The 72,089-nt window shown below is 39.2% G+C and overlaps 3 protein-coding genes across 4 annotated transcripts in view; 2 read left to right on the top strand and 1 right to left on the bottom strand.

The window, feature by feature from the left end:
* Positions 1-9,371, top strand: part of LOC127622997 (mothers against decapentaplegic homolog 4) — a 17,426-nt gene extending 8,055 nt beyond the window's left edge. For both annotated transcript variants that reach the window (XM_052097226.1, XM_052097223.1), the window contains 3 exons: positions 357-525; positions 3,170-3,308; positions 3,582-9,371. In XM_052097226.1, coding sequence (XP_051953186.1) covers positions 357-525; positions 3,170-3,308; positions 3,582-3,793 — 520 coding nt within the window. In that variant the 3' untranslated portion in view covers positions 3,794-9,371. The remainder of the gene's footprint in view (positions 1-356; positions 526-3,169; positions 3,309-3,581) is intronic.
* Positions 9,372-11,123: 1,752 nt separating this feature from the next.
* LOC127622978 (RNA-binding E3 ubiquitin-protein ligase MEX3C-like) lies at positions 11,124-19,123 on the bottom strand. Its single transcript, XM_052097200.1, has 3 exons — positions 19,055-19,123; positions 18,432-18,940; positions 11,124-14,588 (listed from the first exon to the last, which is right to left on the bottom strand). Exons 2-3 carry the CDS (start codon positions 18,910-18,912, stop codon positions 13,459-13,461), a joined length of 1,611 nt encoding a protein of 536 aa, XP_051953160.1. The 5' UTR covers positions 18,913-18,940; positions 19,055-19,123; the 3' UTR covers positions 11,124-13,458.
* Positions 19,124-27,404: 8,281 nt separating this feature from the next.
* Positions 27,405-51,854, top strand: stpg2 (sperm-tail PG-rich repeat containing 2). The gene is given in 15 exon segments (XM_052097354.1): positions 27,405-27,507; positions 31,841-31,950; positions 32,020-32,169; positions 32,931-33,095; positions 38,632-38,747; positions 39,063-39,103; positions 39,106-39,173; positions 40,711-40,815; positions 41,075-41,234; positions 41,361-41,524; positions 45,816-45,908; positions 46,897-47,065; positions 48,200-48,315; positions 49,903-50,049; positions 51,456-51,854. Coding segments are annotated over 14 exon segments (1,695 nt in total). The 3' UTR covers positions 50,038-50,049; positions 51,456-51,854.
* Positions 51,855-72,089: the final 20,235 nt, after the last annotated feature.

Raw genomic sequence — 72,089 nt, 5'->3', positions numbered from 1 at the left:
CAGTGGGGCGCGTGGTGATTTGTGCATGGATGCCGCGGTGGATGACGTTAAGCCTCCTCACGCGCTATGTCTCCGCGGTAACGCACTCAACAAGCCACTTGATAAGATACGTGGGTTGACGGTCTCAGATGCGGAGGCAACTGAGATTTGTACTCCGCCACCCGGATTGAGGTGAGTCACTACGCCACCACGGGGACTTAGGGCACATTGGGAATTGGGCATTCCAAATTGGAATGCCCCTCCTAATCAAATTGTTCTTGTTGTAATCAGCATTATACTGTAAATACTTTTAAATTCAGCTTAATTTATATTGAACCCGGAATATTCCTTTAATCTATCCCTGTCTCTCTCTTCAGGCTTCACATTGGTAAAGGAGTTCAGCTGGAGTGTAAAGGAGAGGGGGACGTGTGGGTGCGCTGTCTCAGTGATCACGCTGTGTTTGTCCAGAGTTATTATCTGGACCGGGAGGCTGGACGAGCTCCGGGAGATGCTGTCCACAAAATTTACCCCAGTGCTTACATCAAGGTAACACAAATACAGACATCTTTCACCCCCGACATGCTGTTACAGATATGCGATTACAGTGTACTACAGTAATATATCACAAACGTACCATGGTATACAAGTATTCCAAATTGAAGTGAGACCATGCAAGAACATTTTTGATATGCAAATGTACTGAAAGTGCTGACATTTGACACTATATATCATTATTTTCTTGTCAGAATTTATTTATTTCCATCTTAGGAAAGAAAACAAAACAATATGTTGCAAAATAATGCTTTATACTGTGGAAGGCTTTGTTTGTGGTAATTAAAATATATTTTACAAAGGCTGAAAAATACTTGATTTCTATCACAAGTCCCATCTGGGCTTGTTTTGGACATCAAATTGCGTTAAGAGTTCCTTTCTCCATCATTTTATCACTGACAGGGAAGCGCTGTCAGAGATTATTTTATTTACTGAGATAACCTCCGTGGTTCTATCATAGGACAGAGGATATCAATGGTCAACTAGCGTGTTAAGACGGCTCCGCCCAAATCCCGCCATGTTATGCTATTTTATGCTAAGTTTGTAGGCTATTTTGGTAGAAGGACTCTGGCGCTGTGGCGTGTGCCTCAGTGAAATGACTTCTAGCGGACACATTACAAAGGTTCCGCCCTTCACACCAGTATTTATTCTGTATTAACGGTAAATGTGTTAATCACGATGAAAACAAATTAACGTGTTAAACGTTTTAATTAATCGCATGTGTTAACGCGTACATTTTGACAGCTCTAATATATATATTTTTTTTATTATTTATTTATTATTGTTATTTATAAGATATTAATCTTGTGTATATACACAAAATCCCCTATATATTGTTAATATACACTCACCTAAAGGATTATTAGGAACACCATACTAATACTGTGTTTGACCCCCTTTTGCCTTCAGAACTGCCTTAATTCTACGTGGCATTGATTCAACAAGGTGCTGAAAGCATTCTTTAGAAATGTTGGCCCATATTGATAGGATAGCATCTTGCAGTTGATGGAGATTTGTGGGATGCACATCCAGGGCACGAAGCTCCTGTTCCACCACATCCCAAAGATGCTCTATTGGGTTGAGATCTGGTGACTGTGGGGGCCATTTTAGTACAGTGAACTCATTGTCATGTTCAAGAAACCAATTTGAAATGATTCGAGCTTTGTGACATGGTGCATTATCCTGCTGGAAGTAGCCATCAGAGGATGGGTACATGGTGGCCATAAAGGGATGGACATGGTCAGAAACAATGCTCAGGTAGGCCGTGGCATTTAAACGATGCCCAATTGGCACTAAGGGGCCTAAAGTGTGCCAAGAAAACATCCCCCACACCATTGCACCACCTCCACCAGCCTGCACAGTGGTAACAAGGCATGATGGATCCATGTTCTCATTCTGTTTACGCCAAATTCTGACTCTACCATCTGAATGTCTCAACAGAAATCGAGACTCATCAGACCAGGCAACATTTTTCCAGTCTTCAACTGTCCAATTTTGGTGAGCTCTTGCAAATTGTAGCCTCTTTTTCCTATTTGTAGTGGAGATGAGTGGTACCCGGTGGGGTCTTCTGCTGTTGTAGCCCATCCGCCTCAAGGTTGTGCGTGTTGTGGCTTCACAAATGCTTTGCTGCATACCTCGGTTGTAACGAGTGGTTATTTCAGGCAAAGTTGCTCTTCTATCAGCTTGAATCAGTCGGCCCATTCTCCTCTGACCTCTAGCATCAACAAGGCATTTTCGCCCACAGGACTGCCGCATACTGGATGTTTTTCCCTTTTCACACCATTCTTTGTAAACCCTAGAAATGGTTGTGCGTGAAAATCCCAGTAACTGAGCAGTGGTGGTGTAGTGGTCTAAGCACATAACTGGTAAACTGGTAATCAGAACTGGTTCGAACCCCACAGCCACCAACATTGTGTCCTTGAGCAAGGCACTTAACTCCAGGTTGCTCCAGGGGGATTGTCCCTGTAATAAGGGCTCTGTAAGTTGCTTTGGATAAAAGCGTCTGCCAAATGCATAAATGTATGTAAATGAGCAGATTGTGAAATACTCAGACCGGCCCGTCTGGCACCAAGAACCATGCCACGCTCAAAATTGCTTAAATCACCTTTCTTTCCCATTCTGACATTCAGTTTGGAGTTCAGGAGATTGTCTTGACCAGGACCACACCCCTAAATGCATTGAAGCAACTGCCATGTGATTGGTTGATTAGATAATTGCATTAATGAGAAATTGAACAGGTGTTCCTAATAATCCTTTAGGTGAGTGTATGTATGTGTATATATATATATATATATAGGCTATAAAAAGCTTAATTTGGTTAATACTTAAATATAGTACATTGTAATGTAGCCTTGTCATTTCACAATAAGAGTCCCCGGTGTATTTTTGGCTTGTTTATAGTTAAACGTCCCTGGTTATGCACCACATCTTCATTTTTTCATAGTAAGGAAACACAAAAAAAAAATTAAAAGGACAAAATACGAATTTGTTTTAACATTCTATAGACAATTAATCATTTATCGGCCTTTTCCACCACCTTAGTTATTGGCATACTGAATAAGTAGAAAGTTTGCGTTTCAGATCTGATTAAAGTCAGATTGTTTGTGTTGATTTTAATTGCTCTGTGTTTCTGTGGCAGGTGTTTGATTTACGCCAGTGTCATCGGCAGATGCAGCAGCAGGCAGCTACGGCTCAAGCTGCAGCAGCTGCGCAGGCGGCTGCAGTGGCGGGAAATATCCCAGGCCCGGGTTCGGTGGGCGGCATTGTTCCCGCTATCAGTGAGTCTCATTAACATTCAACTATTCATAGGATCATATTACATCAGGTTTCTTCTATTTTTAATGCAAATAAATTGTTAATTAATACAAAATAACATTAATAATTGTATATAATATTATTGTTAATAGTGATATTTTATAATAATTTACTAGTATTTTGTTTATATTTATTAATTAGTATTAATTCATCATTATTGATAACAGTACACAATGCAGTGTGTGTTTAAAGTAAGATTTTATAGGTTTAACTCAATCTCATCTGTCTATCCTTAGGTTTGTCTGCCGCAGCGGGTGTCGGCGTGGATGACCTGCAGCGTCTCTGCATCTTGCGGATGAGTTTCGTGAAAGGCTGGGGACCGGATTACCCTCGCCAGAGTATCAAAGAGACGCCATGCTGGATCGAGATCCATTTACACTGGGCTTTACAGCTCCTGGATGAGGTTCTGCACACCATGGCTATAGCCGACCCGCAACCTCTGGACTAATGCCGAAACACTCATAACCTATTAGAATACATACTGACCTTCTGCAGCAGCTGACAGATTTGTTACCCCACCTCTGTCGGAACGTTGAAATCAGCAGTATTACAAAATCAACACTAACTCTGTTGTTTCAAACAGGACTGTTTATCAAAACACAGCAAAGTTACACTTTTAAAAATTCTAACTAGATAGTCAGGGCTCTCTTTGGGGTCAGAATGAAGAAGTTCAGAGACTTGCATTATTTTGTGTCATAAGTTTACTGCCATAAACATACAGTGGCCACATACACACTGCAGCAAAATATGGCTGTCACTCCTCGTAATCCTGTTCTGTACACACATTGGACTTTAAGATATACAAGCGCAAAAAAATTCCAATTTTATACATTTTGCGTAAAACCTTTCATATGTAAATATCTTTCAATTCAACATGAAAATTTATGTTTGTTTTTTTACTAATGATTCACACAGAAATTCGTTCAGCTAGTGTTCCGTGATAGTTCGTAACACCATTCTTACTTAAAGGGATGCATTCACTGTTTACACAAGGAGCCTTTTGAACAATTTACATAGAAATTAGTTTACCTTATGTTCCCTGAATGAGGCCCAAAGTTTGGTTATTTATGGGAATGACAATTGCATTCTCCAACCAAATTTTGAGTTTAGTAAATAGTGTGTAAAGTGATGTAAATTGCCGCAGTGAATAGAGTGCAACATTTCGGGTAAGAGTAGTTTTATGAACGATTTGCTCTGGATTACATAAATGGTTGCACTCAATTCAGTGCAACTATTTATGTAAGAATGTTCATTCAGCTACTGTTTCATGATAGTTCGTAACACCATTCTTACGTAAATTAGCGTTTTAGTCACAGTTTAGTTAAAAATAATTTTACAAACAATTGCACTTAAATACGATCGTGTTTAAAGAATGACTCACAACTTTTGGTTATTTGCAGGAGTGAAAACGCATTCAACAACCGAGTTTAGAATTTAGTAAATTGTGTGTAAAAATTTCAGGTAAGAATAATTTTACGACCGATTTACACTGGATTGCCTGTATTGTTGCGTTCAATTTATTTAATCAAGTTTTCTACGAACAATTTACACCGAAAGTCGTCCAGCTACTGTTTCATGATAGTTTGTAATACCGGTACATATCTTTTTTCATACACAGTTTACGCAAGAATTGTTTTACGAACAATGTACAAAGAAATTGGTTCATCTCGTGTTTCGTGAATGAGGCCCAAAGTTCAGTTATTTATGGGAATTACAGCTACGTTCTACAACCAAATTTTGAGTTTTGTAAAATGTGTGTAAAACTTTTATGTTAATTGCTGCAAGAGTGCAACATTTCAGGTAAGAATAGTTTACCGTATGATTTAAACTGGATTTCATAAATTGTTGCTTTCAATTCAAAATGACGTACGGATGTTTTTTCGAACGATTTTCACAAATTTGTTCAGCTATTGTTTCACGATAGTTCGTAACTCTATTCTTACAGATATTGTCACATACAGTTAATGCAAGAATGGTTTAATATGAACAATTTACACAGAAATGTGTTCACCTTGTGTTCCCTGAATGAGGCCCAAATTTGGTTATTTATGTGAATATAACTGCATTCGATAACTGTAATTCGCTTTTAGTAATTTGTGCATAAAACGTTTCTTCGTGCCACGTTTCAGCTACGAATATTTTTGCGAAAAATTTACTCTAGATTTCATAAATTGTTGCTTTCAATTCAACATGACAATTGATATTTGAATGTTATTTATGAACAATTTAAACAGAAATTTGCATTTAGCTTGTGTTTCATGATAGCTCGTAACACTTTTCTTAGATATACAGTTGAAGTCAGAATTTTACATACACCTTAGCCAAATACATTTAAACAATTTTCACAATTCCTGACATTTAATCGTAGAAAATACCGGATTGGTGGTGGTGTAGTGGGCTAAAGCACTGAACTGGTAAACAGAAGGTTGCCTGTTCGATCCTAACCACCACCACCATTGTGTCCTAGAGCAAGGCACTTAACTACAGATTGCTCCGGGGTGATTGTCCCTGAAGTGCGCTGTATAAAAGCTTCTGCCAAAGGCATAAATGTAAATGTAAAACTTTCATTAGGGCAGTTAGGTCACTAAATTATATTAAGAATGTGAAATGTCGTGGCCTGGGTAGCTCGGTGAGTAAAGACACTGACTACCACTCTTAGAGTCGCAAGTTCGAATCCAGGGCGTGCTGAGTGACTCCAGCTAGGTCTCCTAAGCAACAAAATTGGCCTGGTTGCTAGGGAGGGTAGATTCACTTGCGGTAACCTCCTCTTGATCACTATATTGTGGTTTGCTCTCCATGAGGCACGTGGTGAGTTGTGCGTGGATGCCGCGGAGAATAGCGTGAAGCCTCCACACGCGCTATGTCTCGGCGGTAGCGCGCTCAACAAGCCACGTGATAAGATGCGCTGGTTGACTGTCTCAGACGTGGAGGCAACTGAGATTCGTCCTCCACCACCCAGATTGAGGGGAGTCACTACGCCACCATGAGGACTTAGAGCACATTGGGAATTGGGCATGCCAAATTGGGGAGAAAATAAAAAAAAAAGAATGTGAAATGTCAGAATAATAGTAAAGAGAATTATTTATTTCAGCTTTTATTTCTTTCATCACATTCCCAGTGGGTCAGTTGTTTACACACACTTTGTTAGTATTAAGTAGCATTGCCTTATATTGTTTAACTTGGGTCAAACATTTTGGGTAGCCTTCCACAAGCTTCTCACAATAAGTTACTGGAATTTTGACCCATTCCTCCAGACAGAACTGGTGTAACTGGGTCAGGTTTGTAGGCTTCCTTGTTCGCACACGCTTTTTCAGTTCTGCCCACAAAATTTCTTTCGGCTTGAGTTCAGGGCTTTGTGATGCCCACTCCAATTTCTTGACTTTGTTGTCCTTGAGCCATTTTGCCACAACTTTGGAGGTATGCTTGGGGTCATTGTCCATTTGAAAGACCCATTTGCGACCAAACTTTAACTTCCTGGCTGACATCTCGAGATGTTGCTTCAATTTATCCACATAATTTTCCTTCTTCATGATGCCATCTATTTTGTATATGCACCAGTCCCTCCTGCATCAAAGCACCCCCCATGCTTCACGGTTGGGATGTTGTTATTCGGCTTGCAAGCCTCAACGTTTTTCCTTCAAACATAACAATGGTAATTATGGCCAAACAGTTCAGTTTTTGTTTCAACAGACCAGAGGACATTTCTCCAAAAAGTTGATCTTTGTCCCATGTGCAATTGCAAACTGTATTCTGGCTTTCTATAGCGGTTTTGGAGCTGTGGATTCTTCCTTGCAGAGCAGTCTTTCAGGTTATGTCGATATATGATGCGTTTTACTGTGGATATAGATACCTGTCTACCTGTTTCATCCAGCATCTTCACAAGGTCCTTTGCTGTTGTTCTGGGATTGATTTGCACTTTTTGCACCAAAATATGTTCATCTCTAGGAGACAGAATGCATCTCCTTCCTGAGCGGTATGATGGCTGTGTGGTCCCATGGTGTTTATACTTGCATATTATTGTTTGTACAGATGAACGTGGTACATTCAGGCATTTGGAAATTGCTCCCAAGGATGAACCAGACTTGTGGAGAATAAGTTTTTTCAGGTTTTGACTGATTTCTTATGATTTTCCCATGATGTCAAGCAAAGAGGCACTGAGTTTGAAGGTAGGCCTTAAAATACATCCACAGGTACACCTCCAATTCAGTACACCACCCATCAGAAGCTAATTGTCCAAAGGCTTGACATCACGTTCTGGAATTTTCCAAGCTGAATAAAGGCATGGTTAACTTAGTGTATGTAAACTTCTGACCCACTGGAATTGTGATATATTCCATTAAAAGTGCAACAATCTGTCTTTACACAATTGTTGGAAAGATGTATTGTGCCGTGCATGAAGTAGATGTCCTAAATGACTTGCCAAAACTATAGTATGTTAATATGAAATCTGTGAAGTGGTTAAAAAACGAGTTTTAATGACTTCAACCTAAGTGTATGTAAACTTCTGACTTCAGCCGTATTGACGCATACACATAGTACACAAGAATGGTTTTACAAACAATTTACACAGAAATATGTTTACCTCGTGTTTCATGAATCATGCACAAAGTTTGTTTAACCAAATTCATTTCCGAAAAGTTCAGGTTGCAACAACTGCATTTACGCTGTTGGACATTTACTTAAATGCACCAATTGTTTAAGGTACAAATTTGCAATTGTTCTGCTTGTGCACATGGAATGGTTAAAATGTGGCTTTCCCTCCCAAAACGTTGTAGTGTGTATGTGGCCAGAATATTGTCCTTTGTGTTTTTATACTCCTATAATGTTCTCTCATTTGTATCAAGCACTTAGTTTCTTCATATCACCTGTAAAGGCTGTATTTTAGGTTTTGTATCCTTGTACTGATTCAGGGGCTCCGTCTCAATATTATGAGTCACAACTCTGCCTCTAGTGCTGCTTCACTCAGATATCAGACAGATGAGAGCAGTCACAGATCTTTAATACAGAGTTACCGATTGTTATTTTACTAACAAAACAGTTTTGTACTGTATTTCTTTCCTTGTATGATTTTTTTGATAGACGGAACAACCTGTGATTATTATCATCATATCAAACAGTAGGCAACAGTAGTACAGAATGGCATACTACTAATACAATTTTTGCAGTATGTATCTGTTAACATTATGTAAATGTTCTGTATGCACAGAATTCCCGGATGACGTAGTTCTACATTTCTACAAATGTTTAGGATACAATGAACACACTGCACTGATTTGAATAATAATAATAATAAAGAAAAATAACTGTTTAATCTTTAACAGCTCGCAGAATTAAACATGCAACATATTAAGGTCATGAGACAACCAGTGTTGTGTGTAATCCAATTACAAAGTAATCAGGTACTGTAATCTACTTTTAGTCAAAAAAGTAGTGTAATGCATTACATTTTAAATTATTGTAATCTGATTAGTTACTGACTTTCAACTAATTGAATTACTTATAAGTACATTATAAGGTTACTCTTATTTCTTTTTTTAAAATTTGTTTTATCCCCTTTTCTCCCCAATTTGGAATGCCCAATTCCCACTACTTAATCAGTCCTCTTGGTGGCGTGGTTACTCACCTCAATTTGGGTGGCGGAGGACAAGTCTCCGTTTTCTCCACTTCTGAGACCGTCAATCTGCACATCTGATGATGTGGCTCGTTGTGTATGACACTGCGGAGACTCCCAGCATGTGGAGGCCCATGCTACTCTCAGCGATCAACGCACACGCCCCATTTAGAGCAAGAACCATTATTCGCGACCACGAGGAGGTTACCCCATGTGACTCTACCCTCCCTAGCAACCGGGGCAATTTGGTTGCTTAGGAGACTTGGGTGGAGTCACTCAGCGCACCCTGGATTTGAACTCATGACTCCAGGGGTGGTAGTCAGTGTCAATACTCGCTGCGCTACACAGACCCCCATGTTATTCTTATTTCTAACAATTCTTACAATTGTTGCCCCGTAACAATTCATTGTGAAGGAGAGAAAAGTGAGGTGCCGTGTGTTTGAATGTGTAACAATGAACATTGTTATATTAAAAATACAGACATTATTTCGATTTTTTTTTTACACTGAAGTCAAAATATTAGGATCTCTAGTTTTATCTGATATTAATTTTTTTTTAATTATGCTGAAACGCCACGCTGCTAAACACAACGTACACTAATATGCACTTTAGCACATTATTTCCTCCTATAGAAATCCTATATTTACTCAGCATCATCACATTAAGAATCAATGGGCTCATCCAAAAGCTGAAAAATGTTGCTTTCAGAGGCTTTAGAGTTAGGATGAAAATAAGGTACATTTTGAACTGTTCTGAGACCAGTGCAGACAGACAGCACACTGGAGGTTAAATCGTTCACTACATATGGAACATCCTATAGCTGTCTATGCAACGAAGTGCATTCAATCCAAACTTCCTATTAAAAGTTCAGTTTCAGGCTGCAGATGATGTTTGGCAGACATGGGACAATGATAATCAGTACATACATTCAAAATATATAATATATAATTTTACTTTAACGTGGTTGGCAGTGATTGGATGATGCTGGATATTACTTTTATTCATAATTAATTATGCAAATGTATGATGTAATGTCTTCAAGATCTAAAAAACATGAATAACCAACACTCCTGGAAATGTAAACAATTTGATAAAAAAAAAAAATGGTATTATTTAAAATTTCACAACTCAGCCCCGCTGTCCAGTCTTATACATATATTATTGCCACCAGTTTTAAGGAAAATTATTTGCTCTAGAATTATTATTTATTTTTGCATGTTTATTAGGTGCTACTAGTTATAAATCAAAAAGGCAAATGGAAAATGCACACAGCAATCAAGCTCGGGTCTCAGGAGGTTAAGTATTTGTAGAGCTAAAGAATACAAAAGCCAGTAGCGTCTCCTAGTGGAGCTTACTGCCATAAACATTGGTGGCAGTGGTGGCTCAGCGGTTAAGGCTCTGGGTTACTGATCAAAAGGTCGTGGGTTCAAGCCCCAACACCACCAAGACACCACTGTTGGGCCCTTGAGCAAGGCCCTTGAACCTATCTGCTCCAGGGGCGCCGTATCATGGCTGACCCTGCACTCTGACCCCAGCTTAGCTGGGATATGTGAAAAATAAATAATTTCACCATGTATATGCAGAAATGTATGTATAATGTGTGACAATTGGTCAAATTAAATTAATTAATTAAATTAATTAAATTAAATTTGTTATTGCATTCTGCTTACACCTGTATTCCTGTGTGTCGACAGAGAGACAGTTGAAGTGTGTGGACACGTGAAAGACAAGTTAAACTGGTTGCTCTGGCTGGGGGAAGATGACTTTCAATATCAGTTTCTTCAAATATTAGAGCTTTATCCATATTTGAATACTCTTTATCTGTTAATGTACATCAATGTCATGGACCTTATCTGCTCAACAGAATTGTCAATATTACCACAACTGCACCATACTATCCCAGTACTGTATATATGAGAATACAGTCATTATATTTGATTACCTTCAGTCACAAGTGTCATTTAACACTCGAATGCTAAACTTTCTCTCTGAAACAAAGGGCCATGTGACCACTAAGTGTCTTGTTACAACACTGACAATGAACATATATATCTCAAATTGTGCAGCTTGAGGAGAGTTGATACTTTTAGGAAAAACTAGAAGTTAAAACTCATCACATACGCACAGAACACCATTACATTTTAAATGAAACAATTTATTAAGGAACTTCAATATCAGAAAAATAAAAATCTTAATTTTTTTTTTTTTACAGCAAATATATAATATCAGTGCTTTGGCCACAGGACAGCAAGGCCATTTATCATAAAATCTATTTTAAACTTGAAGAATAAAACTTATTTGCCTTAATGTCCCTGCATATACATATATATATATATATATATATACCCATACATATATACACATGCACATACATACACACACACACACACGTAATAAAAGAACAGTAAAATGATCAAATACAGAAACATTGTAGCAGTGTGAAGGTAAAAAATCTGTTTGATAAACAAAAATTCCAAGTAATGTTTAACATAGGACTTTTATATTGATCATAATATGGTAATATGCAAACCTAATGCAGTGTATACACCGTATATATGTATTGGATCCTTGGCTTTTTTGTCTCAGATTAGAAATTGTTAGATAATGACAATGTGCAGGTGTGCGTATTCCTGCTCTATAGTACCTAACGTCAGTTCTCTCTACAAGCTAATACCAAGCAAACAGCAGCCAACTGCTTGCCAAATAGTCTTAGATTTAATCTTGATATATATATATCTCATATATACATTTGTATATGAAATATAAACTCCAGAAATACTACAAAATTGTAAAAAGAAAAAAAAAGATAAGTTAATCTTGACAGGTTATGGATCACTGATGCCTTAAAGTTTCTCTGAATTTAGTGTTTAGTTCTCAGAGATTACGAAACAAAAAAAGTCGACAGTAGCAGTGTCGAAACCTGCGCTTTAAGAAATTACCGTAAACCTTTTCATTCTCTCCGACACGTATATCTCAGCTGGACCCGTTCAGTTAAGGCGATGAGAAGAGTTGTTACGAACACATGCGAGCGCATAATGCACCTCATTCACAAATAATTATTCGTAAAATATTCTAATGTAAATCGTCACATTGAATCGAATACGACGTTTGTCCTTATTCATCAATCACAAGTAGAATTTCTGCGTACATCGTTCTTAAAACCAATGTTATGTAACTTCAAATATTTGACAATAAAAAGTTCTAGAATGCGACAATTTACGTAAGAATGGTTCTAGGAACCATTTAAACAAATGCGTTTCCCTCGTGTTTCATAAATGAGGCTCAAAGTTCTGTTTTCATGGAAGTGATAACCACATTCCACAACTTTCAGGTTGTGACGGAATTTTCAATAAATATGGACAATTGTATTCTCTCAATCGGTTCTAACGAAAATGATCGCATTGAATTCAATGCAACTATTTGATAAGAACAGATTTATGAGCAATTTACACAGAAATTTGTTCAGCTCCAATTTCTGGAATGAGGCCCAATTTACAGTAAAAAATAATTACTTTACATTCAATTTGCAATAAAATTTGTTCTGTTTGCATTTCGTGAATGAGATGTGCAGCCATTTTACGACCGCCAAGTTTTGTAATGATTATGGAGATGTTTAAAGTACAGGCATCAGAGCCGGAAGATGAATGTCAGGAGGACATCCGTCTCTCTCATTGGACCTCAAGCTTCTCGGCTCAAGTGTGGGAAAAACAGAAACTAGAGGCCTCAGATGCTTGTATAGGGTCGTGTCTAGATGTTAACTCTTGTTCTGCAAAGTCTTGCAAGACTAAGGCCATGTCCACACTAACATGTTTGAAACATGTTTTCAGTTTACAACGTCACCGTTTCCAAAGTATGTGGCTTTCGGCGGAGGAAAACGGCATTCTTGTGCAAATTAAAAGGCGTAAACATAGCTAAATTAATGCACTTTCAAAAGAAAATGTATTAGTGTGGAAGTGGCCTTACATGCAACATTCATACATGGTATACCTGGCGTCCCGCAGAAACCCTACACCTAACCTTGGTAGTGGCAAATGCAAATCTCGCGAGAGTTTTAGGGAACGATGTTTACTATCTAAACAAACTTTTTACAGAGTTTTGCAGCAACACTGCCAGCCCATACCTATCACGTAACGTTGACATCGAAACAGGCACATGTATAATGTAAACATAGAATCAATACCTTTAAAATGAGAAAACAAAGAGAACATGTAGATGAAGGTAAACTAGCGCTACTTAACCCTTGCGCTACTTGCAAAAAAAAAAAAAAAAAGCAGCTAAATGAAAAAGTAAAATTTTGGACATGAACTCAACTTTTGAATTTTTATCTAAACCTGCATTTCCCAGTTCGATAATCATAATTAAGGAAATAGCATCAATGTAAAAAATAAACAAGTTTACTTGTGATCCCAATTTATCATTAGTTTCTCTGGTGTACGTTGACAGCTTCTCTCTCTCTCTCGTATGTTACTCAGATGTTTGGAGCCTCAGATGGTTAGGTAAGACTATGCGATCTGCAAGATGGAACTGGAACACTTGGGACAGAGGTGGTTCGCCCCACCCAGGACAAGTGCTGCCACATTGTCTCCGCCACCGCAACGTATGCACATAGGAACGTGGCTGCTTTTGGAGTAGGTGCGCACGTTCGGCGGGGAACTGGAGCCTGTGCTGTCGCTAGATGGGGAGAATGCGGAACCAAAGGCTGGGAGGCTCTGGGAATTCTCCTGCATCAACCGAACCAGCGGATGATCCAAAGCCTTGGGAAGAGATGGAGACATACGGGCAAGGAGGGAAGGAGATAGCCGTGGTGTAGTTGGCAAACTGGTGCTCCACAAGGTCTGCTGCTGATTGGAAGATGGAGCGGTCACTGACAGCCCGTCGTATCCCACAGACTCTTCGGATCCCATGGCTATCTGGGTATCACCAAACCAGAAGGTGGCACCACCACTGCCATACGGACTGGTAGGGCTAAGATCCGCCTTTCCACTACCTTTGCCGCTGTAGTAAGACTCGCTGGAGTTGCTTCCGAGGGAGCTGGAACTGTCGTTGCGGTACCCTGCACCGTTGATGCGGAAGCTGTTAGCGTTGAAGTTTGACACACCGCTGGAGACGAGCCAGGCTCCATGGCTGCCCGACTCAAAGCCGACATCCTTGCCGTTGTAGTGGAAGTCGTTGTCATCTACGATAGTATCCACGCTCCCGGCGGTACGTAGAGCTATGTGGGCCTCAATTTCCTCACGTGCTCGGTCTACGTTCTCAGGCATGCCGGACACCTCAAACACTGGTTCTTTATCGCGGCTCGGCGTGACGATGTAAGTGTGGGTCTGTTGCTGGATCCTCTTAATAGTTGCTCCTTTCGGTCCAACCACAAGCCCAACCATTCGATATGGCACTCTGACTTGGATGGTGGTCTGGCCTGGATGGCTAGAAGGGATACTGCTGAGCCCCGGGGTTGGCGACAGCTTGTTCCGCGACGCTCGGATAAGGGAGAAATGTTCGGCCGCTGATAGAATCTCACGTTTGGCCAAGACAACATCCTCCTTCCTTCCGGTCACTACAAACACTGGCTCCTCTCCTCTCACGGGAGTTTTAATGTAGGTGTTGGTCTTCGCTCTTAAAGCCTTGATCTTACAACCTGCAGGGAATGGAGAAACAAGTCAATCAGCCAATCAATCAATGATAGACAAGTGATCTCCTCTGAGAAGTAATTAGTGCTCTTATTGGGGCATACAGAAAATGAGCACCAAAGAGGAAACTATATAGAAAATTTGGATACCAGTAGTTGATAATTACATTATAGAAAATAACCAATATGATGGCTGATATTATAAATCTATACAAGTGATAGACCAACACATTGGTCAGACAAGTTAATCTGCCAAAATCTGCCCATTTCGAAATTGTCATTCCGAAGCTGTCATTCCAAAATCTAAATACAAGTCTTGTCAATAGATATATGCAGCTTTTGTGTTTTCAGATATCTGGAGACGAGCCAGGCTCGAAGGGGGAAGATACTACAGATAGTAGGGGGAAGTGGTGGCTCAGCGGTTGAGGCTCTGGATTACTGACCGAAGGTTGTGGGTTCAAGCCCCAGCACCGTCACTGTTGGGCCCTGCTCTAGGAGCGCTGTTTCATGGCTGAACCTGCCCTCTGACCCCAGCTTAGTATGCAAAAACAACTGCATTTCATTGGCTCTGTACCTGTACACTGTACAATGACAATAAAGTTGAATCTTTATCTATATATTTTTTGCAAATTCTGTCGAATTATTGCGTTAAAAAGGTGTTCCTGGAAAATTCTGCAATTTGAAATGAACATCTTAGTTATTTGTGTTTAGATATCAGTACAACAGAGAGAGAGGGAGAGAGAGAGAGGGGGAGGTCCCCAACTCAAAATTTAGTTTTTTTTAATCTTTTCTTCGTTTTTTTAACTGGGAAAGATCAACATAAATGATGATGAAAGCCAAAATATTAAATTCCATGGATCAATATTTACTGAGTAATCCAGATGTGGAAATTCCTTACTGTACCTTCATTTTTAAGGCCCTATATGGTTATATCCTAGATGTGTGCATGTATATATATATAGTACATACACTGATCAGCCACAAGATTAAAACCACTTGCCTAATATTGTGTAGGTCCCCCTCATGCCGGCAAAACAGCACCAACCCGCATCTCAGAACAGCATTCTGATTATATTCTTCTCACCACAATTGTACAGAGCGGTTATCTGAGTTAACGTAGACTTTGTCAGTTCAAACCAGTCTTGAACATTTCCATCAACAGAACAGTCCCTCACTGGATATTTGTTTTTGGCACCATTCGGAGTAAATTCTAGAGACTGTTGTGTCCGAAAATCCCAATTACAGAAATACTCAAACCAGCCCATCTGGCACCAACAATCATCCATGCCATTATCTAATCAGCCAATTGTGTGGCAGCAGAGCAGTGCATAAAATCATGCCTTTTAGTATAAGAGTAAAGCGATTACAACTATTAAATACCACATATACAAGTATGGGAATAATTGAGTGACCAATAAATGTTTAACAAATCACTGCAACTCGTATATTGTAGTTTCTTCACAGTAGCCACCCTTTGTGTAGATTACTTTTTAATCCGTATTAAAGGAGTTGCCATGTATTCTGGCACTTGTTGGCTGTTATTTCACTATCCAGTTCAACTCATGCAATATAAAATAAATAAATAAGTGATGCACCGATGTATCAGCCAACGATAATTATTGGCCAATTACTGACCAAATTAACACCATCAGCATACTGGTCATAAGCATGAAAACGCTGATATGAAAAAACAATGGTTTATTTATAATTACGTAAATATATTGCATTGTGCAAATAAATGTCTTTTTTATATTGGTATGTTATAACAAGAAACACCTACTAACATAAAATGTAATTCGAAAAAAGCATGTTGAATGTTCGTATGCTTGATATGAATTTTTAATGTTCTATCATAATATGTCAAGTGTGAGTTCCATTTAGGCATGTACAGATATATCTTCTGTCGATATTTATCGGCCAATTATTGACCAAATTAAAACCACCGGTATATCGGTTATAGGCACTAAAACACTAATATAAAAAAATACAATGGTTTATTTATAATTCATTAGTAACACACTTTGTAAAAAAAAAATATGAATTGAAATGCACAATCCAGAAATAATAATAGCCACAATATGCAGAAGAGTTGGCACGCCAACAAAAATGAAATATACAATTTTTACATTCTTACATTAATGAGGAAAAACCAGCAGAAACGGATGTGATGGTTGTAAAATGGGGCTTTTCCACTGCACGGTGCAACTCGACTCGGCTCTGCTCGCTTTTTGGGGGTTTTCCACTGTGGATAGTACCTGATACTTTTTTTAGTACCACCTCGGCCGAGCCGATACTAAATGTGACGTCAAAATCCTGCAGATCACTGATTGGTCAGAGAGAATCGTCACTACCGGCGTCACTGGATTTCCGACACGCGACATCATCCCGCTAGTTTTAAAGCTAGCAACAGTGATAACAGTATCGTTTGTTCAAGTGACTTTTGAATTGTGAAAAAATAAATGACTGTGCGCAAAACCACGCCATGGTCAATAAACGAGGTGCAAATGGTCCACTCGTTAGCGATGAGCGAAACGAAAAAGTCTCTCAGGAAGTGTCTCAGCTGTTGGCCGCACACGGCTACCACCAGACCTACCAACAGTGTAGGGAAAAGTAAAAAAATGTATAATTAAAAGTGACTACACAACCATCAACCAAAAGTGGCACTTCCACGTTAATTATTTATTTTCGACCAAATGGACACTATCTAAACCGGCGAGCAATGGGAGGGAGAGCGCCCTGGACTGGCGTTGATCCACGATGGAGGATGGTACGTTTTGTTAAATTAACTCTATACTCTGCTTGAGAGCTTCACTTTATTTCGCTGACCAGCTACTGGAAGCTTGCTTCTAAAACAACCAGGTCAATTTAACTTTCAATTGTGTAAAATCACCATGCAACAACTGCTTTATGCAGCACAATGAGCTAGTAGCTAACAGCTAACGGTCATGCTATTGTTTTGGTCAGTTTGTGTCGCGTTTATGATGATGTCACGGCAGTAGAGGCGGCACAACTATGACGATCAGCCTACAATTTGACCCACATTAAGGTGGCACTAAACTGCAGTGGAAAAGCAAGCTCAGAAAAGTAAAGCGAGTCGAAACGTAACGTGCAGTGGAAAAGTGCCAAAAGCGGCACTTACCTATAGACTACATGATAAGGGAAACGATCCAAAATGCTTTGAAACCAGCAGACTTTAACTTCTGAGATAACGGTATGATATCCATTAATGCTGCACGATTGACTGAATTAAGATTGAAATCGCAATATGGCCTTGTGGGATTGCTAAACCTTAAAATATAGTCTGCATTCAGTGCTTAAGTGAGCACTGTGTGAGCAAGCGGCACCCTCTAGCGGTCTGGACGGCATTATCCATTCTCTATTACACCACTATAATACAGATTTTAAAAGGGGGGATTGTTCCTTTGGTTAAAACGTTTTATTTTCCATGAAGTATTTGACATTTCCGTATGCATATATACTTATGTACATATGCACAGTATGAATGTGTAATGTTATAGTATACAGTACAACTATGTTAAAGGTGAGATCTGTGGTTTTGAGCTGCAAATATGATTTAGAAGTACAAAATAAAAAACATTTCTTATAATCATATTTAGCCACAATTTATTTTTGTCAACCAAATTAATTTAAATAATTTGAGAACTTTCAGTGAAGGTAATAGGAACTCCAGTCAAGTGAGTCCAAATTTTGACTGGTAGTGTATATTCATGACTTTTAGCTTATTATTAATTTACATGATTTTTACTGGCATGGAAAACTCAATTGTAAATGCTAGATAAGATACTGCGCAATACTATAAAAATTCCATATAAAATGAGCAAACAAACCCACCCTGTCGGCCAACTATTTCCGCCACATGTTCAGATGTGGGCACCATCACACACTCAGTAGTGTTGACACTCTTCCTCCTGGTGTTGAGTGAAGACCTTTCACCCTCCTGCATCATCATCATCAACATCATCATCCTCCCCTGATCCTGGTGGCCCTGAGACTCGCCCAGCCCGTCCTGGAAGAGCCCGCCCGACCCTGGGGCCTCAATGTCGTTGAGTTCTAGAGCCAAGACCCGGGCCCTCAGCTGGTCCAGATCACCATCATGTCTGATAATGTTGTTGTTGATGGTCTCATCTTCTGAGCCAGTTTGGGACAACGGCTGGAGGTCCAAAACCGCACCCAGGACACCCAGATGAGACGAATCATGTGGTTCCAGTTGATACTCATCATCTAGGAGGCTCAACCCACTCAGGCTCTGTACCAGTACCGGGAGATCCGGTTCGGTATCGTCAGACTCCAGAAGTTGAGCGTTACTGGGCATGCTCGACCAACAACGTGTCCTGCTTTTACTGCAGAGAATAAGAAAACAAACAAAAGTGCTACACTAATGAGTTTTGTACGGTTTGGTTACTGTATTAAAGTGTGTGTGTGATCCATATAGTGTGAAATGTGTTTAAACTTACAGCTGATGTTTACGGCAGCAGGCGCTGCGGTTCCGTGACCCTGTTCTGCTGGATCTCTTTGTTAGCGCTTCTTCGGTGATTCTAGTGCAGGTTCATGAACAGATGATCTCACCACACCGCGCCCCGGCTGGCGTGGAGTAACCATAGACATAATAAATACTTTTTATTTATTTATTTATTTATTTATTTATTTTTTTATTGAACAATACCAATTTACAAAAACAAATAGGGAACAATCAAATGCCAAATACAAATATACACTTTTTTTTTTTTTTTTTTTAAATCTCCATCCTAAATGTCCATATGTGTATATATTACATACAATAACAACAAACAAAACAACATTTATTAACTATTATCTAGGGGTGCAAGGAAACATTTAAAAAAAAAAAAAAAAACATATTTAAATCTTACCAAACTTAAAAGGAAAGAGACTCATGCATGGATTTATACAATTCTTCAAGGGTTTGATTCTCTTTGGATAAATGTTTTAAAGATTCTAAATAATTTTTGCATTCATTTTTAAAGTAATTTAAAGAGGGCTTACTGTTATTCCACTTACTTTTGTGTATATGGTATTTACCCATTGTAATAATAATGTTCAAAGTATAAGACAACTTTTTTGAAAACCCATCTGCATAAACCAAAATCTGAAACAAATTTAGTGATGGAATATCAGTGTTGATATCAATGTTTAACCAACTGAAAAGATCCTGCCAGAATTCCAATATTACTGGACAAGAATAAAATAAATGATCAATGGTTTCGGGCTCTACTAAGCAAAACACACAAGGATCTACTTCAAAGCGGAATCTTATACGCAAAACCTCAGCAGCGGGATACACGTTATTAATAATCCTAAACTGAATATCCTTCATTTTAGGTAGTATTGGCCATTTAAGGTACTTACAGAATTTGTTTTTAAAAGTTTCATTTTCAAATTGTTTAAATTTTGAAGGTTTATTGTAATCTGAAAACAACTTACATTTTAATACATTCCCTATTACTTTATTACTACATTTTTTGTCTCCAATATATCATTCTCCAATCTTTAACTCGGGCAGTTTAACAGTTACCTTTGAGTATGTAAGAATGCTTTGGATTTGTTGTTTTAAAGCAAGAGGAATTGCTTTACACAGTGTATTAAATTCTCTAATGGAACATTTTATCTCAAATTTCTCCATGAATGCATTATGTTGAATAATTAGACCTGTTTCATCTAAAAGATCAACAACATGTATAACATTTTTCCCATACCACTCCTTTTTGAATACTGACTTTCTATTTATTGTAATGGTTCTATTATTCCACAATGTGGAACAATGTGGTGAAACATTTTGAGTGAATATCAATTTCCAGTAGTACAGAATCTGCTTGTGGAATTTTGAAAGCTTAATTGACAATTTGGAAACCTCAAAATCACATTTCAGCAAAAAATCTAGTCCTCCAACTTGCTCGAATATAGACTTTGGAATATGATACCACATTGAGTTGGGTTGTGCTAAATACATTTTAATCCAATTCAGTTTAAGTACTCCAACCATCGATTCAAATTCAGAGGCTTTTAGACCTCCCTTTTTATAATCTTTAATCATCTGAGATTTTTTAATATAATGAGTTTTGTTTTTCCATATAAAATTAAACAAAATAGAATTTACCTTTTTTATGAGTTGAGGAGAAACATACAGAGAGTAGCATGGGTAAATCAGTTTAGATATGCCTTCTGCTTTGGTCAAGAGTATTCTGCCCATGATAGACAGATCTCTCATAAGCCAATGATTAAGGGATTTTTTCATACTATCAATTCTCTCTTCTATATTTACTAATTCTCTCATATGAATTTCTTTTAACCATTTTTAAACCTAAGTATTTCACTTCAGAATGAACAGGTATGGATTCCATATTTTCTTCATTACATGAAAAAAGAGGAAAAAGTTTTTTAAATTTAGGCATAAACCTGATGCTCCAGAAAAAACTGAAATAATATTCAGAGCTTTTTTAACTATAGATTTGTCTTTTAAAAATATTACTGTATCATCAGCAAATTGACTAATTCGATATTCATAATCAGAAATGGTGATTCCTTTTAATTGAGGATGGTTGACAACTAAATAAGCTAACATTTGAGTACATAATATAAACAATTTTGGAGAGATCGGACAGCCCTGTCTAATACCATGCAAGATGTCAATTCTAGGAGTCATGCCTGGATTAAGGGATATATAACTATAAATGTTGTTATAGAAAATTTTAATTACCTTGCAAAACCCTTCCCCAAAACCAAACATTCTAAGCGTTGTAAATAAAAATTCATGCTCCACAGTATCGAATGCTTTAAAGAAATCTAAAAACAAAATGATGCTTTCTGAATGTATCAGTGATTGATAGTCAATCATATCCAAGATTAGTCTAATATGGTTTTGAATATATCTTCCCTTGATGAATGCTGATTGATATTCCTCTACAAGTTTCCCAAGTACCAATTTAAGACGATTAGCATAAACCAGGGCAAGTAATTTATAATCTGTACATAACAGCGTTATTGGTCTCCAATTATCTAATAATAACAACTGTTTTTTAGGTTTAGGTAACAAGGTTATTAAACCTGTTTTCATAGTAGGTGATAAACTTCCTTTCTGAATACATTCTAAAAGTGCATTATATAATAGTTTACGAATATCTTTCCAAAAATGTTTTAAAAATTCAGTAGATAGACCATCAATACCTGGTGATTTACCATTACTCATTTGTTTTAAAGCTAAATCCATTTCCTCCAAGGTCAACTCATCATCAACTAAAACCTTGTCTTCCTCTTTCAGTTTAGTTATTTTATTTCTTATATTCTCAAATAAAGAATCACAATTTGCTTTATTATAATTGGATTTATAAAGGTTAGAATAGAAAAGAAAAATTTCATTTTGAATCGTTGTTTGATCATCTGTTATAATTTCATTAATCTTAAGTTTGCAAATCTTTTTCTTTGTTTGTCTTTGCTTTTCAAGGCCAAAAAATATGAAGAACTTTTTCTCCCTCCTCAATCCATCAGCTCTTGATCGAATATAAGCTCCATTTGCTTTTTCTGAATATAACTTATCTAATTGAGATTGCAGTGTCTGTAATTTTGCTGAATTATCTGGTGCTTTCTGTATATTAACTACCAGAGAGTTAATTTCTTCAATCAATTCCCTTTGTTTCTGTTTTTCTCCTCACTGATAAAAATTTACCTGTATCAATTGCTATTTGTTTAACACTAAATTTGAACCATTCCCATTTATTTAAGTTAGACATATCTAATTTATCAATCTCTTCAATAAGAGCCAACACTTTTTGGTAAAATCTATCATTCTTTAACAAGTCATTATTAAACTTCCAAATATTAGGAGAAATGTTAAGTTTCTTACTAACTTCTATAGACAGAGTGACCATACAGTGATCTGTAAGTGGGGCTGCTGTAATTTTACACTCAGAGACACTTTTACATAGTTCACAAGAAATAAGCCAATAATCTAATCTTGAACATTGCCCATTTCCTGAGGGGTTAAACCACGTATATTGAAAGATGTTTGGGTTTGATAGACATAATAAATACGTCATGGGAGTAACACCAGCAGCGACTTTATCGCTTGATGTCGCTGTACTATGACGTCGCTAGTGGGCGTTCTAGGATGAAGCTAAATCAGTAGCAAAACTTGAGAGCTTTGTACAATAAATATGTGTACTTGCAGGGTTGGGGAGTAACGGAATACATGTAACGGAATTACGTATTTAAAATACAAAATATAAGTAACTGTATTCCACTACTGTTACAATTTAAATCATTGTTAATTAGAATACAGTTACATTCTAAAAGTATTTTGATTACTGAAGAGATTACTTTGCATTTTATTGTCATTTGTTTAATTTAATATTTAGTCTTTTCAAATGAAAAACATTTATACATATACATGTTGCGAACCAAAGTGCATTTGAACAGCGGTGAAACGCTTTCTTATGATGTGTTACATTCATACGAGCAGACAGAGAAGTGAGTTTGAAGTAAGTTTGGAGCAGAAAAATAGAAATAAACCTTCTAAAGCTTTAGCTTTACGCTAAGCTAAAATGTTATTTCTAGCCATTTTACATGCACGTTACCAGACACGATCACATTTTGTTTATCAAGAAAATTCACATTGGATCATAATTTGTTTTTTTCTAGTAAGATCTTTGATATTAGGGCAAAAATCATATTCTTTATAATAATATTTGTATTGTTTTCCTGTAAAAATCTCAAAGAAATCCTTAAAACAAGATGAATTTGATTAATCTTGTTTTAGAAACAACACTGCATAAGATATTTGGGTTTTTCAGAGAATGCATTTTTAACGTGTATTTTGTCTTACTGTACTGGCAGAGTTTTTAGTCAAATCAAGTTTAAAAAATACAAGTACTGAAGAAGTAATCCAAAGTATTTAGAATACGTTACTGACCTTGAGTAATCTAACGGAATACATTACAAATTACATTTTACAGCATGTATTCTGTAATCTGTAGAGGAATACATTTCAGAAGTAACCCTCCAAACCCTGTGTACATGTAAGTCGCAACTTACACTTACAGCACCGAAAACTTGTCAAATAAAAATTTGAAGTTGCACTCACAGACAATAATTCAAAGCTTGTGTTCTGAATTCACAGTTGCAGACAAGTAGTCACAAATTTGTAAAATTACATTCACATAAATACAACTACAGACACAAACTTGTATTACACATTAACTTTTGTACTTTAGTTCATTTTCGCAGTACAAACACAAATCAGCACTTACAGCCTCTCAAATCTGGCACTGCAACTTTAAATCTTCGCACCTTGGCTTTTGCAACTACTTCTGTGAAAAACCTGTAGCAAAACTCACTTGTGCACTTGAAAATTCCTTAATTTAAAAAAATGTGGGTAACATTATTAACCTGCTTTGTTTCATTGATGTCTGTTCTAATAAATTTGACACAGTTTAAGAACTGGCGATAACACTTGTTGGAGCAGTAATTCGCAAGTGGAATTATTTTATATACAACATTTAGGTATCAAATGCTGAAATGTCTCTATAATTGGCCTATACACTTATAGTACATTTACATTACTTTTTGTTGGTCTAGTGGTAGCGTGTATATCGACCTGGGTTCAAATCCCCTGTGAACATTTTATTTTTATTTACATTGTCATTACATCATTCTTTACTTTTCAAAGGTTATGTGCATGACAATGCCAAAAGATGCTCTTTCAGAACAGTACAGTAGTGTAGTCTAGAACATACGCAGGCATACGCCATATCCCCACCTATCTTTCTTAGGATTTTGCATATGCCCACCTAAAATAAGTGATGATACGTATGGCCACCAGAACAACTAGTAAGCTTTTGACCCGGAAATTTTGCAATCTACTAATGCGATGCCGCAGCACCGTTGAGCGAATGTTTTTTTTTTTTAAGGGTACAGAGATTCTCTCTAAATGTTCACGGAGCTGAGGGAGCGCAACTGATCCATCCATCCATCCATCCATACATACATATGCATCCATCCATCCATCTATGCATCTATGCATCCATCAATCCATACATCCATCTATCCATACATCCATCCATCCATCCATCTATCATCCATCCATCCATCTATGCATCTATGCATCCATCAATCCATACATCCATCTATCCATCCATCCATCCATCCATCTATCATCCATCCATCCATCTATGCATCCATCCATACATCCATCTAGCCATCCATCCATCTATGCATCCATACATCCATCTATGCATCCATCCATCCATCCATCTATGCATCCATCCATATATCCATCTATGCACCCATCCATCCATCCATCCATCTCTGCATCCATCCATCCATCTATCATCCATCCATACATCCATCTATGCATCCATCCATCCATCTATGCATCCATCCATCCATCTATCATCCATCCATACATCCATCTATGCACCCATCCATCCATCTATGCATCCATCCATCCTTCTATCATCCATCCATCCATCCATTCATCTATCATCCATCCATCCATCTATGCATCTATCCATACATCCATACATCTATGCATCAATCCATCCATCCATACATCCATCCATCTATGCATCCATCCATCATCCATCTATCATCCATCCATCCATCCATCCATCCTTCTATGCAGCCATCCATCCATCCATCTATGCATCCATCCATACATCCATCTAGCCATCCATCCATCTATCCATCCATCCATCTATGCATCCATCCATCCATCTATGCATCCATCCATCCATCTATCATCCATCCATTCATTTATCATCCATCCAGCTATCCATCGTACACGTTTGTGTGTATGTGTGTATATATATATATATATATATATATATATATATATATATACAGTATATATATATATATATATATACAGTATATATATATATTGTTTTCAAATAGAAGTTCTCTGTCTACCAATCACTATGGGTGATTTAAAAGAGCACACTAATAAAATGTGATGTCATCCATAGCAACGAGGTCAACTCCGCCTTATTCTTATCTTAAGATTTCCTTACAAAAACTTGCTCTTACCAGTTTTGCAAATAGGTTTTAACCAAAAACTCCTAGCTAGGACCAGTTGCGGAGCTAGGGGGTTGACCCCATTGGCCACCCCACTTGCATTTGCTGTTTTAAAAAGTCATTTTTTGGCACAATTTAGATCTTTAGAGGTGAAATCATCTCTGTACCAATGTACAAACTTAACATGTGCGCACACCAAGGTTGCCAAACCTCTCTGTCCCGGGTGTCATTGTATCCACTCACCATTCTAAATTACAAACCACGTGTACAGTGTTGCATGTTCCGAGGTGTTTGCAAATGACACTGTGAAACTCATGAGACAAACGACGTACAATGATAAGACGATTGACTTGCATGTAAAGAATCAGGGTTGACAAACTAAAAAAACAATCAAACTGTGGTTTGACCGGTAAGCCATGCATATTTTACATATTCATTTTAAAATCAAGTACCGCTAACATTTCTTGACAGTGGTGTATGATCTATGTGCTGTGTCTTAAACCACGGATTAACATAATGTGCTCTCAGAAATAGGCTAATTTATACTTCTGTCTCCAGTCTACACTGTAGGCTACATGTAGCTACTGTGGTTATGGCATAGCCTACAGTGTAGCCTGACATGCACCACTTCATAAATGTAACTGCGTGTCGACACAGACCACAACAGTTGTGACTGGTCCGAGAGATGGCCAAAGACTCAATGTTTTATGTTTTATGTGTCAGTATGCGTATGAAAACATTTAGTTTAGTTATATATTTATGTATATTTTAGAGTATTAAATAAATAAATATTATTTAAAGGAATTAACACAAAATACATATTTAATCATGTTTTATATTTATTTTAGGGTTTAGTATTATTCAAAAAAATATGAATGAGGGGACAATTTGTTTAATTTTTAATCTTAAAGGTGCACTCAGTAAATTTGTGTCATCTTGGACTTACAGTGACATCTAGTGGCTTGGATGCAGCATCATTTAAAATCAATAGTTTTCAGTTTCAGATGCCATTGTAGAAATGTAGTATTCACAGTCAGCCATGATTACTTTAATCAATGTGTGAAAAGTTTCAAATAACTGGACGGTAACTGAGATTAAGCGGGTAGTATTTGGCTGGTCATGTGATTCTAACATGGCAGCCCCCATGAGGGGACCCTCTCCATGTAGAATAAAACAGCTTTTATAAGGTTACTGATATTTTAGGCATTAAAATGAAGGAGTCTTCATTTTAATTTGAGTGGTCATGATTTCATACATATTTTGCAAAATTTCAATTCATGTTTTTAGGAGTTTTTGCCTTTTTAATGCAGAAAAAATGTCCGAGTGCACCTTTAATATTCGAAGAAAGCAACATGATGGAAAGACATATTGGAAAAAAAATGTATACCTCTTTTTTTGTGGTGATTAGGTTTAGTCATTTTTATAATACTATTATGTTTTGTTTTACTGTTGTATAATTTTACAAATATAAAGTATAGTTTTGTATCATATTCAGTCTTGTTATTCTTTTTTCAATCCACTGATCTCTTTTTGACCGCGTCTCAGTGTCCAGGCAACGAATTAGCTCATGCATATTAAGTGGCTAGATGCGTCAGGGCGTTGTGAACGTCTGAACGTCGCCATTACCTAATTAATATTCATGAGCAGAGAAGTAGCGTCCAGGCAACGCCGAGTTGCTGTTACTGAGGGAGACGGTTCATTGCCCTCATGTTAGTAGTAGGTTAACTACATCAGCTTAATGTGCTCGCTTTTACTACATTTAACAATTCATAATTAATAAGCATGTATGATCGAGCTCCCAGGGTTACACATAAAACATCAAGCAGCACCTCGTCTGAAATTGGACCAGGATCCTATAATATCAACAGTTCTCTGAGCAAAAGAGGTGAGTTTTTTCTCTCTCTTTTTTTTTTTAATGAAAGCTTGTCATTTTTAAAACTTAAACACCAGTTTTATATAGGTTTATTGAGTTACTATTTAGAACAAAGGGATAAAAAAAGTTATTTATGTTACATTACAAGTTATTCAGATCAGTGTTTTGTTTTCTGGGTGTGTAATGGGTAAGAGTATGTAGATGGCTTCCCTGTTAAATCAGGCAGTAAAACCTATTTTTCATGTGGAATTTTTATTTTTAAAAAGTTTTGGCACCTTTTTTTAGTGTGATCATCTACTATTGCATTCATACACTTATGAGCCAAAACATTATGACCACCTGCTAATATGCTCTTGGTCCTCCGGGTGCCGCCAAAACAGCACCGATCAACTGAGGCATGGACTCTACAAGACCCCTGAAGTTGTCCTGTGGTTTCTGGCACCAAGACATTAGTATCAAGTGGATCGCACTTGTTGGTCCAGCACATTCCACAGATGCTCAATCGGATTGAGATCTGGGGAATTTGGAGACCAGGGCAATACCTTGAACTCTTCATCATGTTCCTCAAACCATTCCCAAACAATGTGTGCAGAGTGGCAGGGCACATTATCCTGCTGAAAGAGGCCTCTGCCATCAGGGAATACCATTGCCATGAAGGGGTGTACCTGGTCTGCAACGATGTTTAGGTAGCTGGCACATGTCAAAGTGACATCCACATTAATGGCCGGACCGGCAGAACATTTCCCAGAGCATCACACTCCCTCCACCGGCTTGTCATCTTCCCACAGTGCATCCTGGTGCCATCACTTCCCCAGTTAAATGGCACACACATACACGGGCATCCATGTGATGTAAAAGAAAATGTGACTCATCGGACCAGGCGACCTTCTTCCACTGCTCCAAGATCCAGTTCTGATGCTAGCGTGCCGATTGTAGGCTCTTCGACTGTGGACTAGGGTCATCATGGGCACTCTGACTGGTCTGCGGCTACACAGCCCCATTCACAACTGGGTGTGATGCAGTTCAGACCAGAGGGGATAGTCTTTGTTGCCCTAGCGCATCAATGAGCCTTGGGTGCCCAACACCCTGTCAAAGATTTGTGGTTTGTCCATCCTCGGACCACTATTGGTACTCACCACTGCTGACCGTTAGCCCCCCACAAGCCATGCCGTTTCAGAGATGCTCTGACCCAGTCGTCTGGCCATAACAATTTCACCCATGTCAAAGTCAGTCAGGTCTTTCCATTTCTCCTGCATTCAACAGGTTGACTATGAGAACTGATTGTTTGCTTACCATCTAGTCTACCCAGATCTTGACGTGTGGCCTTGTTAGGAGATTAAAATATTTTGGCTCATTGGTTGGTACAGTATAGCAACAATAGTAAGTTGTGGACTCTATGTGTGACTTTGAGGCCTTAGGTTTACAGAAAGTACCATGATTTAACCAAAGTTTTGGACATGTAACCATGGTAATACCACACTGAAAAAATATTTTGTGGTAAAGTAAATATAGCTGAAAAGATTCAATACTTTCTACATTAAAACATTTAGTTCAAGTGTGAACTTGAAAATATTACGTACATTTTTACTCAATTCAAACATCCATCCATCTTCAACCGCTTATCCGAAGTCGGGTCGCGGGGGCAGCTGATCCAGCAGGGGGCCCCAAACTTCCCTATCCCGAGCCACATTAACCAGCTCTGACTGGGGGACCCCGAGGTGTTCCCAGGCCAGTGTGGAGATGTAAACTCTCCACCTAGTCCTGGGTCTTCCCCAAGGCCTCCTCCCAGCTGGACGTGTCTGAAACACCTCCTTAGGGAGGCGGCCAGGGGGCATCCTTACCAGATGCCCAAACCACCTCAACTGACTCCTTTCGACGCAAAGGAGCAGCGGCTCTACTCCGAGCTCTTCACGGATGTACAAATTAATGCTGTAACTTATTAGTAAATATTTTTTGTGATTGTTTGTTATTTTTACAATTCGTCATCATGTATCAATCCTAAAGCATAAAACCTTGTCGTATTAATTTGCTATTTTGAATGCATTTCTACATTTTTAAATGAAATTATTTTACTTTTAAAAGTAAAATTAAATAAGTCAATTTTCCTTAACTTAACATTTTACATTTACTTTCTAAGCTGATGTTCCCAGCATGCACAAGCTTGAATAATTAATGAGCTTGCATGGTTTCACTGTTTTCAAGTTGATTTACACAATGTATATTGTTGTTTTGTTGTTACATTTGGTATTAGGAAGTACATTTTCTACTCAAAATTACCCGTTCATGAAAATAATAATAATAAATTAAATCTGTTGATTGTTACCGTCATCGTGTTTTGTGCACCAATGTGTGCGCAGCTCTAAATATTATTTCTAAAGCTATTAATGCAATGTGATGTTGATTAGTAGACTATATAGCAGGCCTCAGGGCCATATAAGGCCCCCGAGACCATTTTACCCGGCCCGTAAGGCCATCTGAGAAATAATTTCAAAAGCAAAAATGGCCTTGATTCAATTAACCTGAAAAAAGAAATAATGTTCCAACTAATGTTTAAAAATACATTTAAATGATAACACAAAATATTGTATAATTGACAGACCTTTTCGTGTTTTTGGTGTGTGAGCACGTGACGGAATGCGTACATTAATTTCAACCCACAATCAGAAATTACAAGTAATTGTATGGCTCGCAAATAATATCGTATTTACTCAAATGGCCCTTAATGGAAAAAAGGTTCCCCACCCCTGCTATATAGCATTAAACATCCCTTTAGCAAGCTTCTCTGTGTCATGTCGATCGTGATTAAGTATGAGAAGTACATTATTAAAAGCATGGTTTAATTCAGTTTTACATTGCTTAAAGGGGTCATGACATGAGAAACCAAATTTGCCTTGATCTTTTGGTATATAAGAGGTCTTTGTATCATTAAAACGTCCTGCAAGTTTAATATTTTAAGACGTCCTCCCCATTCTAAACGAATCATTTATTTAATCAAGCTCAAAATACAGCTCGTTCTGGATTCATGGTTAGAAGTGACGTGTCGGTTAGAAGTGACGTAACAGCGTTTGCATATGACCGCCTCCAGCACAAGATAACTACGCTTTAAAGCGCCAAGACAACTACGCTCATTTCAGTATCGCCGTCGCCTCACAAGTGTTCAGTCGATGGACAGCGAGCTCTGACAGAGACTACTTGTGCACAGGAAAATTACGATGCCACACAGATGTGCTGTTCCTGGCTGTGGTCAAACAAAAACTTTGAATAAGCTGCCGAAAGATCCAGACGTCAGGGAAAAATGGATGCAGTTTATTTTTTGCGGACGTTCCAGTCACGGCAGTGTTAACTTAAGCGTTTGTTCTGTACATTTTAAGGATGACTGTTTTGAGAACAAATCTCAATATGATGCTGGCTTTGCCAGAAAACTGTTGCTCAAAGATAAGTCCGTGCCGACTATTCTGGGAACAACGACGGCGCAAACTGTAAGTAATCTATTTTAAACTTTAAACTACTTTTTAAAAGCGCAATTTCATTCATTATGAATAATCACAGTGTTTTTACTTAGTTTACTTGCATATTGATGTTCTGGCTGGGGCGTCAATAATTGATACATAGGCACTGGCGTTAGCCAATCATAACAGTGAGCGTTAACACTGAAGTCTTAAATGGAAACGCCCCCAAAACAGACTGTTTGAATCAGAGGATGAGAAACAGGGTGGGAAAAGGTCATAAATCACTAGATTTTAAAAGTTTTTCTTAAAAAAAAATATATTAATACTATAATTGCACCTAAGGGAACATAATAATACAATAAAAAAAACCATGTCATGACCCCTTTAAGTACATTTATTTTAGAATTTCTAATTAAAGTCACCAAGATTTGTGTGCAGCATTTAATTGGAAATGTGGTCTGTTAAATTTACTAGCAATGTCTTGGGTGAAAATGTTCCTAGGGTTTTTTTTGTTTTCAGCGCAAGGCTTTTTGGACACGGAACTGTGGAAATAGCATGTTTTTTGGACACTGCTATGATGGTTATACCATGGTATTTATTTGGAAGTGCCTTTGAAAATCACAGATGTGTTATTTAAATATTCAACATTTATATTTAAAACGGTAAGGTTCAAAATTCTAAGAACAAGTTGTTTTTTTTCCTCCATTTAAATCTGGAAATGAACGAATAAAGAAACGTTTTATGACATAAAATGCACATTAAATATTTAAAGCTTTTCCCATGAGCGTTTTGGACCCCAATATACAATATAACCCCAACCCTGATACAATCGCTGTACCATTATATTGCCAAAGTACTTTTTTGTAAGAGTTATTATTTGTTGATCTGTTTTCTAGATGCCTACGCCCCGTTCCTCTCATTGTCCAAAAGAGTGTCTGTGTTCCTGAAGACGGGCAGTGATGTTCTCTTTCCTGGCCCGGGACAGTACAACAGTGACATCACCAGAGTAAGCCATCAAATTTACATCCCTCATGTGATGTGATCTTATCATCAAGTCGTAATTGTGTTGTTGCAGAGTCACATTTTGGGAGGACAGAGTCTTCAGAACCGATCAAAGCGGTTTGACGATGTGGTCTCGGACGTCCCAGGTCCAGGGGCGTACAATGTTTCGCTCGATGCTTCAACTGCAAGGAAGAAAACTGATAATCCAGAGAAGAGCCTGAAGGTGAGACTTTATCTCAAGATAAAGGCTGCTTGTGAGATAGTTTGGACATTGACAACTGTAGAATATTATTGTTATGCAGGGGCGTAGATTCCGGGGGGGGGGGTAACCCCCCTAATAATCAAAACAAGTAAGTACAACCCCCCCCAATATTTATACCATGACCAATGGAAACATGTAAATGCTCAAAAGTCAATAAAAGTTTTTGGAGAGCACATTTCATTGAGTGAATGTCACAAAGAATTCTGGGTCATATTTCACCCTAAAAATCTGAAGAAAAATGCATGAAGGTAATGAAGCATATTTTTAGGATCAATGAGATTATTTTTATGACATAAAACACATTGGACCCCCAAATTCTCATCACATTATCATTACTGTAATACAGTAAAAAATATATATTTGAAATCTATATTTATTTTTTGCATAATAACAATGAAATATTTTTGCATTCCAGTAATGTGAATTTGTTTTCGGATTACAGTAGGTTACTGAGAATTGTTCCCAAAAGAATTGGTCCTTGAGTTTTAGAAAGGTGCTATATAAATTAAATATACTTGTTTCATATTTGTTTTTGTGTTCAGTAAAGACATGAAAATGTATCGTTGTTTGTATGTAAGCAGACCTGTTTGTCTATTGTTGTGACTTCGTTGAAGATCAAATAACATTTTAGGCAAAATGTTTGCAGATAAATCCATAGGCCTCCCATACTTTGTTGTACAACTGTGTGTTTATTTGATTATATCGCATTTTAATGTCTGCAGGGTGGTATTAAAGTGGCGAAGGTGCAGCTGAATCCCGAGGCTCCGTCCATCCCATCTCCTGGACAGGCGTTTGGATATGAAGAAGATCCTCGAGGTGTTCTGCACAGATACAAACCCCCCACCAAAGACCAGACCCTCGGCCCGGCCTTCTACAATCTTGCACCGGTTAGACCGATTGTGAACGTGTATATGTGAATGGATGTTCACGCAGAGGTGTAAAATGACAGAAGAATTATACAAAAAATATAAGTAATGTGTCACAATTTTACTCCGTTAGAAGTCAATGCATCTTGCCAAAAATGGACTTGTGTTTCCAAATTATTTTAAGTAATAAAAACTAAGCGTAACCTTTTTCTTAGCTTTTCTTAGAAAGCGTTTCCTTTTAAAGGAAAGATATAAATCATGATTATCTGCAAAATATTTACTTTGTACTTTGAAGGTCTAAATGAAATCACGAGGAGTAAAATAATGAGATTTCTGAATTGAAGTTTAAATACAAGTAGTTTAGTTTCAGTAACACTTGACTGAAATACTATTACTAAAAAATACTTAAAATGAAAGTGTGTCATTTTTGCGCCATCAGTCACAAAATGGATTTTCTTTTCAAACAGGTTATGCAAACACCCACCTCAATGCCCATTGGTCAGACAAACGCTCTAAACTCAAGCCGTTTGTTTAGGCAATTTTGGTATATCCAGATGGTCAGGACGCTCAATCAAACAAAGAAATGTTTTGTAAGCACCACAAAAGAGAGTGTTAAGTGTTTACCTTAAATCAGGCAAATGAACCTGTGAATTGGCTTTTGCAGTATAATGCCCTGCAAAGGCAAACACACAGTAAGGGGCCGTTCAGACCGAATGCATAAAGCTTAGATGTGTGTAACGAACAGGATATAACGCCTGTGTCACGAGACTTTTAAAAGTTGAAGTTATTTTTAATGTTATACAGCACACAATATGCGGTGAAACGGTCAAAAACATCCACGTTGTGAAATTCTCTACACTTTAACGCAAAACCCCCGCATGCGGTAGTGACGTCACTCTGCTTACATTTAATATATCATTTACCGTCTTTTCAAAGGTCTAAGGGTTCAACATTGATATCCGATCTCTGTATCACGATAGCAATCCTCCAGAAACAGCAATTTAGTTATTTGTGCCAGGAGTACAAATGAAAACATGCAATATCAAAACGGGACTTCATATCTTTATTATGAAATCGCGATCACCAGATGAATCCAGTTCAACACACTTGGGTCAATCTTCCATGACAAGCGTTCATTGAAAAACATCCAATAGCACTTTTTGTCCATAAAAGTGATAAATCTGAGAAATATTGACATATTGTCCATTGTTTACAAGAGATCTCGCCTGAATTACCCTTCGTCATCGTTCTTCAACAAACTCTGCAATCTGAGCAGCATTCACGTTGTAAAACTGTATATTATCTTATATATTACAGTCTCGTAAACAAAACGAGCCGGTCTGCAAAGTCTATTTTTAAAAATGCGGTGTAGTTTTATTCTTAATAGCCAAGCAGTGCAGTCAGATTTTGTGTCGTCTTGAGGCGGAGCCTTAATTTTACTGCAGGAACCTCATTTTTTGTTTGATCATCTTCAAATTTGAAACGTAACTTCTTTAGACGTGTGGCTTTGAGAACATTGTATTTCTGGGTTGTCTTGGCACTTTTATTATTGTTTTTTTTTTTATTATAAAAACATGTTCAGCACAAAATATTTCCATTACTATAAACTTCAGCTTCTCTAACTTTAAACAATAACAACATATATTATTTCTGAAACTTGGGATATAAAGCCCAAAGTGTCTTCTTTCAAAAGATACCAGAACAGTGTCCATACTCCAAAGGGTCCCGTAAATGCAACCATTTAAGTTCAGGTATGTCATTTTCATGGTTTGTGCTCAAAACGGGGGTGCGGATCAACAGGTTAAAGGAAAAACGAAGAATATACTTATACTTCCCTGCAGAGGTAAAACCACCCTAGTCTCATAGAATAAACACATTGTTTGTAAAATAAACTACATTTTTGCATATATAGATATCGAAACTCTTTTACTATAATGCATCATTTGAAAATCGACACATTTTAAAGCTTGATCAGCTGCCACAGTAGTTTGTGTTGGACTTTATACTTGGAGAACCAAGGTTCGAGCCAAGCCAAGCACGCGAGTTGACACGTCAGATGAAAGTGTGATAGAAGTGACCTGAAATGATGTGGTTGCTACAGAAAATGTGCTTTTCATGCCGTATTTGCTTTTAGGACACTATCGGTTATGTTTAGGTGTTGGTTTTGGGTAAAGATGTCTGTTTTTTTACCTCTCATTTGCTTTTACGATACTATCAGTTAGGTTTAGGTCAAAGTTTTGGGTTAGGGAGGAATGTTTTACTCATAAAATAAAAACATAGAAAGCTTGTCTGATTACCACACCATTTCACTTGCTTTTGGCGCCCCCCGCTGGACATTTTATAGGGAAACTGCAGTTAAAGGTGAAAAGAAGCACGTAATTTCATTTTGCACAAATTTTGCCACAGTCACATAATGTTTATGAGATCAGGCTGGGTAAAACACACTTTTACCCAGGGGCCTTTCAGACTGAATGCGTACCTGTGGTTAAAAATAAAGCTGGACGTAGCACAACAACAGGACAAAGTGTACGTGTCTCGAGATACTAGTTTAAAAGTCTTTTTAACTTTAATCAACATCTACAAAACACTGTGCTCCTGCATGAGGTACAGTGCACTGGTCAAAAATGTCCATATAGTGCATTTTAAATATTTTTTTTAATTTATTTTTTTAAGGAATAACAACCTATGAATGATTTACTTGTCTAACCCTGCAGAGGTAAACACAGTTATGGTCTGTTCAGACTGAATTCATTATTGGGTTCTTTTTAACTTGATGTACTGTCTAAAAAATGAAGCACCCGTGCATGGGATGCTGAAACAACAGAAACGTGCAGCACAAATTTCAGTAATGTCGTTTTAGTGCATGTTTATTAAGAAAAACAACTGAAAAGTGCATACGGACTCAAAATCATGCTCATGTGAATGGCTTCTCATGACACATTTTTTCAAAATCTAGATATAACCAAACAATGACACACATCAGCTTTAAGTATATACAATTACACAAATACTTTACACACCCGTGTTCAGCTGGCTACCATTACATGTGTGTGAGAGAGGGGTCAGATGTGTACATTAACAACAGACTGTCAACTGCCCCCCTGCTCCGCCTCATTAGTGCTGGGGCTATTTTCGTTACTAATGATCGGTGCATTATTTAAAAAAAGTCACAAAGCCCAGCGCTCATCCATTTTACTGTCAGGACCGTAAACCCTCCGTAATTATTCTTTATGTTATATTTCAGTATTCACTTTCAATAATGAAGCATATGCTGGATTCAGCTCTAATCAAATCATCTTTCATTTGCCATTGAACTGCCAACTTCCTGTAGAGGGGGAGGAACCCTTTATCAGAGACAGAGCCATCCGTCACGGGCCATCTCTCTCTTTTTGCCTCCGCTTTTGCTCTTTGATTAGACATATTTCTCATTTCAGGTCCTTTAAAAAAAGGATACAGAAACATCTAGAACAAGGGCTGCATTCAACGCTAGCAGTTCCACCACTCATAATTACATTTCTCATGACCATTTCCACCCACCTATGCATTTGATGATCATTTAAATGAATGTCAATGTTTAATTTGAAGGAATTTATTTTTTCATATTTAATTTTGCCCTATTTTGGTACTGTGTTGAGTCACCAGCACTTAATGGAATATTCCGGGTTCAATACAAGTTAAGCTCAACCGACATCATTTGTGACATAATATTGAATACCACTAAAATTCATTTCGATTCGTCTTTCCTTTTCTTAAAAAAAAAGCAAATATCGAGGTTACATTGAGGCACTTACAATGGAAGTCAATGGGGCCAATGTTTGGAGGGTTTAAAGTCAGAAATGTGAAGCTTATAATTTTATAAAAGCACTTACTGTAAGGGTGTTAAGATGGGCAAGGAGGAGGCGAGAACCGGCTTGTCAATATAAATAATCATTTAATTAAACTCAAAATAAAAGCTCAAACATAAACACACACATGACGGACATGCCCGTAATTCTCTCTCTCTCGAACCGTCTTCACCGGCCGCCTTTATCCCTCGCGCGCCCCATCAGGCCGATTGGGGACCGGGCGTGCGACATTCTAGTGCGGCCCCACCCCCCTCCGCTCCACACCCCACAGGCCGGGGTGCCACCGGCATGACCTACACCCCCCTTTCCCTGGGGAGGGGCGTGCTTTGCGCCCCATCAGGTCATCCCCGCCTTCCTCGACCTGGGAGGAGACAGGAGGGGAAAACAACAACAAAAAAAAACGAAATAGGCAAGGGAAAAGGGTGAATGAGAGAGAGAGGAGAGAGAGAAAAACTCACTCACCGGTTCTCTGATGTACCGTCGCGTGGTCCTCAAACACTCCTCCACACTCTCTGTCGGACAACAGCCACTCCTCTTCGGGCGAACCAGAGTCAAACCTCCGACCCCCAGCAGACAGAACGCCCCTCCGCTTTTCTGGCGGCACGTGGGGACACCCCTCCACCCCTGCCAGCTGCCCTACCGCTCCAGGCGTTCGGGGAGTTGCTTCCCTCCTCCCCTCGTGGACGGCGGTCTTCTCTCGACCCCTCCACGTCTCTGGGGACAGCAGGGCACTCCTCAGCCCCCGGCAGCAGCTCCCTCGCTCCAGGCGGTCGTTGAATCCAGTCCCCACTCGCCACGCGGACGGCGGCCTTTCCCTGCGTCCGGGCGGTCGGGCTACTCCGTCGCTCGGCAGATGGCAGCGGCGCTCCCCTGGGTGGACGGCAGTGTCGAGGACTCTGCGACGGGCATCCCTCCTCCTTCCTGGGTTTCGGCACCAATGTAAGGGGGTTAGGATGGGCAAGAAGGAGGCGAGAACCGGCTTGTCAATATAAATAATAATAATGTAATTAAACCAACAAAAAAAAAGCACAAACATAAACACACACATGACGGACATGCCTGTAATTCTCTCTCTCGAACCGTCGTCACCGGCCGCCTTTATTCCTCGCACGCCCCATCAGGCTGATTGGGGACCGGGCGTGCGACATTCTAGCCCGGACCCGCCCCCCTCCGCTTCACACTTACATTCATTCTTCTGTTAAAACTTGTGTATTATTTGAGCTGGAAAGTTGTTTAAATTGTTATTTTAGGGTTTTAGGTTTTAGATGCATTACATCGTCATGGCAACGAAGTTGTAAAATTGGCTTTAACTTTACCCAGAAAAGGTTAGCAAGTGACTTTATCACTCTAAAATCATGTTCACATGTATAATGTTTACGTCTTGTGGCTATAATTTCGAAGTAGTGAGTATTTTAACGTTTACCGATTGGCCCCCATTCACTTTCATTGTAAGTGTCTCACTGGAACCTCGATTTTTGTCCAAATTTATTTTTGTGGTATTCAATATTATGCCACAAACTTATCAATTGAGCTTAACTTGTAAAACTGAAGTAAAACAGTTAAGAACCACTGCAGTTAAGTATGTGCCCTTTAAAACAAAAGTCTGTACTATTATATTCAATAAAAAAATGTCTGAAAAGTGAGAACTGATACATTGTGAATTGAAGTGAATCATAAAAAAAGTGTCCATGTCTTTGCTGTTTGTTTGGCAGGAAGAGCTGTCCATCTCACAGAGGTATAAAGGTGTACACTTCGGTAATATGACGGGACAGAGAGACCCAGTAAAGCCCGGAGAAGGACCTGGACCGGGACAATATGAAATACAGGAGTGAGTTTAACTGACACATAAACATCGTTTACACCTGGTATTAACGTATCTAAAATGCCACTCATCATCACTCGTCTCTCATTTTGTTTGCATACATCAGTCACTTCATCATTGTATCATTACTGCATAATTATAAAGCTCAAAAAAGTTCAAAAAGACAAAGTGCAATAAAAGTTGGTGCACTGTTATCCCAATTATTCTACTTGCATTTAACCTAAACACAAACTGCATAGTGCACACACAATTGGAGAGCACTTTATTGGTTTGACAAGCTAATCTGCATCTTTCGAGACAATGTGTGTTTGTGTGTTTCAGGGACCGCACTGCCCACTATGAAAACGTGAATCTTCGGCGAGAGCGAGAGCTCGCTCAGAGCTTGTCATCCCTCGATACCATGAGCTGGTCCCTCAACAGGAGAAGAAGAAGGTAACTTCCATCTTTTGTTTATCAGCTAAACAGATGAAGGTTATTAGTATATTAGTCATGTTTAACAAAAGACACCAAGTTTCACATAAAAATCATAATCTTTAATTAAACGAAAATACTTTAAAAGAGAAAGATATCATTACATTGTTTACAAGCAGTGTTGGGTGAATTATTCAAAAATGGTTATCCAATACAAATTGCCAATTACTTGTAATTAGATATATATAGTTACTTTACTTTTAAGTTGCTTTTTGGGCTTTTGTTGCTTTTAAGACGCAGTTTGTGTTTGATTTCGTAAATAAAAATCACGCACGCTAACGTGACTGATTGGGTAGTTTCTTCATTTGATACGAGCTCTATAATTTAGGTTTCATAATAAAGTATAGGCATCGATAAATGCTGTTCAGTTTATAATGTATAGTCAATGCTAATGCTGTTAAACCCATAAACAAACACATGCGTACACAATGCGACTGGAAATAAAAATGGAAAAAGCCCATTTTGGTTAAAAAAAAAACAGAACCAGAGAAGGTTATTGGTAGTGGACATCCTCCTGCCGGTGTGAACTGAAAGTTTGTTACACTAAAGCTTCATGCCAAACCATTTTTATTGACCTCTTGGACTGTTTGAATCACAAAAGAAACTCAAAATAAACCACAAATGACAATTTTACGAATGAATGCAATTTGTTCATAAAAAAAGGCATTACTGTTCTGCATAGATGTAAACAACATTTACTGGTGAGTCTGGTACCTTCCTTATATGGCATTTTCATGGGTGTGAATTATGATAATTCTGAATGAACGTGCACATGCCCCCGTATTAAATCTGGGGTGCATGCAGGGTTTGTGAATGCTTTCGGGAAGTTCCATTTTACATGGAAATCACTCGAAAGTTTCATGAATGATGCCCAAAGATTTTAAAATAATGTCTGTGTTTCCATCTTCTTCAACTCTCACAGAAACGAAGACATATGAACATAATTCATGTTTTAAATGGTTTCTACATAAATAACATATAAACAAATGCATGTAACCTAAGTAGTTAAATGCGTGTAACCCAATGCCCTACACTACTTTTTCCTTTCAAAAGTAATTTGATTATAGTAACTAATTACTTTGTATCAGATTACACCCAACACTGTTTACAAGTCATTTATTTGCAGAGGGGAAAATGTATTTCTGTGGACATTTCTGCAGTATGTAATTTCAGTGCCATGTACAGCCTTCCTTTTATTTTGAGGAGCTTTGCAAATAGTGAGTGAAGTGCGAGTAGTTTTCCTTGCCATTCTGAGAACTGCATTTTAAGATAGTGTTAATTATTTTAACTGCGGTTTTAAGCCCTGGGCGTTTTACTTTTCAATTTCAAGAGTTGTCTGTCTCCATTCTGAAAGGAAAGGCTGAAGCCTGGATATGAGATTTCTGACTTGCCTGAAGAGGGCACTATTGCAACAAGACTCTCGAACTGAAGGCTGGACTGTTTATCAATTCTGCTGAAAGCAGGTTTTGTTCTTCATAGTGTGTGTGAATATCTATAGGGTGTCCCTGGTCCAGGACAATACCACATAAAGGGTCAGTTTGAGATGCCAAAACCCCCACATGGAGTTCCTGTGAATAGTCCACCCTTCCTGTCTCAAGCTCAGGCAAGTACACACTCATTTATTTTATGATAATCATATAATGTACCTGCTAATAACTGCTCTTTGTTGTGCAGTCAAGGGCCCCTGGGCACTGGCCCCATTGGCCCAAGTCGGTAATCCGTCCATGACAGAGAGGCAGTTACAATGGAAGTTAATGGTGCCAATTTTTGGAGGGTTTAACGGCAGAAATGTGAAGCTTTTAATTTGATAAAAGAATACCCTTTCATGTTGACTGATCTCATCTCTTTGCTGGTTCTCACAGCGGTTCAGTCCGGTCAAGGATGAAACGCCCCCCGTGGGTGCGTACAATGACCCGCGCTCTGCTCTGGAGACTTTGACCAAAGTAAGAGGAGTGAAAAAGAGTCCTTTTGGCCTGACAGCTGTACGCTTTCTTCGAGAACACCAATCGAAAACTACACCAGGTTCGTCCCCGTGCGATTCTGCTTGTATCCTAAATGTCTAGCTGTATCTATAGAGAGTAGAATTATGAATTGTATAGATAGAATATCAGTGACTAAAAACCATCTTTTTTTAAAACTGTTTGCCAGGTCCAGGTGCTTATAATGTGTTTGACCATGGCATGGCGCAGGACAGTTTGAAGAAAGCCTATCTAGAGAGCACAAGGAAAGGCGCCTTCGGCTCTGTCGTACAACGCCGGCTTTTCGTCCCCAGTAAAGAGGAGATGAGCAGGCCGGGGCCGTCGGAGTACAAGGTGAGCAGTTCCGCAAGCCCAGCAAGTGTGCACTCATTGTCTATTGTCCACTAATCTGCCAGTGCACTTGGGAGGGTATTCACATTTTTCTGGGCGCTTCATCCGATAAATTGAATTAATCATCAATAAACCCCATTGTTCCACTTTCACTAAATGTCAGTTTGGCCATGTAATTTCTCAAGTGGCCCAAAAAAACCTTTCACCAATATACCACAGATACAAGAATAAGTAGTGCTTGCAAAGGAAAGCATTACTGTTACAACTGCTTACGTTTTACTAGTCCCACACTATTTGTGCTATGGATTTGATACCTCAAATCATGTAACATGCTGATGAGAGATGTGATATTACTTCTCTAAGAATATAGACTCATTTTACTTACTGGTGATTAAAATTGGTGAAAGATTTTTCCTTAGGCTTACATTGAAGGAAGGACCCTTATCTAGTGACAAGAATATGCCTAGAAACCACTCCATTTACCACCTAGAATCACCCTAGCAACCACCAGAGCAATCGCATGGCAACCACACTGCAAGAATTCATCTTCTTTCAGAGTATTTTTGCTTTGTTTTGTATTTGAACTGAAAAACAAGACAAAGGTTTTGCAGTGCACCGATGTCATCCATGCATTGTGGTAGTGAGTTTAGCATAGGCAAGAATGCTGTGTATTGTGGCTGGTAAATTCCTCCCCTAATGCAGTATTTCACTGTTGTTCTTACTTCATAAACTTACTTCAGTTCCATTCTGGGAGTCCTATTGGCCTGCATCCTGAACCAAACCGACCCCAATTTATGTCTTTTGAGAATTCTCCTCTCCTTGTTTTTCTTGTACATGCCCTTTGCCTGCACTGATGTAGACCTTCAATAGCGCTGAGTGTCCTGTGACCCTGACGATTTTTGAACACTTTGTTGTTTGGGACGTTTCTGTCACCATTCTCCCAAAACTGCCTTTCAGACAATGGCCCTGTTCCAAAACCGATTGAACGGTCTCACTGCCAACTCCATATCGTCTAAGCTCCGTTTTCAGTTTCTTAACGTCATCATTTTCCAAAGTATGTGGTAACGAAGAGCGTTTTTGAAATGTTCCATTTTTAGTGAGGAAAAAGCAGTTTCAATGTGGATGAAAGGCACAGGCGTAGCAAAATCAATGCGTTTCAAGCGAAAACGTATTAGTGTTAATTGGGCCAAAGTCAGCATCCTAAAGGTCAAAGTACACTTAGGTTTTTACGTGCAACCCAGTATGTCTTTGCACGACTTCGGCACATACGCCTGCCGTTGACTGCTAAAAGAGTATCGCATAGCAGTTGTGATGTGTTGTTGGCTCGCGGTCAAAAGAGTTTACTTTAAAAAAGGCTATGCGCATGACGGTGCACAAGATGGACCGGCACGCGGAAAAAAATAAATATACCCTTGCCTTAACTTCCATAGAACCTCATAAGTGACTATTTTGGAATGCTCTACATACCGCAACCCTCATGCCATACAAATAGCGTCCCGCATGGCAGAGTTATTTTCATTAACTAAAACTAAGATGAAACTATTGATTAAAAAAACGTTAATCATTGAGCAGCACTCACTTATCACATAGCAGAATAATCTGACCCGTGTGGCTGTGTAGGTGAAGACCTGCATATGGCGATGTGGCGTGCCGGGAACATAAATGATGGCTGGTAGGAAAAGACAGAGCCCTGTATGGGACTATTTCGAGTTTGATTATGAAACTGGAAAAAGCGAATGGATTGTCACGTGCAATCACACGATTTGTGGTGCTGAAATCAAAGAAAAAAAGTATTTAAACCTGAAAGTGCATTTGCAAAGCAACCATCGCAAGGACTACAAATTATTCACGATAAAGATGTGGAAAGGAAGAGCAGACTCTGACATCATGTTTCCAAAGATCTGAGATTTAGGTGACAAGTTCACATGAATATAGGAAACGCAAACCTTTAGTTTGTTTAGACTGGTATGTCCACCTGACTGTGATTCTGCAGTGTTCAAAACATTTAATGCTGCTCTTGACCCCAATTTCATCATTCCAAGTGCTACACAAATTATTTCCATGATTATGCTAAAAATGCACACAGTAACTCGGCGTGTAAAGGAAATGCTGAGAGATGCACAAAGTAACTGTGTAGATGGATGGAGTAAAAATTTTAGATTTAATTTTAGATGTAAATAACTCTGGAAGTGTTAACACTTGTGCATCAATAAAAAAGTTATTTAGAGGTTGTAGGAGGACAAAAATGTCCATGTCAAAAAACTGCCATAATAATTTAATGAATTAATAATAATTAATATTATTTTCAACTTTCACTGTCTCCCCCGCCCCTGGCAGCGGTTCTCCAGGCAGTCAGCAGTGAGCCCCTCACTGCTCGCGGTTGGCGGTCTCAGACCCTACCACGTTTCAGCGGCTCATAGGGGTCTCCTCCACCCCTGGCAGCAGCCCTGACCACTCCAGGCAGTCGGCTAGGAGCCCCTTCTCGCCTCGTGGTCAGTGACCAATTCCTCCGCTTCCAGGCGCCACCATCTGCAGTCTGATTAGCCTGATAAGGGACCGGGTGTGTAAAATCACGACCCGGCCCCGCCCTCCGCCCTGCCACACATACCAACACACCCACACAGCAAACAGAAAATAGGACACAAGAATGTATTTGCTCCATAGGCTAAACATGAGACAAATAGCGCCATCTGGTGGAAAATATAAAAATAAATACATTTGAAGCAAGTGGCTCCATCTGTAAAATGATAAATGTTAAAGGATTAGTTCACCCAACAATAAAAATTCAGTCATTGTTTACTCACCCCTGTGTTGCTATAACCCTATAGGCTAGGCATAGAAATGCATACATTTCTTCGACTACAAACTCTTAATGGGCTGGGTTTCCCAAAGCACTAAGTAGGACATTAGTAGCACTGAAGTTTTGGGTTTCCCAAAAGCATCATTTTCTAAGTAGTTTGTAAAAACTTTAAAAAATGAACGAGTGCTTTGAACCTATCCTAAGTCCATTAAGTGCAACTTAAACATATCTTTCTGTCATCCTTCACAGTTTATCAAAGACAGTGGTACTTTTAACATATTTTGATAATTGGAAAGCCATTGTAAACTATTTCAGAGGATAAAATAATGTTGAAAAAATCGTTATGAAATCATATAGTTGGTCTCCGCATGCGATGTGATCTAAATTACACATAATACAGTATAATATTATATTAGCCGCCTTTGATAAGCAAAATTGTAATGGCAGATTATTTAAGAAGACATACGTGAGTAATGTGACCATGCAGATTAAGACTAGAGTGTGCAATGAGAGATTCCCTCCATCTCTTCCTCCTCCTGTTCCTCCTTCCTCCAATGGATGATTCAAATCTGCTCGCCTGTAATCGTTTTACAAGGCAGTAACAAACCGCATGATGCATAAAGACAGTAAGGCTACAAGTATCCTACACAGTGCCTCACACTCTAACCAGATGATTTATTAATAATTAGAGAGGTCTATGAGTAGTTCAGTACTGATTTAATCCAGTTCTGTGAGCATTTGTTCAGTTTCCAGCCAAAGGAGCAAACCTTTAGGCTACGTGAGAGCCCCTCATGATTCACATACTGCACTTATTGTGTCACTTTCATTAATCTCTATGATTGTGCATCAATACATCCGAAACTCAGTCTTACTAAAGCCATCATTATTTTAACAATTCAATTCTTTAATAGTTAATACATTTCGGCACCTCGACAAGGTTACAAACAACTTCTATGTTTGTTTGTCTTCTCAACTTGAAAATAATATGGAAATACTATCTCCTAGACATGCTGACCAGCACCAATTTGGACTGGACAGGTCCCGTAATGTAGTATATTAGTTCTACTTTATAACGAGCAATCTACATGCTGGTTTGGGAAACCGGCATTTCTCCTTCATAAAATAGCGAACAACGTTAGTTAAGATGATCGTACAAGCTTAAGTCGCAACATTATGTTGCACAATGACTGAATTTTCATTTTTGGAAGAACTATCCCTTTAAATATCACTAGATATGTCATTTATTTATTGACATAAAAACAATGATGCAATGCACTCATCTTGATCATCCATTTCCAGTGAGACTAATATAATAAATGCCAATTTGAACATCTCCTCTGTAACACATTATCTGACCGCACTGCTGAAAGTCAAGACAATACTTTCTAAAGAGAACACACAGCCACGACTCAAAGGTGTCCAAAGGCTACCAACCAGTAATGAACATTGCTTTAATAAAATGACAATATTTTTCTGTCTATTTGTATGTTTCAGGTGGAAAAGACAAGTGAACATTTGTACAAGAAACAGAGTACAGCTGCTTTTAAATCGGCCACCAACAGACTTGTGGGTTCCCTGCTTTCCAAAGTAAGACACACAATCCTCACACATGTTATTATAGTAGATGTGTTACCAGTGCCAACCAAAACATTTTATTACGTACTCAAACATTTCTCATCTAATTGGTGTGGGACCAAATGATCTGAGCTATGCAATCCACATATAGCTCTATACACTTTCTGTACACCAACAGTGGTCTCATATGTGTTATTGCTCCTAATGAGTTTTAGACAAAGTTTGTTACTTCAGATAAACATAACTGAGAACTCTAAATCTCCTAAGCTGTGAAAGAGCAACATATGACCAATCAAATTTGGACTGAATTCACACACTATGATGAATTGTGACAGGGAACGATATGTCGGCCCAGAATTCAAAGTCAAACACAGCCTGTTCCAGAATGGAGCATATGTGTGTGTTTTTGGATATGCTTGAATTCAACGAGAATGCACTGAGAGTTGTTTCACTCCACAGAGGGTTTAGATTAAATCCCATCCATATCTAAAATCAGTAATTACACAAAGTGCGATATGAGAATACTGAAGTGTCCATACGTAGGAGTGTGTAATGCAGAGACTGTTTGACTCATCACAGCGTCTCAGATTCATATGCTGCAAATATTTCATTATGAGCTCACCGCCTCTCCTCTCGTCTGCTGTTGGAGTTTTTATTAGACGGGTCTTCATGTCCTCACAATTTGACACCAAAATACACACAGCAGTCTGGGTGAATCTCACAGAAACATATGCAAATCATATTCATCCCAAAATTAAAAGATAAAAACAAGAATTTATGTGTTGCATGAAGGAAATTAAGGCTATTTTTGAACCATTAGTCATTTTTTCATGACAAAAAAGGCACACTTTGTATGGCGTTACATACGTGTCACATCCCGAATGATGAAATTACCCCCCCCCCTTCGCATATTATAACTTTTAATTACAAATGTGACCAAAACTGTTGCACAATACAAAAGTGCCCAGCTGTGGTTATTGATCGGATTGTCTCTTGGCAGGATACTCCATCGCCGGACTCATATAACGTGTGTGAATCGTTTGAGAACATTCATGGCCTCCATCACTACAGCGAGCCACGGAATGAGAAAGCACGGAAACGTCAGTGCAGCTTCCTGTCTGCGGCGCCCAGAAGCCCAGCCTTCCTCGACTATGATCCTGAAACCCCAGGTGACTAAAGCTTTGAAGGGTTAAAGCGGAAGTATGTAACCTTTGGGGCGTTAAAATATTTTCTTCTATCCCAGCTTAATTTGCAGAAACAACTATAAGTAAGCAATTCATTGGTTAATTGTTTTTAAAAAATGTGCCAAATGAACCAATTGCGTGAGTTGGGGGCGGAACTATCTGACTGATTGAATAACTGCAGATGAGGGGCGTATTCAGAAAGCTGTTTTGAAAACATTGTTTATTTTTGTAATTCCGTTCGGTGACACTGGTGGCACAGAAATGACAGTAGAGGGCTAATGCACATAAGTGTTAATCAGAAGGTTGCTGGTTCGATCCCCACAGCCACCACCATTGTGTCCTTGAGCAAGGCACTTAACTCCAGGTTGCTCCGGGGGATTAACCCTGTAATAAGTGCACTGTAAGTCGCTTTGGATAAAAGCATCTGCCAAATGCATAAATGTAAATTACCACAGAGATCCATTTCAACTCCTTCAGTTTGTGAAACAATGACAAAGCAGCAATGTGTTTCGCCGTCCCCTTCTGCATATCGCAGGACCATTTCACGGCACCATTAAGTTTATCGTGGCCCCCTTCATCATATAGTGGACCACTTTAGCATATCACGGCCCTGTTTCGTGGCCGGCCCACCGGCAAAAGTCCCGGTTCTCCCAACGGCCAGTCCGCCTCTGTACATGCATAACAGGAGATTTATGTCATTATTGGGAAAGTCATGATCATTTCCAGCACATCTCAAATTCTGGATTGTGTTCAACAGAATTCTGTGGTGGAAATGACAGTGATAGAAATGTCATTGATTTCCTTTGTCTTGCTAATGGTAGTTTTAAAGCTAATTTCATAGCTAACGTGTTATGTATCCGAAATACTCACAATGAAATAATAATTTCACACTTTTTCTGTAATTTGGCAAAATTACAGCTTGATTGGAAATAATGCCCAGTAAAATTATACTGCACACAATTGACAAGTACCTTGGTTTTTTATGCATCACTTGTCTCATATTTAATCTGAAGCATGCTCTTCACTGACACATTTGTTGACTTTAACAACTTCTGAAAAAACATTATGGGCAAAATTGTTTCCAGTCTTTCACCAATACAATACTTTGTGGTTTTTTAGGTCCAGGTCAATATAGTCCAGATATTAAGTCCGGCCCTAAACTTGCACTGATTGGGTCAAAAGAAGATCGCTTCAAAAGCCCTAAAGACATCACCCCAGGACCCGGAGCATATGAGGTATGTGTATATATATATATATATAAGGAATACGTTTGGTTACGTATGCAACCTCCGTTCCCCGAGGGAGGGAACGACACGTTGTGTCGGAGAAGCGACACTAGGGGTCTCTCTTGAGCGCCGATATTCACCTCTGATCTATGAAAAAAGGCCAATGAGAGTTGGCAGCCAGTATTTGCATGTCCCGCCCCCGGACATACGGGTATTTAAGCGGCGCAAATACGGGAGTTCATTCAGGATTTTTCTGAGGAGCTGGAAATGGTCCGGCCACAACAGTGGCTCGGTTCAGCGACATTGCGGAGGAAAGACACAACGTGTCGTTCCCTCCCTCGGGGAACAGAGGTTACATACGTAACCAAACGTTCCCCTTCTGTCGCTCTCTCCACGTTGTGTCGGAGAAGCGACTCTAGGGGACCCATTCCAATCTTGCCACGTGCTGAACCATGTACGTGAACTGCCGATACAGAGGCGGGCAGGGATTCATCCAGTGCCACGCATCGTCTGTACCCGGCTGCACGTACCCTTCCCCAGTGCCCCATACAAACATCGGGATCCTTCTAGTTACCCTGAGAGGGGAACAAGGCGATGTTTGCCAACATGGGAACGGGCCAGCCTGGCTGGGCCTCTTTTCTCTCTATGTTTCTCGCATAGAGCAATCACGGCCGGGGCCCTTACACGCATATAGGGAAGTTCTTGCAGTGAGAACATGAGCCATCCACAAACGCCGCCTCGGTGTGATCGCGGCCCAAACACACGAGACAGCGCCTGTGGCCGTCTGAAGCGGAGAGCTCTCTACCGCATCCAGGAACAACACAGGGGCGGAAGGGCATCTTGAAAAAGACGCGTCCTGAAAAGGACGTTCAACGCCGCTGTGTTTGCTCTTTTAGAGAAATTCACTCTTTTAAGGGAAATAACTCTTTTAATACACAGTATGTGTGTGTCTGCGCTGTCGAAGCGCTCAGGGGCAACAATGCACGCCGTGCAAGGCGAAGGAGAAAGCCGCTGTTGTGCGCCATCAAGATCCAACAGCATGCAGATCGTCAGAGGAAACAGGAACGTTAGTGGTGTGTAACTCGCAGCAAACTGCAGACAGACCATCGGCTCCGAAGAAATTTTCTGAATGAACTCCCGTATTTGCGCCGCTTAAATACCCGTATGTCCGGGGGCGGGACATGCAAATACTAGCTGCCAACTCTCATTGGCCTTTTTTCATAGATCAGAGGTGGATATCGGTGCTCAAGAGAGACCCCTAGTGTCGCTTCTCCGACACAACGTGGAGAGAGCGACAGAAGGGGAACTGTACAGTTTTCCCATCATTATTTCAAAGTAGTATCTTTGACTGTCTGATTGTACATTATCTCACTTATTAAATGCCAACATTGATTTAAGTTGAAATTATTTTATTATGTGAGAAGAAAGAGAGTGCACAGTGATATGAAAGACATGAATAAGAGTAGCTATAATTGCCTGGGACATTTAGTTTAGTTTATTGTACAAAAAAATGTATATGAAGTTTAAGGAACTGATATGGAAGCATAAATATACTTTACACTGAAACTTGTGTTAAATTCTGCACGTGTGTTGTAGTTTAGTCCAGTCGTCATGGACACAGTTCTGAAAGGCACCTTCAATGTGACGCTTCAAAACCCTTTGACATCCAGCACTAGATCTTTACCTTCACGGAAATCTCTGAGAAAACCCTCTGCCCACAGCAGTGCCTGACTCAGGTCAATGGTCAGTGGCCTCTCAGACTCCATTGTCACTCTTTATGAAGGTTTAGTCTTAGTAAATAAGATGAATCTTGAGTCTTCTATACTCAGTAACATACAGTATAATGGGGCTAACAGCATTGTTACACACACACACACACACACACACACACACACACACACACACACACACACACACACATGCCATATGAACAGTGTGAGCTTTGATGTCATATTCTGTGTGAATTACTGATTGGTCTGCTGACAACAAAGATGGTCAAATCTTTTTATCTAATTTACATATGCTAATTAGTCCATTTAATAATTACATGTCTGGCTGGTGCATGACTAATAATAACAAAAGCTCAGCTGTTTCTCTCTCTTAGGGGATGAAGAGATCTGGCCCTTTCAATTTTTGAATTTGGTATGCTTTATTGGAATGACACTTTTGCATTTCTACACAAACTATACATTATTATATTGACAAAGCATTCAATATAAAGTGGGTCCAATATATCTTTGTTTCAGATGTTCCTCCTAAAATTACTTAGGAGACACAAATGATAATATAGATGGTGGATAGTGTATCTTAGATCATTTTTAAATGTTTGAGGTCATGTTGAGAAAGTGTGACTTTTGATTGCAGCCTTTGCTATTTTGGCAGTTCTGAGCACAGTGTGAGACTTTGCTGAGATCCTCTTTTGTGAGAGAACTGATGAAAAAAAATGATTTCATGATTTCATTCATGTCTAGGAGAAACAACTGAGGTGTCATTTGTGATTTTCCTTTTCCTACGGTTGTGTACAATGACTAAAGTGCACAAATAATGAAGTTCGAACAGAAATGTGATATTAAATCTACAATTTGAATGCAATTTAACGTGCAATTTATTTAAATGGGAGTTACGTTTAATGTAATTATCAACTTTTTTTTCAGATGTTTCTCTTAGATTAAAAAATGTATTAAAATAAAATAATGATATCAATCATTTAAATACAATGTCAGTGAGGAGTAAACTAAGAAAGTAGCAATACAATAATTTAACGAAAAAAATAAACAAGTAACATTATAGGTAACATTAGGTATTCATGCAGAATAAAGATAAATAGAAATACATTTTTAAATTAAAATATTTATTACTCGTTTTTATTATTATTTGTTTGTAATTATTATTTATTATATCATCATTTAAAAAATAATCTCTTTAGATCTGGTAAGTTGTAATATATAATAAATATATGATGATTAATTAACTAAAATTAAAGTTTTGCTCAGTAATTTCTTAACTGAGTTATTTAGTGTTGTGCTTTTACATATCATTAGTTTCCCTATTTTTCCCTCAGCACACACTCATTTTTACAGTCATGGTAATTATACTTCCTTCTGTATCACGTCTTACTGTTTCCTTCTGTATTCTGATTTGTTTTTCAGGTCACAGACTTCTGCCTCAGCTAAACCTCTCCCATTAAACACATGCTTCAGAGGAACTACTGACACACACATGCGCACACACACATGCATACACAAACGCATGCATACACAAACACATGCACATACACACATGCGTGCACGCACACACATGCATACACAAACACATGCATACACAAACACACACATGCACATACACACATGCGTGCGCTTGCATACACACACGCACACACACATGCATACACGAACACGCGTACACACACGCACACACACATGCATACACAAACACATGCATACACAAACCCACACACATGCACATACACACATGCGTGTGCGTGCACACATGCATACTCACACACGCATACACAAACACACGCATACACAAACACACACACATGCATATACACATACGCCTGTGCGCGCGCACACACCCACCCACACACATGCATAAACAAACCCACACATATGCACATACACACATGCGTGCGTACACGCACGCGCACAAACACATGCATACACAAACACACGCATACACAAACACACACACATGCACATACACACACACCTGCGCGCACACACACACCCACCCACACACACGCATGCATACACAAACACACACACATGCACTTACACACATGCGTGCAGGCGCACACACACACACACGCGCATACACACTCACACAAACGCACAAATGCGCACACACATGCACATACACGCACACACACACACACACAAACACACATACCTCTTTATGGGTGATATATTTCCCCTTCGCTCACCGAAAATAAATCAGGATTCTTTAATGGGTTTGATGTTTCAGGGTTTTTGTGCATCATAAATTCTCAGTCCTGCCCACAATAACACAGCACTAATGTAGAGCGATCGCACACACACAATCGTAGCATCTTGATATTGTTATACACACCCTTTTAATCTAATTAAGCATGTACACAGTCTCATTATTCAGCAGAGAGAGGGAGTTTGGGGGGGAGGCAGAGAGACATGGACGTAGAGAAAGAAAGAGAGGTTTTAGCTCTTTATTGAGCCGACTAGTTTTACATTGCAAGCTAATTGAATCAGATAAATCACAGTGGAGGCGAGTCCTTCTTACCGTTTACGGATGTTTTTCAGCATTTTCAGTGCACTATTTCAAAGATTCAAAGTCATGGTCAATCTATAGCATTTGTGGCATAACTTTTATTACCACATGAATAACTTTGACTCGTTACTTGTTTATTAAAATGTTGTTGTTTTTTTAAGTATAACCACAAGACATAATCATTATACATGTTAATATGATTTTAATGAGATACAGTTGCTTACTAACCTTATTTGTGTAATATTATATCCTCTATTACAACTTCATTGTCATGATGATGTAACCCTATAATCTGGTAAATGTCGTAACGCTGGTAAATCTCTGATTTTATCTCACTAAAATCAAATTAACACATATAATGTTTATGTCTTGTGTCTTTACTTTAAAACAGTGTGTATTTGAATGTTTATGGACTGGCCCCATGCTCTTCTATTGTAAGTACCTCACTGTTTTTGTGTTTTTTGAGGGATGAGTCAATTATTTTTGTAGTAATTAATTTGATTCCACAAATGTTGCCTATTGAGCCTGACTTGTATTAAAAACACTATTAATTGAATGTCTTGTTGCTTTAATGAAGCGGCAGCAGCAAAATGACAAATCAGTAATTACATTTCAGTATTAAAGTATTCATTCACACAAAAATGAATATTCATTCATTGTTTACTCACCCCTGTTTTTTATAACCCTAAATTACTTTCTTTCTTTTTCTTAACACAAAGGGAGAAATTGTGAAAAAAAATTGCGAATTTTGGACCAACCGTTGATCTCCTGTTCGTGTTTATGAACCGTAACATTTCACACAGCACAATGCGTCACTGGAGCGTTCAAGCAAAAACTTGTTTTATTTAAAAACAGGTCCTCCACAGCGATATCGTCAAAAGAACACAACACGGCTGTACACAAAACAGAGAACAGAACTTACTAAACATGTCTGAAGAGTTTGTAGTCAAAGAATAGATGCATTTCTATGCCCAGCCTTATTTTTTTTAAACAAAGTCCTCAATCAAACCGAAACATACTGTAGATGAGGCTACAGGCAGCCACTGTGACATTGTGTCCTAAACTGACGGCAAACGACACACACGATAAAAGGTATATTTTCTACGGTAATCAGAGTTTTTGACCTATCCAGCCGTGTTGAGCGACGGTACATTCTATCGAACATTCGTTTTCTTTTTCGGCATCATGTGGGTAACTCCGTCCGCTGTGAACTGGCACCGGTCCAAAAATATTCTCATAACAGTATAGGAAAACCAGCATCTTATGAGCCGGTTAAAAACGACTTGATATTGGCACACCTTCCAAATGCATTTGCGGAAGTCTCACTCTCCTCTGGTCTGTCACAAATACTCACTGGTTTAGAGAAGGGGTACACGCTACAACCCCCCGACATTCACACCTCGTCCACCAAACATTGAGGACTCCAGTTAAAAAAAATAAGGCTGGGCATAGAAATGCATTAATTCTTCGACTCTTCAGACATGTTTAGTAAGTTCTGTTCTCTGTTTTTGTGTGCAGCTGTGTTGTGTTCTTTTGTCACTATCGCTGTGCCGGACCTGTTTTTAGATAAACTAAATTAGTTTTCGCTTGAACGCCCCAATGTCGTGAGGGTGCTGCGTGAACCGTTGCTCTCGTGCCCTATCATTTACATTTATGCATTTGGCAGACACTTTTATCCAAAGCGACTTACAGTGCACTTATTACAGGGACAATCCCCCCGGAGCAACCTGGAGTTAAGTGCCTTACTCAAGGACACAATGGTGGTGGGCGTCGAACCAGCAACCTTCTGATTACCAGTTACGTGCTTTAGTCCACTATGCCACCACCACTCCGTTCATGAGCGCGCACAGGAGATCAATGGTCAGTAAACATTTTCACAAAATAATACATTTGATCTTGTTTTGTTTCTCACTAAACCGTATCGTATGCCGTCATAACAATCTCATGGAATAATTTATTCAACTTTTGATTTATACTTTTGCGTTCTTTTGAAGCTTGAAGAGGTGGTCATAAACTGCCATTGTATGACATCACAGAGCACAACATTTGTTTACAATTTCTACCTTTGTGTTAAGAAAAGGAAAGAAAGTCATATAGAGTTATAACAACACAGGGGTGAGTAAACAATGACAACAATTCATTTCTGTGTGAACTAATCCTTTAATAATAATCACAATAAATAGTTATTAAGTCATATAGTTCATCAACCTAATTGTGGGTAAAATGTAGACATGGTGCATTGACATCAACATAAAAACAATACAGACCTTTTATTTACTTTGCTATCTGCCTCAAATGTCACCAGTCTTTTTAATACAATGGCATTTGATAGTGACTCACTTTAAGAAGGACTCATAAAGTAGTCCACGCATCTTGTTTGTCATAGTTCAAGTCTTCTGAATGCAAACAACTCGAAAAACAAGTAATTATTCAGTGAAAATCCTGACGTCGGTGCATTCATTTGTGCTTCGAGAGGCTTGTTCACAGCGGCAGACATGTTCACCTGGAAACTTGCATCGTTTTAGAGAAAGACTTACAGGTTTGGAACGACATGAGGGTGAGTAAATTGACCACATTTGATTTTTGTTGGGTGAAATATTCCCTTAAATATCCCTTTAACCCAGTTTATTTTAAGTTTTGTTCTATGTGCGACATGAATTAAGTTTAAGCTTTTTCCTCTATATATAACAATATATTAATGGTGACGTTAGCATTATGATTACAAGTGGGAGAATGTGTGCGTTTTTCTCTGTGGAAATAAAAATGGAGCCGAAGACTTTTGAAGGTAAACACCATATTGTGAGATGTGTTAATTTGGGAGTTAATTGTCGCTAAGATGTCTTAATTAGTCATTAAGGCAAGCTGTTCTCCTTGCAGAGGTCTGGTTGGACCCATGCCAACGCCTCTCCAACACTCTCACGGAGGACATCAAGTTCTGCTGCACCACAGTAGTCTTAACGTTGAAGAACTTCACTAACTCTAACAAACACGTGCTTACCCACAGGGATACGCTTTTGCACAGAGCTTGCTCTTTTGTATTTTAAGGGATTTACTAGGGAATTACGTTTAATGTAAGTATCAACTTTTTCCTTCAGATGTTTCTCTTAGAATTCTTTAGGAGAAATAAAATAGACATAAAAAAGTCAGTAAGGTAAGAGTATAGAGCAAGACAATTAAAGTAGATAGTATAGCTCAATCATTTTGACTGGCAAGAATTTTATGAGAGGAAAAAAGATATTAATGGCCCTAAAAATAGGCTTTGATTTCTAAATGCAAAATATAATTTCTTATTTGGAGTGACTATTTGCACTAGGTGTAAATAGCATCTGCCACAGAGAGAAATGAATGTCAAACTAGGGTAGTGTGTAAAGATGGTGTGGATGAGTTTCTATCATGCGGACGACCCGGGTTAGATCCCCCCATTTTGTCCCACTTTTCCCCATCTTGTCTCCTGTGTCCACTCTTAATATTTCCTTTAATACTACTTTCAGTAATAAATAAAAATTCATATAAAGGTTGTTATTTTTTGTTTTGTTTTTTGGACGTGGTGGGGAGTTGAGAGAATGGTTTGATGTGGGTAAAATTAACCATGTTTTGGGTTTACCAGGGGGCCTGGGTTTCTCAGCAAGCATTGACGCTGACTACCACCCCTAGAGTTGCGAGTTTGAATCCATGGTGTGCTGAGTGATTCCAGCCAGATCTCCTAAGCAACCAAATTGGCCCGGTTGCTAGGGAGGGTAGAGTCACATGGGGTAACCTCCTTGTTATCGTGATTAGTGGTTCTTGCGCTCAATGGGGCATGCGGTAAATTGTGTGTGGATTGTGTCGAGTAGCATGAGCCTCCACATGCTGTGAGTCTCTGCGGTGTCATGCACAGCAAGTCACGTGATAAGATGCGCAGATTGACGGTCTCAGAAGTGGAGGCAACTGAGACTTGTCCTTCACCACCCGGATTGAGATGAGTAACCGCACCACCACGAGGACCTACTAAGTAGTGGGAATTGGGCATTCCAAATTGGGATAAAATGCTTTTACTGTAGTAATATTGTAGTAACCATTCTTTTTGACCATAGTTTTAATGCAATTAATCATGATGTTACTACAGTATGGTGTTAATTTAGTAACCATGTTTCATTTTGTGGTTTACTTTGATATTACTGCAAAATATCATGGTGATACTGTGGTTACTCTAGTAAAACCATGGTTAATTTTTGTAAGGTAAGATTAGGTTTAGGCGTAGGGGTTGGTGTAGGATGTCTGTGGGACTCTTAATAAACATAACAAAACACTGCAGTGATGCCCCTAGGAGGGCACCAGAAAGTCCATCGGCTGCCCTTTCTCACACATTATATGTTATTCAAGGACCCAAAAGCAGTTGCGGAACACAGATGATCGCTTCACGCTCATATAATGTGAAACCAAACCACCCCCTTGCACCTGGAACTCTGCGTAGGGCATCAATATGGCCAGCGCCGGCCCTCACTTAAAGAAGTAATTAAACACTTAATAAGCCACATCATTTGAGGTACCATCCATGTCCATAACAGAAACAGTTATTTGCCAGATATTTAATACTTATTGTTAGAGGTTTGTTCAAATACAATCCAATTGTTTAAATAGTAATAGGGATGTTTGCCTTCAAAGGGTCTAAACGGGACCGGGGCTTGTGTTATCACACCAATACACTCCTACTCCATCAGGGGGTATAATGATTCTTTCACACACACATATTCATGAGCCGCCAGTAAGCATGCCTGAATACACACTCTGCAATCATCACAGAGAGCAGGTAGCAAAGGAAAGAGTGAGAGACCTGTAGGGGTCAGAGGTCACGTTGAGACCTGCGATTAGTCTTTTATCAGAGAGCTCATCATTTCTTTGAAAGAACAGCCCCAATCAGAAGTTTAATTGAGTTGAGTGTTGTTATCGGAGTCTGGCTGCTGTATTGCTCTTTCTGTGTCTCAGAGAGAGATTGTTTTTTCTCAAGGCAGGAGGCTGCTTTATATTGAAATAGGGGTGAATACTGCAGCAGAGAAATTGAGTTCATGCATAGAACAAAGCTCACAATGTCACACTCATTTCTGCTCAAACTCTTTCCATATATTTTTCCTTGTCTCACTCATACAGTTTCTAAATAATGTGCTTAACGTTCTGCTCTATTGTCTTTGAAAGTTAGAAAATGTAGAGATATATTAAACTACAGTATAGACGTAAGAGTGGGTGTGTTTGGAAAGTAATACAAGCGGACTTATTACTGCATACTACACAAGCAAGGATGTTTCCAAGTGTTCAAGATTGCAATATTGACGGTTTAAGAATGGGACAATATTCATTATGGTTTGAAAACTCATATTGATCGACTGCTAATCTGAATATTGGGTTGTCCACACTCTTTGACATTGGTGATTATGGCCCTGCTGTGCAGTATACACTGCATATACTACCTACTAATATTTTTTTAAAGTACTACCTAAATCTATAGCTATAAACGTTGCAAACAGTAGAATGCTATATTGTTGTCATAAGTTTAATTCAGCAAGAGGCATACAAATATCATCTTGGTTGAATTAATATGGTTATTTAATCTTATTTTAGGTGAAAGTGAGAAACATTTTGGTGAAAGAGCTCAAATGTACCATGTACTCTCCTGAGATTTGAGCTTTGTTGTGAATGGAATACTAGTGTAGTTTACTAACTGTGCAGTAGGCCCATACCTCGTATATTGCCCAATGTTATTCTCGTCAACAAATTATTGGCGAAGATGTTTGTAGACTAAGGGTTTTTCATTTTGTCAAGGATAACGAAGATGAGACAGGAAAGACGCATCATGACAATAATCAAACGGTTTCATTTAAAATATGCTGTTGATAAAAATATGGCGAGAGAAATTATACTTTAAGATATTAACAAATATACAACAGTTCCGGTCCTCGAATCTGATTGGATGAGAGACGTTCCATGAGCACTGATGGTGTGACACCATCAGCACTCGGACGCTTCACTGTGTGTGTATCACTCGGACGCTTCACTGTGTGTGTATCGCTTGTGTTCGTGCTGTTCTAAACTAAAGTGTAAGAGCAGTGCATATGTGTTAGGAGTCTTTATTTTTGAAATTACATTTGTTAGCCAGCAGGTGGTGGCAAAAGATCATTTTTGTGTGTAATATGAGCCAGTTGGTGACGTAAAGTGAATCCGTTAGTCATTGTTTACATAGAACCGTGCTCAGTGATCGCTTGTATTACTAATACATTACCAAAGCTAGGAAATAGCTTTAAACGGCTTTAAACGGACAACTTCAAGATTAAGGCTCAAGCTGAGAGACACAACAGACTGATTTATTACAGAACTCATGTGCTTACCTTTTATCAGTGTTTCCACATTGGGTAAATACTGTTTAAAATGGCGGAGAACATCGCTGTTTCTATAGTGAATAACTCTTGCGCTACAGCGATAGAGAGGGATACCCCCTCTTGGACATCTATTTCCCATTGAAAAAGCTGACAGCATCTCTGATTGGGTGTGGCAACAGGTGATCGCACATGCTCCATCTCTCTCTCTCTCTCTCTCTCTCACTCAATCACTCACTCACTCACTCACACACACACACACACACACACACACACACACATCCAGCCGTTTATCCAATGACTTGTTAGAAACTGCACAAGCCGTGATAATATTTCTGAAGTGAACTTTTTGAATAACTAATGGAGGTTTGGAAGCATCATTTGTTTTGAACCAGCAGCGGCAGATTCTGATCCGTCGCGTAATAAAGTAGTTCCATGCACAAATGCGTTTTTATGACTGTACTCGGTTTTTCCTAATTTTTTTAAATTTACTTGTTCATTGAACTGTTGAATATAAGCAATATCACACTCGCAATCGTGCTCTATGGCCCTACATCAGCACTGCTGTGATTCGGCCGCAGTCACGAGGCCACAGGCTGGGTGCCATAGGTAAGGTTTGCGCATGTGCGTAAACAGACCGGATAACAAACGTCATAGGTTGGAGTCAAACAACAAGCCAACAAAGCGGAAAACATTTGTGGGAGTACAGTGGGAAAAGCTTATACACAATAAACTAGATCCATTTATGCACACTAATTGAAAATATCGACTACTATCCCTCACATCCACATATATGCGCTTACATTGGGGGAATCCCGTAGTTTGACATAAGAGGTAAAGCCTCACTATTAAAGCACAATTTTGCTGCAGATCACGATGGAAAGTGAAGGAAACAAACACAGCAAAAACTCTGGAATATCTGGAAATAAAGCAAAGCAACAGGGAATAAAATAGCAATGACTTCCTCAGATACCATGTTTGTTATTTATTAGGCTGCTGTGTACAAAGCTACTTACCGATCGAGACGCATGTATACAGGATTAAAGAGTATGCCACTTATACAGTGCATGCAAATGGGAACGCAACTTTCTCGAAATAAGCGCTTTCTGGTGTCCATGAAAACGTAGTCACTTTGTTGCATGTTTAATGCATAGAGAGGTGTCCAGCTATCATATCAGAAATTAGAATGGTTATTTTGCCTTTTTGAATCCAGTTTTGCGTGAAAATATCATACCTTGCACAACATACAATTCAGCGAGTGTTATACAGTTACATGTAGCCTTCAAGTGGAGTCGAAAATATCGTAATAACGAATTACGAGCACATGAATGACAAAGTGAAGTTGCATTTACCAGTGGGAAACTTGAAATTGTAGATTATACCAGAGTTGCCGAGTTGTGATGTCGTGTGATGTGTCGACATGAAAGATGATGGAAAGCAATTATTTTACAAAATGATTTACATTCAATGCTTTATTTCAATATGAATGTATTATATACAACATTTTCATTTTCCATTCTCCAGTCTATTCAAATCAAATCAAATCACTTTTATTGTCACAAGACCATATACACAAGTGCAACAGTAGGTGAAAGTCTTGTGTGCAGGACTATATGCTGTAGTTCTATTGTGGAGAATATAATTATGACAGTCCAGCGTGAGATATAAGATTAATAATGTGCAGTGCTAATTACTGATCCTGATAGATCAAGTGTTCAGAAGTCTGATTGCTTGGGGGAAGAAGCTGTCATGTAGTCGGCTGGTGCGGGTCCTGATGCTGCGATACCGCCTGCCTGATTGTAGCAGTGAGAACAGACCATGACTCGGGTGGCTGGAGTCTCTGATGATCCTCCGAGCTTTTTTCACACACCGCCTGTTATATATGTCCTGGAGGGAGGGATGCTCACCTCCGATGATGTTTCTGGCAGTTCGCACCACCCTTTGCAGGTCTTTGCGGTTGTTGGCGGTGCTATTGCCGTACCAGGCTGTGATGCAGCCAGTCAGGATGCTCTCTACAGTACTAGTGTAGAACCGTGTGAGGATGTGGTGGTTCATTCCAAACTTCCTCAGCTGTCTCAGGAAGAAGAGGCGCTGGTGAGCCTTCTTCACAACGGCCTCAGTGTGGACGGACCATGTGAGTTCCTCAGTAATGTGGACACCGAGGAACTTGAAACTGCTGACTCTCTCCACCGGTACTCCATTGATGGTGATGGGGCTGTGTTCTCTGTCTTTCCTCCTAAAGTCATCACAAGCTCCTTGGTCTTACTGATGTTGAGGGAGAGGTTGTGCTCCTGACACCAGCATGTCAGAGTGTGCACCTCCTCTCTGTAGGCTCTTTCATCATTGTCAGTGATCAGACCTACCACAGTTGTGGGGCTCCAGTGTTGAGGGTCAGTGATGAGGAGGTGTTGCTGCCCATTCTAACCACCTGACGTCTTCCTGACAGGAAATCCCGGATCCAGCTGCACAGTGAGCTGTTTAAGCCCAGAGCCCGAAGTTTCGCTTCAAGCTTGAAGGGCACTATGGTGTTGAATGCTGAGCTGTAGTCTACAAACAGCATTCTCGCATACGTGTTCCTTTTTTCCAGATGGGAGAGAGCAGTGTGTAGTGTAGATGCAATGGCATCATCAGATGGCAACGAGTCCTCCAACCCCTGGCGGGTGTTACAGCTCCTCCCCTTCCTGGCAGATGGCCGTGGTTCCTCCGAATCCCGCCGGCCGGCAGCAGCAACTCCATACCCCGGCAGATGGCAGCGGCGTGGATTCCAGGACAGCGCATCCCTCCTTCTCTGGTTTTGCACCAATGTAATAGGGTAAGGTGGGGAAGGAGGAGGTGGGACCCGGCTGAACAGTAAACGTACATTTTAATAACATAAATGAACTCAAACAACTTACACACAGCGGCCTCATTTGGCTCTCCCTCTCTCTAACTGGCGCCTCCTGCTCGTCTTTATCCCCCTCTCGGCTGATTAGCCCGATTCAGGGCCGGGCGTGTGTCCTCATGGCCCAGCCCCGCCCTCCTCTTTGTCACAATGTAGTCCAGCGGCAATGAAAATTATAATGGAACAAAATTTCACAGTTTGTTTTATGCAAAATATTTGTTAGATACCATGAATTTATAATCAAATAGGTTGTGTAAAAGTGCTGCAGGAGTATGCACTTCTGCTTATCCACAGTTACAGCAGAAAAAAGAGTATTTGTTGTCGTTCATGGTGTATTTGCTTTAGTTTGGCTTCTCTGTATTTCGTTTCTGACTTGAATTCATAACATGTCATAATAACAAATGCACAACTCAAGTAAAGGAGCTTCCCCGATGCACTTAAGGCAGCAACAATTGCAATAATTGCAATTATTTTGTATTGTTTTGTTTTTGAGTAAAAATGTATCGGGGGTATTCTATATGAGCAGAAAATTCACATACTGTGCACAGTGTACAAACTGCACTCAAAAATAGTACGAGTAGTATGGTAGTATGCCGTTATGAACATCGCAACTTTTCATCTGTCTGTGCAATTGTGTTCTCTTTAGTTGTTTTCTAAAAGAGACCCGACGATCCAACATGTATGTGTTTGTCACATGGAGCTGTGTTGTCCAAGTGTAAGCCGTGATAATGACCCTGAAATGGGACAAGTAGCCAGATCCTCTTGTCTAATACAGAACAAAGCCAGGTTTGCCATGTGTCAGCCAGCTGGCATGTTCTTTCTTGGCCTGTGGTCCGAAAGCTCTGGAAAACAACACCGAAATCATACAAGAGATTATCAGATACCCTGCCTAGCTGGCTACCCAATCCAGACTCAACCTGGGTAACGGTCAACCAAGATCCAATCAAAAACATCACAGGTTAGCTGTACAGAGATGTTCTGTTGTTCCGTAACATTGTGCGAGCCCCCTTTCACATGCATGGATATTGTCAGGTCATCATCAGTTCAGGGGACTCTTTGCTGTCAGAAAAGGGTTCACCTTTCGACAGGCAGAGCCATGTGACAAAACAACATGGCGCTGATCACGGCAGAGTTTGTCTTTGGGAGAAATGCTAACAAAACTACATCAGTTTTTACATTGAAACCTGTTTGAGTCAAAAGATTGGAGTCACTAGTTTCATCCGATATGCCATTTTAAAAATTTGAACGATTAATCGCGAAACACAACGCAGCTAAACACAATGAATACTTTAGTACACTGTTTTCATTAGAAATCCTATATTTACTGTGCATTTTCACATTGAGAAGAAAACTTAATGTGGAGTTATGATGAATATAAGGTGCATTTCGAACTGTTCTGTGACCAGTGCAGACAGACAGCATACTGGAGGTTAAGTCATTCACTAAATAGGGAGCAAGGGAGCATCCTAGCTTTCTTATGAAGCCAAGTGCATTCAATCCAAACTTCCTATTAAAATTTCAGATTCAGTTTTTTCAAGCAGAATTCATGTTTCCCTCAATTATCGCAAGTCGCCCTGTTCCTGAAGCAGCAAAGCATCCCCACACTGTCACAGTACCACCACCATGCTTGATGCCACGATTTACAGCAGACTGTTTGTGTCTTCCAAACAGTCCCACTTTTGACTCATCAGTCCACAGAACATTCTCCCAAAAGGTTTGAGCATCATCAAGGTGTGTTTTGGCAAAATTTAGACAACTCTTAATGTTCTTCTGGGTTAGCAGTAGTTTTCGCCTCGCCACTCTTCCATGGATGCCATTTTTGGCCAGTGTCTTTCTGATAGTGGAGTCATGAACAGTGGACTTTATTGTTGCAAGAGTACACTTCCTTGGATGTTGTCCTTGGCTTTTTTGTGACTTCCTGGATGAGTCGTTGCTGTGCTCTTGGAGGAATTTTGGAAGGTCGGCCACTTCTGGGAAGGTTCACTACTGTGCCAAATGTTCTCCATTTGGAGATAATGGCTCTCTCTGTGATTCTTTGGAGTCCCAGAGCCTTTGAAATAGCTTTGCAACCCTTCCCAGACTGATGTATTTCAATCACCTGTTTCCTCATCATTTCTGGAATTTCTTTTGACCTTGGCATAAAGCACTACTGGGTGAGACCTTTTAGCCAACTTCATGCTGCTGAAAAAGTTCTAATATAAGTGTTGATTTGATTGGCTGGCAGTAATCAGGTCTGGGTGTGTCTAGTCCAGTTGAACCCCATTATAAATGCAGTTTCATAGATTTGGGGATTTAGTAACTAAGGAGGCAAATACTTTTTCACACAGGCCCAGTTGGTATTGGATAACTTTTATGCTTCAATAAATAACATTATCATTTAAAAACTGTATTTTGTGTTTACTCAGATTGCCTTTGTTTTATGTTAGTGTAACGTAGTTCAATGGAAAGGAGGAGGCGAGAACCGGCTTGGCAATATAAATAATATTTTAATGATAAACTTAAACAAAAGACAACAACACACATGACGGACATGTCCGTAAACGATCTCTCTCTCCTGCACCATCCTCCGCAGTCGGTCTTTATCCCTCTCGGAGGCTTGATTAGCCTGATAAAGGATCGGGTGTGTAGAATCACGACCCGATCCCGCCCTCCGCCTTGGCACAGTTAGATTTGTGAGAGTGTTGAATGTCTGTTCATTGCAGACTGATCTCACAGTGAAATCTGAAACTTCTTCTATAGCTTAAATTGGTCGGTGCTTACTAAAATGCAAAACACTTCCCCCAGTGGCCAAAGCTGTAAGTGTTGTTGTATGGGCACATGTGAGCTCCATATTCCCAGTGCAATGACCACGGATGCCTGCCAAAAGCGAGTTGTTTTCAGTTGTACAGGCTGTAATAAAGTGTAGAGGAATGCATATTTTATATAGTGTACCCTCCAACCCAAACCTCAAACCTACACCTAACCATTAGTGCGTAAAAATGTAATGTTAGAGGGAAAAATGCAAACTCTTAATCGTGCTTAGCACTGATTATGCAAATGCAAAAACTTCCTGGTTACAATGTAAACACACTAGAGCCAATGCAAAAATGTCTTATAGGAGATTCCGCTTTTCGTCAAAATGTGTCGGATCCTAGGGTACCAGAACTCCCAGAAATATCCCTAACCTTACCGCAACCCTTGCCGTAAACACTAACCCTGACTCTAAACCCTAAATCTACTCGTACCTCAATCTCATTAGCAGCAAATGTGAATCTTGAGACTTTTGCAGAGCAATATGTAGTTACATAATAAGTACATTGTATCATATGCATTTTAATGTTAGTACAGTGTAGTTAAAGACATCTAACATAAAGTGTGACCAGTGTTTTTTTTTTTTATCTTAAGTGGTTGTTGCATCCAAGCCCAGCCCTTTAGTTCAGGACACATAACGGTTCAGTGTGTTTTTGTGAGGGCGTGCATGTGAAAATCATAGTGAAAGTGAAAAGTTTGTTTTGTGGACAGATGGGTGATCAGTCTGAAACCTGCTCCAGCGTGCCTGATTACACCTCGCTGATCTGCTCCCGTACCTCCTTATTAATGCGCACTCACCCACCTCCACTTCCTGCTGAGAGAGGAAGTGACACAATCTGTCAAACACAGTGGCGCACAGCGAGCATGCTCAGTGTGAAGCATCACCTGCCTGCCGTATGACTCACCTGTGTATGAAGATCAGCAATGTTTTCCATCCAGTACATTATCATTATAAGAAAGAAATACCAGCACATGTAAGGCAGTAAAAATAGTGTTAAAGAAATATTTCAACCAAAAATAAAACTGCTTGCCACCCTTCATATTTAAAGATGAATTGATGCATCCCATATCGAATCAATATTGGACGCGTTTTGTCCCGTATTTAAGCTGGTCCGATGGCGTAACGGCGAAGTCATTCAAGATCGTTAATTTTACCTTGATATTCATTGGAAATGAACTGGGAAGAAAATGAACATGGCGCACCATAAATATGGTTGACTAGATGCAGGGTACATTAACAATCGCTATTGAGTGTGCAAGAAGACTAAGCGTAATTCAGAATGCAAATTTGACAAAGACATCATCGCAGCTGGTTAGCTCGTGAATGGCGAACCTTCTAACATGATAACATCTCTTAGCTTTTTTCCATTGTAGAATGACACATCACCTTGCACTGTAATAGTTCACTTTATGATGAATATGAGTAAGTGTGTGCATTCAATGTGTGTATAGGTGATGTTAGATGAACCCAGAGAACGTTTGATAACCGAGCTTCCTCTCAGCCCAGTGCATTGAGTTAATTACACACAGATCTCACAGATCTGGACTACGAGAACTGTTAACGGCATACAGCAAAATTACAAGAGTCCATTATACGGTGCAAATATCTCATTATGTGTTTGTGGATGTGTGAAATGGCTTTCTGGTGCACCCATCGTGGGAACAAACTGTGATTCAAGTCACCATGGACTAGTTGCTACCTACATTAAATGAATAGTTATTTTGAAAATGAAAATCCTGTCATCATTAACTGGTATTCCCTAATGCCTTTACAAACCTTATGCTGTTTTGTTGGTTATTTTTTTTGGTGAAGCACAAAAGGAGATGTTCTGTAGAATGTTGATGCGGCTCTTCTCAATACAATGAAAGTGAATGGGGACTGAGGCTATCAAGCTCCAAAAAGGATACAAAAGCATCATAAAAGCACCATATAATATAGATGAAGATGACTTTAGATCATCTATACATGTATGATATAAGACTGAAAGTTATGCTAATAATATTGTGAGACTTCATGTTTCAGTAAATGATTCTTTGCGGTGCCATAAATGATTCTTTCTGTACTTTTGAGCTTTTGAAGAAGAAATATTCTGAAGAAATGCAATTAGACTCACAAGCCATAAGTAGAAAATATCATAACCCAGAAACAGTTCTTGGTTCATGACGTACGTTTTTGTTCTTTGTTTCATGCAGTAGATTAAAAAGTACCAGCTCACAAGATTCATTTGTTCGGGAACTGCAATACATTCGTCACGCTTCATGTTTTGTGCTATAGATTCGAAAGAACCGTCTCATAACGTAACGGAGTAATTCGTTCAGAAATCATACTACATTGGTTACATCTTTTTTCACGCTGTAGGTTCCAAAGAACCTGTCTCATAAGAGTCATTTGTTCGGGAATCATACTACACTAGTCACACTCTATTTTGCACTGTTGATTCCAAAGGACCGGATCACAGGATTCATTCATTCAGGAATCTGACTACACTGGTCGCACTGTGTGTTTCATGCAGAAGATTCAAAACGACTGGCTCATAAGAGTCATTAGTTCAGGAATCAGATTACACCGGTCACACTGTATGTTTTGTGCAATAGATTCAAAAGAACCGGCTCATCAGAATCATTTGATCGAGAACCTCACTACACTGGCCACGCTGTATCTTGCGCCTTAGATAAAAAAACCCCGCACATATGAGTAATTTGTTCGAGAATCGGACTCCACTGGTCGTGCTGTATGTTTTGTGTTATAGATTCAAAAGATCCGACCTGAACACTTATTCTTACTGCTCTTATGTTACCACACTGCATATAGCTGTACATATCTATCTATATGGTTCATACAGATTATCCATATTTACTGTTTTCTTACTATATATTCTGCTAATACACTGCATATATCTACATTATTCTGCTACTATTTCAAATGTCACTGCTACTACATTGCACATATCTGTACATGTTGTTCATACACTGCTCATATTACATAGCCATATTTATTCTGCTCTTATAACACTGCAATATATTTCTGTACCTGCCTATGCACCTCCTGTCTATACTTGATAACACATTGCACTTTTCTGCTTTTTTGCACTTCTGGTTAGACGCTAACTGCATTTCGTTGTCTTTGTACTTGTACTCTGCACAATGACAATAAAGTTGAATCTAATCTAATCTAATCTAATATGAGTAATTTGTTCGGGAATCATACTACATTGGTTGCACATTTTTTCACGCTGTAGGTTCTAAAGAACCTGTCTCATAAGAGTCATTTGTTCGGAAATCATACTACACTAGTCACACTCTATTTTGCGCTGTTGATTCAAAACGACTGGCTCATAAGAGTCATTTGTTCAGGAATCAGGCTACACTAGTCGCACTGTATGTTTTACACTATAGATGCAAAAGAACCAGCTCATATGAGTCATTAGTTCAGGAATCAGACAACACTGGTTGCTCTGTGTTTTACACTATAGATTCAAAAGAACCGGCTCATATGAGTCGTTCGTTCGGGAATCGTACTACACTAGTCGCACTGTATGTTTTACACTAGATTCAAAACAATTGGCTCATATGAGTCGTTCGTTCAGGAATTGGACTACACTAGTCGCACTGTGTGTTTTACACTAGATTCAAAATAACTGGGTCAGAAGAGTCATTAGTTCAGCAATCAGAATATGCTGGTCGCACTGTATGTTTTGCACTATAGATTCAAAAGAACGAGGTCATATGAGTCATTTGTTTGGGAACCGCAGTACACTGGTCGCGCTGTATTTCGCGCTGTTGATTAAAAAGAACCAGCTCGTAGGATTCATTAATTCAGCAATCAGACTACACTGGTCGTGCTGTGTGTTTCGTGCTGTAGATTCAAAAGAACCAGCTCATATGAGTCAATTGTTCGGGAATCAGACTACAGTACACTGGTTTTACAATGTATGTTTTGCATTATAGATTTAAAAGAACTGGCTCAGAAGAGTCATTTGTTTGGGACTCAGACTACACTAGTTTCACTATATTTTTTGCACTATAGATTTAAAAGAACCAGCTCATAAGAGTCATTAGTTCAAGAATCATACTTCACTAGTTGCACTGTGTGTTTTGTGCTATAGATTCAAAAGAACCAGCTCATATGAGTCAATTGTTCGGGAATCAGACTACAGTACACTGGTTTTACAATGTATGTTTTGCATTATAGATTTAAAAGAACAGCTCATAAGAATCATTCGTTCGGGAATCGGACTACACTAGTCGCACTGTATGTTTTGGACTATAGATTCAAAAGAACCAGCTCATAAGAGTAATTTGTTTGGGAACCGCACTACACTAGTCGCACTGTATGTTTCACGCTGTAGATTTAAAAGAACCAGCTCATAAGTGTAATTTGTTTGGGAACTTTATTACACTTTTCAGGCTGTATTTTTTGTGCTGTTAATTTAAAATTAGACTCATACAAGTTATTTATAACTTAATATAATTAGTATTTTAGTACAATGTTCCATCTGCATCGGTGGAAAACTGCACGTTCGGGACCCGTTCATGGAACCAATATTCATAAACATCATTCAGTTCTATCAGGGAGACTTGCAGATTTCAGTAAAGTTTTAGATTACATTGATTTGATGAATATAAAAACAGGAAAGTAATGTCTCTCTTTGTCGTAAGCTCCGTCTGGCGGTCCGAAGAAGTTGTACTCGGAACCATCAGATCCTGCCGGAGATAGAAGGCAGGGGCGAGGAAACTACCCCCATGTAGGACGGGACTCAACTGGTGGTGGTGGGGTGGAGGAGGTTGCTGTGTTAGCACACTGAAACAGCAATATAATAGATTTTAAGCAGACTTATAAAGCAATGGTTTAAATGTGAGTTACCGGTATTTATTATTTTTTTTCATCATTCTCTGTGGTTCTCAGTTCCCAACCCAATGTAATAGTGAGTTTACTTAGCTATCGTTTGGGGACCCATTTTCCCCAGAAGTTTGTCAGCTAAATTTGATAAAATCTTCAACCTTACTTGGGAAATTTATTTATAAATACAGAATAAATAGCTATATATTTTAACTCCTAAAAATGCAAAATATTTTCATTTAGGGTTAAGGTGTTGGTTAGGTTTAGACTTTTGTAATTATAATCAGCTTTATATGAAAACCATGAGTCCATGGACTCACTTAGTATATATGTAAATGTGTGTGTGTTTGTTTTTTCTACATCATTTGTGATACATCATTAGATACATTTTGCAATGCTTTAAACCTGCTGAACTGAATAATGAACATAAGTGAGTTTTAATATCAGAAATAAAAACAGAAAGCACCCCCCCATCCTGTGCTTCTGTCTTTAATTGTTTCTCTGTTCAGATGATTGGTTTCTGAAATGACCGCTGCATAAATATTCCCGGCTAAATGACTTGTAAATGACACTCAGGGATGGTGGAGATGAAACACATGTACTTGATTCACTCTCAAACTGAGACCTGCCGGAACAATCAGAGATTATTCACAATTAGACACTGGAAAATTACACAGACAAACAGATCCGCACACTTGACTCAACAAAGAAAACCAGAGCTCTGATGTCTGTATGACAACATGTTATTGAGGCTTAACGAGACAGATATAAAAAATGTTTAACATACGGTTTTGATAGGCCATGGTTCTCAGCAGGAAACCGATGGAGTGCGTACTCTAGGTAGGGAAGGGGTTATTTCCCCAAGTGAAGGAGTTCAAGTACCTCGGGGTCTTGTTCACGAGTGAGGGGACAATGGAGCGAGAGGTTGGCCGGAGAATCGGGGCAGCGGGGGCGATAATGCTGAGCCGGAAGGCAAAGCTCTCGATCTACCGGTCAATTTTTGTTCCTACTCTCACCTATGGTCATGGAGGCTGGGACATGACCGAAAAAACTAGGTCGCGAGTAAAAGCGGCCAAAATGGGCTTCCTCAGAAGGCGTCTCCCTTAGAGATAGGGTGAGGAGCTCAGTCATCTGTGAGGAGCTCGGAGTAGAGCCGCTGCTCCTTTGCGTCGAAAGGAGTCAGTTGAGGTGGTTTGGGCATCTGGTAAGGATGCCCCCTGGCCGCCTCCCTAGGGAGGTGTTTAAGGCACGTCCAGCTGGGAGGAGGCCTCGGGGAAGACCCAGGACTAGGTGGAGAGATTACATCTCCACACTGGCCTGGGAACGCCTCGGGGTCCCCCAGTCAGAGCTGGTTAATGTGCCTCGGGATAGGGAAGTTTGGGGCCCCCTGCTGGAGCAGCTGCCCCCGTGACCCGACTTCGGATAAGCGGTTGAATATGGATGGATGGATGGATACGTTTTTGATATGTGATGCAACATAACTTCCCTTCATTGAGCAGGTAAAAATGAGTCATAAGATTAACTTCACCAGTGGCAATGCATGCATTTGTCGGCATGTTTATGCATGGTGCTGCACTATACGTAAATCCAAATACAAGATTTATTTTCATCTTTAATGTGTAGATGTTAAGGGCTCAACCCATATTAATAATATTGTGTTTGATAATGCAAAATTTGCTGTGCTTATTTTTTTTCATTTAGTTTCGACGCACTTCCGGGTTAAGCCCCGCCCACACCGTTTCTATCTGAACACTCAGACAGATACAGATAAGTTTGTCATATGAACACATACAGATAAAAATACAGATTATGGCTTCGCTGCACACCCCTAATGTCCACATATGTGGACAGCAGGACTAAGTTGTGAAATTTCAAATAATACCAATCTATAGAAAGTCATCAGACATCAGAAATTGTCCAAATTAATTCTGATTCAAAGTAATGTCCAGCATCATCTAATCACTGCCAACCATGTTGAGAGGTCCAAACATCATCAGCAGCCTAACAGAGAGCTATAGGATGTTCCCTCGCTCCCTATTTAGTGAATGACTTAACCTCCAGTGTGCTGTCTGTCTGCACTGGCCTCAGAACAGTTCGAAATGTACCTTAATTTCATCCTAACTCCATATAAAGCCTCTCAAAGCAAAAATGTTCACCTTTTGGATGAGCCCATTGATTCTCAATGTGATAAAACACAGTAAATAAAGGATTTCTAAGGAAAAAATGTGCTAAAGTACACATTAGTGTACGTTGTGTTTAGCAGTGTGGTGTTTTGCGATAAATTGCTCAAATTTAAAAAATGGCATATTGGATGAATCTAGAGACTCGACTCTTTTGACTCAAACATGTTTCAATGTAAACACTTAATGAGGTTTCTTACCAGGTGTAGTTCTTATTGGCGTTTCTCCCAAAGACAAACCATGTTTTTTTTTGTGTCACGTGACTCCGTCTGTCGAACGTTTAACCATTTACTGATAGCACAGAGTCTCCTGAACTGAGATCAGTCAGTTTAAATGAAATTTAATTATGCGTTGCATATAGCGAAGACAAAATACAACGTCCACACGTGCGTACGCGGGTTTGCACGAGGATTTATCTGCATATTTTGCATTTAAAAAAAGTAGTTTTGATTACATAATTCAAAATGCTTCATAGGTTTGTAGTTAATTCCCTGTGTCTG

The sequence above is a fragment of the Xyrauchen texanus genome, chromosome 3, assembly GCF_025860055.1.
Source record: "Xyrauchen texanus isolate HMW12.3.18 chromosome 3, RBS_HiC_50CHRs, whole genome shotgun sequence".
Taxonomy (NCBI): Eukaryota; Metazoa; Chordata; class Actinopteri; order Cypriniformes; family Catostomidae; genus Xyrauchen; species Xyrauchen texanus.
Note: the sequence above shows the minus strand (reverse complement) of the source record. Positions and strands in the feature narration are given on the sequence as shown.

Coding starts and splice junctions, on each gene's coding strand:
- LOC127622978 (XM_052097200.1), bottom strand. CDS start 18,912: ATGCCCAGTAACGCTCAACTTCTGGAGTCTGACGATACCGAACCGGAT. Junction 14,589..18,431: donor GGAAATAGTTGGCCGACAGG/GTGGGTTTGTTT, acceptor CATTCCCTGCAG/GTTGTAAGATCAAGGCTTTA.